General features: G+C 38.1%; 2 protein-coding genes and 1 pseudogene across 4 annotated transcripts; all 3 read right to left on the bottom strand.

Annotated features, from left to right (window-relative positions):
• Nucleotides 1–4,881: 4,881 nt before the first annotated feature.
• LOC132635599 (uncharacterized protein C24H6.02c) lies at nucleotides 4,882–14,572 on the bottom strand. 3 transcript variants are annotated; one of them, XM_060352047.1, is made up of 4 exons: nucleotides 14,039–14,572; nucleotides 11,062–11,196; nucleotides 10,802–10,964; nucleotides 4,882–5,527 (listed from the first exon to the last, which is right to left on the bottom strand). In XM_060352047.1, exons 3-4 carry the CDS (start codon nucleotides 10,875–10,877, stop codon nucleotides 5,004–5,006), a joined length of 600 nt encoding a protein of 199 aa, XP_060208030.1. In that variant the 5' UTR covers nucleotides 10,878–10,964; nucleotides 11,062–11,196; nucleotides 14,039–14,572; the 3' UTR covers nucleotides 4,882–5,003. The 3 variants fall into 3 exon arrangements, with proteins under 3 accessions (XP_060208030.1, XP_060208029.1, XP_060208028.1); XM_060352046.1 differs by having other exon boundaries at nucleotides 11,062–11,171; XM_060352045.1 differs by lacking the exon at nucleotides 11,062–11,196 and having other exon boundaries at nucleotides 14,039–14,571.
• A 16,705-nt stretch (nucleotides 14,573–31,277) lies between these two features.
• On the bottom strand, nucleotides 31,278–56,050 carry LOC132637301 (uncharacterized; annotated as a pseudogene).
• A 12,415-nt stretch (nucleotides 56,051–68,465) lies between these two features.
• LOC132637300 (uncharacterized) lies at nucleotides 68,466–69,304 on the bottom strand. The gene is made up of 3 exons (XM_060354411.1): nucleotides 69,125–69,304; nucleotides 68,760–69,026; nucleotides 68,466–68,648 (listed from the first exon to the last, which is right to left on the bottom strand). The coding sequence occupies exons 1-3, from the start codon at nucleotides 69,302–69,304 to the stop codon at nucleotides 68,466–68,468; spliced, it is 630 nt and encodes a 209-aa protein (XP_060210394.1).
• Nucleotides 69,305–72,089: the final 2,785 nt, after the last annotated feature.

Here is a 72,089-nt window from a genome sequence, read left to right as displayed (position 1 = left end):
TAATTGAATCTATACATTTGTCGAAAGTCGAAACATTGTACAGTACAAAATATTCTCATTTTGTATATGTATATATCAATGAATTTCTTTAACATAAGAGAAAGCTTTTATAATAGCGATAAATATAGCTCAAAATTGTTGTGGATTGTAAATTTGGATCTCAATGTGTGGTGTCATTACATTTATTTTGAATGCCCTTATTAGAATTCCTCATTTCACCAAGTCCTATTTTTTGAGTGCCTAAGTCAGTTGAGCAATAAAAGTTGGGGGCGAAGCTATCACTTAACTTTGCCTGTGGGTTCGATCGGTAGAATTCAACAACTTTGGCTCGAACCTTTCATTTGCGTTTAAAAATTTGCTTAATATGTATAAAAAAATTCAAGAATCTAGTAATTTGTGTTTTCTAGAATTTAGAACCTATAAACTCAAAATAAAATCCTAGCTCCGCCTATGATAAACGTAAAAATAGTTCGATAGGAATCCAAAGTCTCAACTATGTAAGAACTTTATTCTTGTCGGGTTAATTAGGTTACAAAAATCTACTATAGTTTCTCGGTTTTCACTGTGTATCAAGTCTCACGGCGGGTGATTTTAATACTTACACTCAGGATACTTTCTATACGTAAATTTAACTGTTGTTTTTGAGGTAAAATTACCTTTCTTTACTAGCAAACTCTACTTTATCAATATGTTGTATAGATGTATTGATCTCTTAGTTTTGAATTAAAATATGACACTTTATTTTTGGTAAACAGAGGAGTAGTTTAACTTTGTCTATTAAATTTGCCATGTTATTCTCGAGTAAGGTGGATGAGGGAGTAGTGTCGGAAATGAGTATTTGATGCTTGACGGGAATTATTATAATAAAAGTTTTAAGTTTTCAACATTGATAATATATAGTTTTATTTTTATACTATCAAGTTAGTCGATATAAAACTCTTCATCACAAATCTGACATAGTAACATGAAGGAAAAGGTACAGTAATTAACTTGCTATAAAAAAAAAGAAAAAAAAAAGAGGTAAACTACACTTAACAATGTAAACAATTTTACACTAACTTTTCCTTATAATAGTTATACACATTACACGAATTGTTGCCTCTCTAGAGGAGGATGACACACAACTTGAAATTTCTAAGAAAATAAATTGCTTTACGAGCATTTGAAACATACGCTGGATTTGAAGGGCTAGAAAGAAACACCAACATTTATGCAGCTATTGTGGTAATGGAGGAAAAGTGAAACAATCAAAATTAAAAAGAGAGTAGTTTGTCTTATAAAGTACTATTACTAATGGATACAGCTTCAATTGGTTGTTTCCGTATTTCCCGTTTCTTTACTGCTCTTGTCTAAATTTGCAGACTAATTGTTCTATAATACGGTTAACCTCGTTATTGATGCTACTGATAAAAATCATGACTTAGAATTAATTTCTTAATATTTAGTAAAAGTCCCAAACTCCAAAACCTTCTACCACTATAGCCCATATAGGGTTAAATTGACTTGCCCCAATTATATCCTGTAATATCCTTCTCTTTAGACATTTTAGGTAAATATTTACGAAACAATACTCAAAATATCATATAACTTGGAATCTTGAGTGACTCATATTTAAGTGAAGTATTTGTAGATATCTTTTTGGTGATATGTAAGTGTGAAAGATTTCTTACACTAACATGTATATATAATTTAAGTTATTTCTTACTCGTGTCTCAACTTCAGAAATTTTCGTTGTTATGTCTCAATTTCGTCCCACACGTTGTGAACAATTGAGTGAGCGTAATTTCTTCACGCTTCACCAAATTATTTTTACAAAACTTCCATAAATGAGGACAAACTATAAACAATGAACTCAGTGTTAGGTCCAAGGTTTCACCTATTAATTTTGATGATAACAAACCAACATAATTATTAATAAAAGGACATTTACTTGTGGTAAATTTATTTTTGGTATAGGTTTATTTGATGAAGAGGGATTTGGTGAAGATCTAATAAAATATGGAAAAGAAGATATTACGAGATGAAATTACGGAAGAAGATGTGGAAGAAAAATACATACTCAAATCAAGGTGCAAGAATTATGGAAAGAATATTTACTACGATTCTATAGAAGAAAAATATTCTACAAAAGGAAATATCAAGATCAATTTGTTGCTTAAGGAAGATCCAAAATCTATGGAGTATCAAGATGTCTCAAGTTTACAAAAGTGTCCACATTCAGAGTTATCAAAGTCCAAATTCAAAAAGATGAATGTGATTACATTCAAAATAATATAAAGATTCAAGGTGAAATGAAGAGGATCTTGGAATTCTCTTGGGTTGTTTAAATAAGAGCTCAAATTTGTATAGCTAGAAGAACACTTCGACAAGCAATGACGATATATTCAGCAAGAATAAATCATGAAGATTGGTACTGCACCAAAGAAGGAAAGGCTCCAATCAAAAGAGAGACTGGTACTGGATTAAAAAAGGAAGGTCTATAAAAGTTGAAAATTATGAGTCAACGGTGAACATTATTTTATTATTCCATAAAGGGACCAGATTTGTATATGGCAAAGGAAGGATCCGTTCTTAAAATATTTAATTGAGGAGAGAAAGGAAATTATATTCTTTTATGTATTTTCCTATTATGATCAACAAAGTGGAGATCTCCTCTATACTAGCACTGTTGTCAAAAATTATGAAACAACATATAAGGAAAGCCTTGTTTTACGTGAGACAAATAAGAGAAAATATTCTCTATGTTACAAAGATCATATTGTACAGGCACAAAGCTTTCCTTTCCAAATAATAAAGCTATATACAAGCATGCTATATGTAAATCAAGGATTTGGATGAATCAAGTCACAAACCAAGGAAGGCATTCAAGAATTTAAAGAAGATTGGAGCGATATCAGGACTATTCCAAGATTGGAAGATCACTGCATTTTTGAAGATCAACGACTAGAATATTCAAGGACCAAATATAAAAGAGAAGACACCGCAACAGTCAAAGGCACGCAGCCACTTATACTTTCGTCTCAACCTTCTCAAGTTCTTTGCTCTACTTTTCATAAGCATTGTAATCCTGAGTGACTTACTGTGTAAACAAAAAAAGAGAGGAGAGATATAGTATAGTTGGTGAGGCTTTGTATTGAGAGGTTGTGTCATTGTTCGTTTCTTTGGTGAGCGAATGAAAACCAAAGAGTCGTTGTTGGTGAGCGAGTGAAAACCAACCTTGTAAACGTTGGTGGTGAACGAGGAAAACCACAAAGGCTGTACTCAACTCAAACTACAAAGAGCTTAAAGAGATAACCTCCTGGCAACCCAAGGGGATTGGATTAGGATACCACATTGGTTCCGAACCAGTATAAAAATTCCTGGTGTTATTTATTTTATTGCTCTCATATTATATTCTGCACCCTTACTATTTATTGTGGTTTATACTTGTGCAAATCGAAGGACTGATAATTTTGTACAGGCTGTCTCGCTATCAGTCGACTGGCACCAGACAGTAGTCGACTAGATTTTTTTAATAGGCTTACAATTCACCCCCCTCTTGTACTTTCACTCAGCCCATCATATTTGTGCAAAGGAAATTTTACACCATATGACGATTTAGAAGCACTAGTTATATTTTTATAGACACTTTTAAATAATTACACAATAAAAGTACTTTTTATTTTGTAGTAATTTAAACCAAATCACTGCATCCCTTAATTTTAGGATAATATCAGTTGATCTTCAGTTACTGAGCTGTTTGAAAGCTAACTGTAGTACTGGTGCAAATTGGGATTCAAATTCCATTATTTGGTTTCAAAGTGTGAATTTGAGAACCCACGTTTGTGGTTGTTCGTGTTTGGAAAAGAATGATTGAGTGTTAGTTTTAAATCAGTTGGATACCATTTTTAAAATATGCAAATGCCAACTGATCACCAAGTATTCCAATACTGATTTGAGAGTTGAATCGTGAACAAGAAACTACATTATAACTCCATAGATGAACATTCGAGTACCGAACTTGAATTTTCGGGTATAATTATTGGAGTTGTTTTCGATTTGATGTTGTTTCAAAAGATTTGGTACATCCTAGGGAGATTATATCTCAAATTTGGGCGATTTGGTGGAGATTAGAGATGGATTTGGCCGAATTTTCTATGGCAACTGGCAATGTATGTTCTGTGTATATCTATGTATCACCAATACATATTTGTGCATGTTATGTGTATATCTTGTATATGTATGTCATGCATCAATATTATATACACAACATATGTGTGACATACTTATGATATACAAATGATATGCATGTGAAACATAGGTCTGTTCTTCAATTCGATCCCAAACCTTACTAAAAGATTCCTTGTGCAAATCGCCCTCCGCTTCTATCAATAACAACAAGCTCACAAAGAGATTACAGAAAATAGCTTAAACATTATGGATTTCTGGAATATCAAAATTGCCTGGACTAAGGGTTCTCTGGCTCATCCTGCTAACCAATTAAATTCCACGACAGAGCTGCTCAAAATTTCAATAACTTCATCTGTTACAAGCAAAGCACTACCTTGCCATAGCCTGTAGCCGCCACAACTTCACGGAGGTGGCTGTCGTGAAGGTGGTGGTGACCGTTACTCAAGAGGAGGTGGTGGTGGCGGAACTGAGGGGAACTGGAGGAGTTAGTTATTAAAGTTGGGTTTTAGATTGTTTTTGTTTTGAATTATTGTTCCAAGTTTGGTTGAAGCTCTGTTATGGTTTACTCTGTGGTTCTCTGTTGCTGTTCTCGTTTTTGACCGCGTGATGTCACCCTACCCTGTGAATCTGTGTTGACAGAGTTCTTTTAAGGTTTTAATTTGCAGTAATCACTTAAGTACCTCAGCACTGAAGCATTTCAACATAATCAGATGCTAAAAAGTAAAACCTATAAGCATTGCCAAAGCAACAAAACTCTGGCAGAATCAACATATAGGCGTGCATATTCAATGTTCATTACAGAATGACTGACTTCTAAATCTCAAATTTGGATTCTACTTTTCTCCTATAGCTTCTAGGTTTTTCTTTCCTGCCAGATCTTCGAGTGTAAAACCTAAAGTATCAGTACAACCCTTTTTCACTTCCTCTCCACGAGCAGCCAGGAAGTCTTCCACGCTACCAGGCTCACCAAACCACCCCAGTCGATCAGCAATAAGGTGTATGTTTTTACAACCGTCACATCTAGCCACCACTACACCTTTCTCGTATGACTCACGACAGACTGTTTTCATTGTTCTGGTTTCACATACTTTGCAAGTGAAGACCATCATCAGATCATGTCTTGGGGAGATTTTCAAATTAGATTGCACAGTGTACTCGTATGTGGTTTCTTTCTTGATACTAGAGACAACTGCAGCAGCAGAATCAGTATTAGCATCTGAATCACATTTTTTATTACTTTCCCCCACTTCGACAGCTTTCTCGGTGATTTCTGCAACTGTTTGAAAACACCTTCCTGAACATATCTTGTCCGTGGCAAAAGATGACCTTGCAGGAGAAACAAAACTCCGTGGTAATCCTGGAAAAATTAAGAAACAACAGTAGAACCTCAGTAAACAAGTTCTTCACAAAAGACCGCGGAGATGCACAACGCAGAGTAATTATAATATTTTAACAAAAACATCAAGGATAAATTACACACAACTGAGGATAAGAAACATGTTATTGAGTTGTCAATTGCTTCTAATATGAGAGAAATTTGTCTGAAAGCCATGGCAGTCAAAAGTATACCCAACAACATGCTGAATGCAGGTTTAGGAGGCCCTTTCCGCAAAAGAGTAATAATCTCATGTTCTTAATAATATCAGAGAGAAAGAGAGGGGGGGGGGGGGGGGGGGGGGGGGCTATATAAGAAAATATCAGTATTTGGCTGATTCCTTGTAACTTGAAAAGAAAAAGGCTAAGTTACCCTAGTTATTGTATCAAATCAGTAGAACAAACAGCAGTAATTACAACTACCCTAAAAAAGGGAGAAGAAAAGCATACTATTTTAGAGAAAAAACTAGCTTTCCTCACTCCTCTTCAATGGTCATAGCCAGAACATTTACCCTACTCCCTAAATAGCCCTAGCCGAATGAAACATGTTCTTTCACCAGAGAGTTGTGGTGTTTCGTTTCACTGATTCACAATCATATACAACTTGGTGGTGCCTTGGAAACTTCATGATTGTTATTACTGCTTTCTATCAGATCCCTAAACACAGAAACTGACTGAGAGCAACTACAGTATCTACGATTTCAAGAAGAAAAAGAATAACGAAACTGCTCTCCCTCCACATATGACTGCTATTAGGTAACCAAAACGACCAAATAGAATCCAGATTATACAAGGCTATTTTCCTCAGAAATACTCCAAAAATTCATGAATTGAGTATGCACCTGACATTTCAACAACAGTTAATCCCAAAATCATCGCTCAATCATAGGTCACCCTCAACGTTTCTTGACAGATTAACAAATCATTATGGATGGAGAACCTCCCAAGCTTAACATTGGGTTGGCTAATGTCTTCTCATGTGTTATAATCTCTTAAAGCAATACATGTGCCTTATTTTGACCAGAAAATCTGAACCAACACAAGATCCTGACTCTTCATTTTGAGTATTCGAATCCCACTCCATGAATTGAGACTTCCCTTAAGTCCATATAGAATTTTGAGACTTGTCGGGATGATTGCGGTTGGGATTCTAGGTGCTCAGGTGAGTTTCAGCCTTTCAGGCAAGATCTCACATTTAAGCATGTTGCAGATTTTATCTTTTTCTGGTGCAGCCGCATTTGCGAGAGAGACCTCCAAAATTGTGACGCTAGCCACGCAATTGCGATATCACAACTGCAGACTTAGCCACTTGAGGGTCAGTGGCGGGGTATAAAGTGGTTGTTTTAAGAGATTCTCAACATACCAACACAATTTTGGGGGACCTAAGTTACAGATTGGAAGGAGAATCGACTAGGGAATGTCATATAACATTGAGGAATTTTGGGAGACCTAAGTTACAGATTGGAAGAAGAATCGACTAGGGAATGTCATATAACATTGACGAAACAATTCTATACCGATTTCTAGTGATTATACATGACTCTAAGCTAGATTTAACATCTAAATCATGGATTTGGAGGTAGAAATTGGGAGATTTTGCCCTAGGTTTAAGGGAGTGTAAAATGGGATTTGAATATCGATTACAAGTTGGAATTGAAATTTAATCATAGGTTTGAATATGTGGAGTAATGGGAAACCTGAACACGTAGTTTATTTTTCGGGTTCGACTATGGGGCTTGGATTTGACTTTTTGGGATTGACTTTGACTCCGACCTAGTCTAAAACTGTGATATTGGTATGGATTTGTCTAACCTCATAGAGTAGTCTTTAATAGAACGAGCTTATTTGAAGGATTTGGGGCGAGGAAAGGCGGTTCAGTAAGGTTAGAGTTGCTACGAACGCGAGGTAAGTTAAGACTTCGACCTCAATGAGAGATTTTTTTCCTAAATTGATATTGTTTGGCGTATACTATGTATATCAGGGTACCATACATGTTAGTGTACTCATACTACACTAGCTGCGCTTTTTGTGCAGCTTCTGACCCTTGTTCTAGTGGGCTTGACAGCAGGTGTAGGGGGTGTAGAAGTCTTTGTGGTGAATTGCTTGGGCTAATTTGCTGCACTGTAGAATCCCTCCGCTCTTTTTTTATTACTTTTCCATAGTTCATCCAATATTTATTTTCTGAGACAATAGTATCTATGTTGTATTAGTCATTCATGATTTGTAGCACCAGTTCTTGGGGGTTCTTCTTTTTTTTTAGTTCTTGGGGGTATTTTAGTCTTTCCGCATTACTATTATTCTAAACTTATGTCTTTGTGCTTATTACTTGCTTCCAAACTTGCATGTCTTTTTATAACTAAGATGAGAATTTGTACGCTATTGGGTTCGCCTAACTGGTCGGGTCAGGTGTCATTGTGGATTAAGCAAATTGGATCGTGGAAGACCTCAATAGGCATTCCCAATTCTTTAAAAAAGCCCAGAGACAAGGAGAAGAAAAGCGACAAGAAAACTTAAATCTAGGTGATGGATTTAGAACAAGACAGTTAAAACTCATACATATCCCAGAATATCTTCTGACAAAGATCAACTTTGATTTACAGTGTGTATGCCATATGAATTAAGAAAAGCGACAAGAAAACTTAAATCTACGTGATGGATTTAGAACAAGACAGTTAAAACTCATCCATATCCCAGAATATCTTCTGACAAAGCTCAACTTTGATTTACAGTGTGTATGTCATATGAATTCATTTTCATATGAACAGAGCTGAAGAAAGGATACACATAATCTGGACGAAGGAGCAAAAGAAGTAGGAAAGAAATTTCAGCGCCAATGAAACAACCACTTCTCAAGTAAACCACTCAAATGGTTGTGGAGGTATAACATGGAAGGTAAGGAAGTTTTGGAAAAGCTTATTAATGCCATATATGGGAAGAAGATGGAGAACTGTTAATGAGGGAGTATGGAAGAGCATAAGTAGACTTTGGGAAGACTTCAGTCAATTTACTAGACTGGAGGTGGGAAATGGAGAAAACATTAGATTCTGGACACATTTGTGGGTTGTTGTTGATGAATGTTTAATAAGTTTCCTAATCGGTTAAACTGCTCTACTAAAAAGGATGGTAATATTGCTGAATTTCATTATAACTCTGGTTGGCAGCCAAGGTTCCGGGGAAAATTTGAATGATTGGGCGATATAAGAATTTTGTCAATTGCTTAAACAATTGGAATCAGTTTATATTGATCAGAATAAGGTGGATCCCCTGATTTGGCTTGCAAGTAAAGACAAAAATTTCAGTAAAGAATAGCTATAGTATGTTGATAAAGCACCCAGGTCAGTGGGATAATTCTTGGCCTTGGAAGATGATATGGAAGACAAAATCTCCTGTTAAAGTAGCATGTTTTGGATGGGCTGCAACTTGGGGTTTTGACCTATGTAGTAGATGCTTCCTGTGTCAAGAAGATCAGGAAACAGTTGAGCACAATTTTCTCCATTTCAGATTTTCTAGAGAATGTTGGGAGTAATTCCTAAATATTCATCGTATTAATTGGGTGATGCCTCAGAAAGTGAAAGGTTTGCTCAAAGGTTGGCAGCAACAGGTGATACCAAAAGAGATAAAGCAGATATGGTGAACTATTCCATTGTGCATCTTATGAACAATATGGCTGGAGAGGAACAAAGCTTGCTTTTGAAGGGCAGAGAACTAGCATTTCTAGAATTAAGGAGAGATGTTTACGAAATTTGTATTTCTGGTATAAACAAAGTTCAATAGATAGTCTGAACCAGTATATGGATTTCTTGGATATGCTAGGAAGAAGAGTGTAGTAGGTTGCTTTTTGGTTTATGCCGTTTTTGTTTTTTTCCTGCACCATCGTGGTACCATTTAATAAAATCTCTATCTTATTAAAAAGAAAAACCATTGCTCAAACTTCAGAGTCAACCTCTAAAAGTCAGCACATAAATTTGGTTTAGTAAGAGTTAACAGATGGACAATCTAAGCCAAAATGAGTTAGGACTTCAAGTCAGATGGTCAATGACCAAAATAGTGCTTCAATATGTGTTAACTCACTATAGTTACCATTTTAAAAAAAAAAAATATATGTGTTAACTCACACATATGGATCACATAATGTACTAGTGATAATCATGCTAGGTGAGCAGCAACCACAGAGGGCCGCAATGGGGAGCTTTTAGATTCTTCCCTAAAACGGCCATTACCTTAGAGCTCCAAAGTGACCCTAAGTCTTACTGCAGTCCTGAAAGAAGCCAGGCAAGAATCTCACTCATGGTAGTAAGAGAACCGGGGCGATGCCTTTAAATTTAACCCTAGGCATCTCAAAGCCCCTCAACTCTTCCAGATTGTCAGGTGCTTAATCAACACTCTCAAATAACTTCCATTTCAGAAAGCTGCTCTTTGGATGTGTTTGGTATGAAAGAAAGCATTTTCTAGAAAATAATTGGCAACCAAACACCAAAAATATTTCAAAAACGACTTTCTTTGCTTATGTTTTTCTCCAATAGTTCATTTGAAATAGATTCCAAATTTTATAGAGTGTTGGATAATGAGAAACATTACTGCAGGAAAGTATGTACCTTCATACCAAAACACCCTTGAAATTCAATTGCCAGATGCCTTCACTTTCTTACATCCAAAACCTCAAATACAGAATAATAAGAGCTCAAAGCATGAAGTCAAACATACCTCTATCCCTTTAAAGAAGAAAGATTATAAAATGAGAGCATAGTAGAAGTCCTCCTAACTAAATACAGCAAAATCTTTGACCCTATTTGCCTCTATACCTCCCTGCCTTAGCCTATCATGTAATAATCAAAGACGGGAAGGAAAAAAAAAACATTTTTTCTGGGTTTATACCAATGTTATCAAAAGCGAAAAGCGCAAAAAAGCTCTAAAGTTCGTTGGGGCTTTAAGCGTAGAGTCAAAAAAAGTGTGGGCTTTAATGAAAAAAGGCATAAATGGAGAAAAAAATACAAATAAAAATTATAAGCATGAATAACAAATATATGGAGAAAGAAATTGTTTAGCATTGCCTCTTCGAAAAATGCTCATTGGCAAGGAAAAGTATGCCTTGATGATGTCACTGAAACGCGCGAGGCAAAGCGCTCAACATGTTTTGTGCCCCGCATGACTGCGTGAGGGCTTAAGCGCGCCTTTGACAACACAGGTAGAGTCTTACTGGAGAAAAAAAAAAGAATTTAAGTATGCTATAGTCCAAGAATTGGGGCAAAAGCTATACCTTTAGAGATGTAAGTTTGAGGGTTATTAGAAGAGAGAAGACTCAGAATTCGCCTCTGAATTTGCCTAGCCGCCATGCCCAATTTTGTCGATCGGTCACCAATGTCTTGGTACCCAAACAGTAATTACTTTGGCGGTTTGGGGTTTCTTAATTTACAAAGTTACTGCAAAAAAAAAATGAAGATGGGGAAAAGTGCTCATGAAATATTGGAAATGAAATAAAAATACATTATGTTTGATTTTTAGCGTGCTCGTGAATACCTGAGTGACCCTGTTGAAAATATGAAGGAGCAGTTGTGCGTCTGAATTTTTGATAATGAAAAAGATGACGCTTCTAGAACTGTTTGACGCCAGTGATAAAACTCAGGTTTCTGGGAAGATTTAACTGACGGTGACCTTTTAGTTGTCAAATTAGTATAGTTGATTTTTGCTATCACATTAAATCAAAACTTAATTAACTTTGGAAATAAGAAGATTAAATCTAAAATGTATTTTTTTCAAACTTCTTAATCTTTTATAAAATATAAAAAGAGCTCAACTTAATTCAAAAAAAACCCATCAACTCCCCTTCTCTTCCCCCCACCCCTCCCGGCCCTCCCCAAAAAAAAAAATTTAAGAAAAATTTAGATATTTTTTATTTGTTTTTTCACCCGCACCCCCTGCTCCTCCTCCACCCCCACACACACCCCACCACCCTGGCCCAATTTTTTTTTAAAAAAAATTGTTTTAAAAAAAATTAATTTCTTTATTTGTTTTTTCACCTCCCCCTCCCCCGCGCAATCACCCCTTCCCCCTCCCCCACCCCAAAAAAAAAATTAAAAAAAAGTTTTGATTTTTTTTTTACTACTCCCCACTCTTCTTCCTTCCACCCCTCACCCACCCCCCTCCCCAGATTATTTTTTAAAGTTTTGTTATTTTATTTGCTTTTTCACCAGTATGTAATTAATAAGGCTGAACATATATAATGTATTAGCACAATATGCAAAAAAAAGCTATTCTGAAATGGGTACAAATTAATTCCTATGGTTAACCTTTTTTCTTTCTTTAAGAATGTGATAAATGTTACCGCTGAACAACAAGTCATCATGCTCACTTTGAAAGAGAAACGAAAGTAATTCTCAAAGACATACTAAGGGGTCACAGATCATTCAAAACAGAAAAGAGTGGGACCTTAAATACTTAATATAATTCATCAAGCTAGAAATAAAGGAAACTTAACTATTCCTATTGCGTATAATCAGGTAGAAGAACCACACGAATAAAGTGCCAAAGTAAATGTGGCAACAACAACTAAAAATAAAGAGAAGAAAAAAAAGGAGCAGCAATGACAAGATTTTAGTACATCAATGGTATACAGATCCTTAGATCAGACAAGAAAAAATATATAAGAGGGGAATCTTCCAATAACTAAATTCATTGACTTTGTCAGAGACCATCATGTTATATACATGAACACACAGCAGCTCCGTAAACTTGATTCATGACCAGATTTTATTGCTGAAAAACATTATCATATTGTAAAGAAAACACTTTCCATCAAAGGGATCCCTAGGACACTACCACTAGTGTCAACAACAACGGACAAAGAGGCGACGAAAAAAAATGACAACTGAAAGAGTACACTAAAGGGATCAGGAATCATCATCAAGGAAGACATACTTTGTCTTTAAACACATAGACAGGCACCAGTTTAGATGACATTACAGATTTGAAGCTGAATCTTTAAGAGAAATATGTCATCCGCTCTCTATTCTGATTTTTTATCTTGTTAAAGAATGGCCAAAAAAAAAAAATCAAGTCGTCTTTTACTAACAAAACAATGAGCACATATTATTCTCTGAACTTTCCATCCTTTGATCGGCAACTAATTCATTTAAAATCCAAACTTCATGAAGAAGTTCAGATGGTATAACTGGATTTTAATACACCTTCTTTGACCAGATTTTGAACTAAAAAGAAACAAAGATTTGGCTCAACAAACAAACAGCTATTTAGTACATCATGTCCATCCATTCCAAGAATTCAAACATGCGATCTTGGGGTTATTGAAAGCATGCTATAACTCTAACTATAATGGTGATAGACCCAGCAATTCCAGTTCATGTTTTATAAGCCTTAAAAAACCTTCACTGAGGACAACATCCTTTCAGTATCATACAATGCATTTAGGACCATCATCTAGGTGTTTCAGAGAAAAGAGAGACATGTATAGGCATAGGGACAGGACAATACTGGAGAAAATATGCATTAAGCAGGTTCATGTGATGCTTTTAAAGGGTAACGACTATATGCAAGAATGGAGAATAGACTCAGATTCAGCAAAAGGGCAACATAAGAGCATGTGACTAAGCATATTGTCACTTAGGCAGTTCAAAATAGACCATAGGCAGTTTCAAACATTTAAATTAAGTTTGCAGAGGGCATAGGATCTCTGATAACAACTTAGCGGGACAATGGTGATCAAAACAGGTAAAACAGGGTATGTCGAGGCAGTTCGAGGCAAGTAGAGCAGGAAAACCATTTTTTCTTTCAAAGTTACAGATAGTTGTAAAAGACTCAGGATCACATTACCTAAACAAAGTTAGTTTTCATGACTTAAGATTTCAACAAGAAATTCAACACTAGTCCATGTTCCAGTCAAGGGAGGGTCAATAATCCATTTTTTATGCAAGCCCAGAAATTGTAATCTATCCTCTTTGTACTGATTTAATCCCTTTACATGTTCACAAAGTTAAACACAACAAACATCATTGGCACAGCCTACTTGGTTTCTTCAATCCATCAGTCTCTATATTATTAACCTCTTAGCATATACAAGAAATTATGTAAGCCACAGACGACCATGCAAACCTCTTGAACAAGTTCTTAACTTAAACATAGGACATAAAAAAAAAACATCATATCTCGCTTCCAAACAATCAGTAATCTTCATGCTATTCTCAAATTACTCGACTGCAAACCCAATGCACCCGGTCATATTCGACCTAACAGACTATGACACGTAAGACATACAATGCTAAAACTGACCTATCATACTAAAACAGGTCTAACTACTAAGCAAAATCAGGGCATAGGCCTTTCATCCAGTCACCGCAGCATACAACATGCTTCACAGATTCCAAACTGAACTAACGTAATAATATGCTAAATCATGCGAACCATAAACTAATGCTAACACATAACAATTAAGAAGCTAAAAATGCGAAAGATGAAAATAAATAGAAGGGAATTAACGCACCTTCTTCGGGCGCAGCGAAGTTAGGCAAAGGTTTCGATCTAGTCTCGAACACTTCAAATTTCTTTCGAAACACTAAGAGCTCCAAATTGTATCCACGGAAACTGCAACAACTACTGAGCGTTTAAAACTTTTTGGGAATTTTCAGCGACTGAAAAAAGAAGAAAAGACCCAGTTCTTAGGAAATTTCATCGATTCAAAAAAAAAAAAAAGAACCGAACAGATTCTTGGGGTTTCAAGAACCCGTTTTAGTGAGGCGATTTTGGGGTTCTCCTCCTTCAAAAGGGTCTCAATGCTTGGGGAATTAAAAAATGCAACAGATTTTCGATCCCCAAAAAAACTCTCCTTTACAACTAATCAAAACCCTTTTTTATAGGGTTTTCGTTGAGAAAAAGAAAGAGTGATGAAGGGCACAGAGGATCGGGGAAGACAAGGCTAGGTGGGGAACAGGGCATGGTGGGGGAAGCGGAGAACAGGGGGTAGTGGAGGAAGCGGAGAAGAAGGAGGAAAGGGGGAGGGGTGTGCGCGGCGGAGAAGAAGGAGACGAAGGAAAAAATAAAGGGGTTTCCCTTATCTTGAAATAGATTGGGCCGGACCCGGTCCTTTTTTGGATTGGGTCCATTTTGGACTGGGTATTAAAGAATGGGCTAATAAATTAAAACATGAACTGGTCTAAAAATTTGGGTCGAAAATATAGGCTGATCAAAAATATTTATGGGTTGATTGGACTTCGATTTGGAATCCGATAAATCAAAAATACGGACTGAGTGCAAGAAATGGTTCAGCTTCTAAAATTTGAAATAAAGACCCATATTAATTAGTAATATACTGAGTATGACAAAATATTATCTAATACAAAATGTGTAATTACTAGGACTCGGGTAATAAAATTATATGATGCTATAATAGCCGTGCAATAACATTTTAACAATAAATAAACGCTGTCATTTAATTGCGCGAAATAAATGCAATACGTATGCAGAAATTGGTAAAAAAAAAATGCTGAAACGTAAAAACATTATAATAATACTAAATATAAAAAATGAAAGTAACGAATAGCGGTGATAATAATTCTAATAATAATAATTAGTAGTAATAATAATGGTAATAATAATAGTAATAATGATAATAATAATAATAATGAATTAATAATAATAATAATAATAATAATAATAAAAAATTAATAATAATAATGATAATAATAAATTAATAATAATAATAATTAATAATGATAATAACAGTGGTGGTGACGGCAGTAAAGATAATGACGGGATAATGAAATGTCGGTATAAATAAAGGCTAATAATTATAGTAAAACATAAACATATATTTTAATTTCTTTTTTTTTTTAAATATTAGAAGCGTAAATAGGTATTTCAGCGGAGAGACGGGACAAAATTGGGTGTCAACAACTTGTCCCTCTTTGCCTGGTAATGATGAAAGAATTTTCGGGCAAAAACGTTGACTTAGTAGCCTATTTTGTCCCGGCTAAAGGATTGTGGAGGACTAAGGGTAAAGAAAATTACGGCCGAACTCTGGTCTCTGAATCGCCTACATATCTCGGGTTGCACGAGAATCAGGTTGTGTGTAGTTCTGGGAAGACTACGACACCTATGACCGGCAACTCACGATTTGATGTGAATCTTCGCAAAAAATATTGTCCCAGTGTCGAATTATGATGACACTGGATATTGTGATAGAACCCTGAAAATTGATTGTGCTGGAATGTGAACGGGAAATTTGAATTTGGAGCCGAGTGTTCGAGGTAGATCTTTGACCCTTGTCGAGAAGTCTGCTTGTCCTTCCCGACGTATTGCCCCAGTTCGCTGCCGAAGAAATAGTTCCACATTGCGCTAAAGCTCCTGCGAAACTAAAAACTAGATGAAAATAGTCAGTAAGAATAAATATTGAAATACAGCGATGCAAGTGCGGTGCAATACGGCTGCGAGCATATGCAGGGCATTAACAAAAGAATAACAAAACAAGGCAGGTGCGGTGCGGTGCAATGTCTTTATGCGGAAATTTAAAAGGGCGGTGCATGGCCCATGTAATATACGAAAGGCGGTGCTCAGCCTTATGCGGAAATTTAAAAGGGCGGTGCATGGCCCATGTAATATATGAAAGGCGATGCAAAGGGCGGTGCACAGCCCATGTAATATATGAAAGGCGGTGTCACACCCCATTTTAACCCGGATGGATTTAAATTAGGAGTGCAACATATTGGAGATTCCTATTTTGTTTTGATTTTAAGGAGTCGCCACCTAATTAATTTAACGATGAATTAGGACATCTAAATGTTAACTAAGGTAAAGTTAAAACTAAACCTCAATTAATAGTCTGCTTAACCAGTGTGATTCTAGGTAAGGGCTCTATATTATCCTAAAGGGAAGGGGTTAGGCATCCTTTAGAATCCGTTAACTTACGGTTATCCGACCAAACTTAGGTTAATTAATTAATGCTAAATAAGACGTTAAACCTTAAGAAAAACAAAAAAAGGTTAAGAAATGTTGCTAAGGTTTTTTAAGAAAAATATAAGAATGTTGTTGAAGATAAGATTTAAAGAAAATATAATAATTTGCATGAAAGAAGATTTTTTCAAATGCCATTTCAAACAAAATTGATAGAAATTGATAAAACTTTAAATAAAAAATGCTATTTAGAATGAGACCTGTAGAAAACGTGATGATTTGCATAAAAGGAAATTTCAAATGTCATTTAAAATAAACTTATAAATGTTGATATGATTTGGAATACTAATGCTATTCTTTGCAATAAAACCTGCAAAGATAATTTATATATGAATAGACGAAAATACGAGCTTATGCGACGCTTTCCCGAGATACTTGAAATAATTTAAATGGTGAGATGTTTATTGATTTTTAGGGACAAAATACAAAGTAGCTATTGAAAGTTTTCTTGATCCTTTCCATCACTTTTATTAACTATGCTTAGCCAAATATATATATATGATTGATTCAAAACTTGAAGAGTTGTTTAAAATATATTTGAATTTATGTTTGCATATTAATGATGTTTTGAAATTAAGACAATAAGAATGTGACTCCTTTAATTCGTAAAATATGGATTTTATACTATCAATTATTCTAGAAGTAAATATTACGAATACTATAAATACTTTAATATAAAAAAGAATGGAATTTGTAGAATTGATTATTGGTCTTCTATAAGCTAACTCCCATTACTAGACTAAATCTATTAACTCACTAAGGTTTATGTAAACCAAATAAGAACAAACAAACGGTTAGTATACAAATTAAATGCACAGAATAAGTAAAGAAGAGATAATTTAAAATGGGCTCAACCCATATTTTAAGAAGGGCTGCTATTAAATGGGTCTGGCGAAGCCCAGCAGATTTCTTTTATATGCTGCTGCGGATTGGCTGTTGCTGTGTGGGCTTGGCCCAATGACAATTTTTATATGCCGTTGCGGATGGACTGATGGGGAACGACTCGAGAGGATTTTGTTGGGTTTTAGCCCAACATCGAATGTGGAAAGGGACGAGTCCCTCGGACTCGCACGCAGTAGTCATGCATAAAATGAGAAGGAAAAGGATTAGAATATGAATAAGATTTAAACATATAAAATATAAACTCGAAGAAACAGATCAGTTTCAATATTCAAGACAAACAAATGAAGGCCCAACAGGTAACAATTTAAAGCAGCAACAAGCCCAAATTCAAGAACGAACATAACATCAGTTTAAGTAGTCAAAATTCAGGGTCATGATAGGTTACTGCTTAGTTATAAATCTAATGACAAAGGGAACAAACCTTCCTGATGTTCAAATCTAAAAGAGAAAGAAAGGAAGGGTTGATATGGGATGTCTTAATCTTGGGAACACATAGACAATTTCAAACACAAAATATACGCAACTAGACACTAAATCAGTTCAGACTCATATGCACTAACTGAGCCTTTGACTCCACTACAGCTCCCATAAAGGTCAAAGATTGAAGAGAAGAGAGAGGCGCAGACCGTGACCATTAAAATTTCTCCTCTATCGTCAAGAAGAGGACTAGACAGAGAAGTGGAACAAATGCTTTCTGGTAGTTGAAAAAATTATACACTTACAGATGCTTTCTAGTGCGAAATCTGTATAAGTATGCATTGTGGACATGTATATGATTGGATATACTTGACACTTATTTAAATCGTCCAATCAAAGAGATTTCAAGAAGTATGCATAGACTTGAACATGCATATTTCCTCTTATAGCAAGCACATCATTAGCTTGAATAAGCCTTAATCTCAACGCGTTATAATACTGTAGTCATTAAACCATTTCAGGCATAAGCAACATTTACAAAGATACTGCATACTATTATAAGCGAGTAAAGTTGAACTCAGGTTGTAAAATTGAACTCAAGCCTCTACTGGTCATGTTTAAACTTAAACAACAACAACTGAAATGGTCCTAGCAGTTCAAACTGGTACATAAACTCAACTAAGGGTATAAGCAAAATGCAGTGCCTGTATTCAGGCTCAAATATTCACAATCCCATCCAGACACATTAAAGTAGAGAAGGTGAAACTCATCTGTAAGCAGCTGATGAACTCATATAACAGCTAAACGAAACAGAGGACCAAAAGATTGTTTCCATATTTCATACCCATACCATAGCCAATGCAAAACTTAAACATCCATGAAATTTAATTAACTGACCATATGCTAATTCAAACATTCAACTGTCGTTATTGTTGTTATCGTATTGCCTGATGCTAATTTTGAACAAAACAGAAACAGGGCTGGAAAACTACACACAAACATTAAAATATAATGTAACCATAGCTAGCTTATTTGATCACATGTATCAATTAAACGAGTGAGGAATCAGTACAACCAGCCACAGGGGAACTAGAAAAAGGACTGAAATAAAACTAAACTAAGTCAACACATAAGCATATAGCCACTGTTAACTACTAAGCAAGATTAAGACATAAGCATTTTATCAAATCCCACCAGCATATCACATGCTTCATGACCCATAAACTGAATTAAATATAAGACTGTTAAATCATGAAGACAATATAACACATGAACATTCCTCTTTTAGGACAGTAATCATAGACCCAAGCAAGATAAAATGACGGGGACTTGATACCCTTATTCTAATACAAGAATAGATAAGACCAAACACACAGACCACAATGACTTGAAAACTTAACTTGAGCAGATACGAACATGTCTCAGATATTCCAAAATCAATTGGCACACTACTAAAAAAAAAACAAAGAGTCGAGTATGCTAGTCATGATGTCAAATAGAACAGTTTATGCATAATCTAATGTATCTTTAACCATGCCGATCAAATCCAACACCCATTAATCCATATTTGACATAAAACAGTTAATAGGCTGTCCAATCATAAACAAATTTAAGCCACATAGGCAGGATTAGTAGAATTCTGGGTCATAACTGAATATAAAAACTCATCAGTTGTTATAGCAATGAACCAACAAACCCAGATTTTGAGTACAAGCGAAGATTAACATCACTCTTTTAAACAGTACATGGAGGCAAATCAAATAGGCATGATAATAGTTCCTGTTAGATCCTGATCAGACGAGATTCAGACTAACTAATCATGGAAGAAGGCTAATGCATACAAACACGATTAATAGGTCGCCTAATTTAAACCAACACATGATTAATCCAATGACATACCAGTCGACAAATATAGGCTTAAAGCACCAGGTTAATTCTAAACTTGCATATAAAATTAACGCAATCGCAGAACTGAACTAAACAGGGTCAAATATGTTTAATACGACTAAAATAACTGCTAACGAAATTGAAATACAACTAAGCAAACAAACCCATAAGCAGTTTCAGACATTACAACAAATACCAAAAGTAACTTAAGGGAAGGAAATTTACCTTCTTCGGGTGCAGCGAAGTGGGGCGAAGGTTTCGATATTTACCTCGAACACTTCAAATTCGATGTTGCGAGACTCGGATTCACAACAACCGCAGAACGGACGAAGAAATTGTTTGAGTATTTTTTGATTCGATATTTCGTAATATTGTGACAGCTAAAAGAAATTATTTTGCAAGGGATTCCTTGAACCGAAAATCAGTTATTGAGAAACTTTCTGAATCAAAGATTTCGCTCTTTTGGGGGTTTCCGATCAAGCTCCCAAAAAAATCCTCCCTCCTATTTATGGGGATTTGGGGGGGTTCTTTTGTGTTGAAGAAAAAAACCAGGGGGAGAGGAGCGGGGGAAAAAGGAAGAGGAGCGTGGTGGGGTAGCGGTGTGGGGGTCGTCGGCGAGGTGGGGACGAGGAGCGTGGGAGTGGGGTAGCGGTGTGGGGAAGGGATAAGTGGAGAGGAGCGGCGGTGGCGGGGGTGAGTGCGGCGTGGTGGGACAGAGGAAGGTGGAGCGGGAGAGAGAGGGATCGAAGGAAGAGAAGGGAAAGGGGGAAGGGAGGCGCGGAGGAGATGGGGATGGAAAAATGAAGGGGAACCCTTTTAGGGTTTCCCTTATTTTGTCTGAAAATGGGTCGGACCCAGTCCATAAATGGACTGGGTTGATTTTTTAGACCGGATATTAAAAGAATGGGTTAGTGAATTAAACATGGATTGATCAAAAATTGAGATAAGAAATATGGTTTAGTCTAAAAAAAACATTAGGAATTAATCGGACTTTGATTTGGGGTCCGGTAAGTCAAAATACGGACCGAGTGCAAAAAAATAGTTTGGCTTCTAAATTTAAATAAAAGACCTGCTTTAAATAACTTGTGTTAAATATTGCTCAATACAAAATGTGCAATCATCAATGCTCGGATAAAAAATGGCGTTGGAATAGCCGTGCACCAATATTTCGAAAATCCACACTGAAATAAATATTATTATTTAATTATGCAAAGATAAATGCGATGTGTGTGCGTAAGCTGGTAAAAATGTGAATTATAATAATAATAACTGTAATAGAATAATAAAGTGCCGGTATTGATAAGAGGCTAATAATTATGGTAAACATAATATTTTTTATCTTTTCCAAAAAATATTAGAAGCGTAAATAGGTATTTTGGCAGAGAGATGGGACAAAATTGGGTGTCAACAACTTGTCCCTCTTTGCCCGGTAATGATGAAAGAGTTGTCGGGCAAAGACGTTGACTCAGTAGCCTATTTTGTCCCGGCTAAAGGAAATTTGAGAGGGTCATGACCGAACTCCGGTCTCTGAGTTGCCTACATATCTCGGGCTGTACGAGAATCAGGTCGAGTGTAGTTCTGGGACAATTACGACGTCTGAATGACTAATGAACCCCGATTGGGGCGAAGCTTGCAAAATATTGTCCCAGTGTTGACTTATGATAACACTGGGTATTATGATAGAAACTTGAGAATTCTTGAAAATTGAATTGCTGGAATGCAAGAGAATACTTGTAATTAGAGACGAGTGTTCGAGGTAGATCTTTGACCCGTGTCGGGAAGTCTGATTATCCTTCCCGACAAATTGCCCCAGTTCGCTGCTGAAGAAAAAGTTCCACGAGTTGATGTGTGATGCCAACTTTGATATTGTCAAAAGCCACAAGCTACAAAACAATTGTTAGCAATAAAGAAATAATATGTGTAAATAAGACAGGGTTGGAAAAGTTTACACTTGTAACCCCTGTTTCGAAAGTTGAATCCACAATATACTTTGGAGATGAATTAAAATTACGGCTTCCAATTGAGTCGACATTGAGATCCACTTTAACGAGAGCTAAATCCAAAATTAAATTTGAAATATTTGAAAATACCCGCATTCTGAGGTGGGTGCCTGAACTGAAATATAAGATACCCGCATTCGGAGGTGGGCGCCTGCACTGAAATATAAAATACCCACATTCGGAGGTGGGTGCCTGAAATAAAATATAAGGTTCCCGCATTCGGAGGTGGGTGCCTGCACTGAAATATAAAATACCCGCATTCGGAGGTGGGTGCCTGCACTGAAATATAAAATACCCGCATTCGGAGGTGGTGCCTGAACTTTGAATATAAAATACCCGCATTCGGAGGTGGGTGCCTGAAATAAAATATAAGATTCCCGCATTCGGAGGTGGGTGCCTGAACTGAAATATAAAATACCCGCATTCGGAGGTGGGTACCTGAAATAAAATATAAGATACCCGCATTCGGAGGTGGGTGCCTGAACTGAAATATAAGATACCCGCATTCGGAGGTGGGTGCCTGAACTGAAATATAAGATACCCGCATTCGGAGGTGGGCGCCTGAACTTAAATATAAGATACCCGCATTCGGAGGTGGGTGCCTGAACTGAAATATAAGATACCCGCATTCGGAGGTGGGTACCTGAACTGAAATATAAGATACCCGCATTCGGAGGTGGGCGCCTGAACTTAAATATAAGATACCCGCATTCGGAGGTGGGTGCCTGAACTGAAATATAAGATACCCGCATTCGGAGGTGGGCGCCTGAACTTAAATATAAGATACCCGCATTCGGAGGTGGGCGCCTGAACTGAAATGTAAATCCATGTCCACTTCCACGATACAAAAATGTAAATCCACATCCACTTCCACAGTGCAGAAAAATAAATCCACGTCCACTTCCACAGTGCAAAAATATAAATCCACGTCCGCATTTCACGGTACAAAAATGTAAATCCACATCCACTTCCACAGTGCAGAAAAATAAATCCACGTCCACTTCCACAGTGCAAAAATATAAATCCACGTCCGCATTTCACGGTACAAAAATGTAAATCCACATCCACTTCCACAGTGCAGAAAAATAAATCCACGTCCACTTCCACAGTGCAAAAATATAAATCCACGTCCGCATTTCACGGTACAAAAATGTAAATCCACATCTACTTCCACAGTGTAGAAAAATAAATCCACGTCCGCATTTCACGGTACAAAAATGTAAATCCACATCCACTTCCACAGTGCAGAAAATAAATCCACGTCCGCATTTCACGGTACAAAAATGTAAATCCACATCCACTTCCACAGTGTAGAAAAATAAATCCACGTCCGCATTTCACGGTACAAAAATGTAAATCCACATCCACTTCCACAGTGCAGAAAAATAAATCCACGTCCGCATTTCACGGTACAAAAAATGTAAATCCACCTCCACTTTCACAAACTTTAAAAATAAATCCACTTCCACGTCCACAATGTTCATATGAATCCACATTCTTTCCCACGATATAAATCTACTTCTACTTCCACGTCCACATCCACAATGTAAATCCACGTCCACTAAAAAAAATAGTATTGTAGAAAGGTATCCGCATTTATATCCACATCTTAATCCGTGTTCCGTTTGTGAGGGAAGTTAAATCCATAATTATCCCCACAATTTAATATACGACGCAAGATTTCAATCTTGTTATCTTATTAAAAATACCACATTCTAAAAGAACTTGTTAGCGACTTGAAATAAATAAAAATGTACAAAGTGATGACAAAGTTGAGGAATTCAAACCAATAACAGGTGTCCCATGTCAGTATCCACTTTGAAGAAGGTTAAATCCACGATTATGTGCACTTGATCCATCGAGAAATGCCACGAGCTAAAACAACTGTTAGTGGTAAGAATATGTAAATAGCTGGGTTTGAAAGAATTACGCTCGCAGTCCCTAGTTGGGAAGATAAATTCATGTCCACTGTTGCGATCAAAATTTCATGAAGAGTGGAACAACGTCCATCGTTTAGCGCAGGCTGACTTTACATCCACATTGAAGAATATTTGCCTTTTGAAGAAAGCTAACTCTTTGATCACGTGCATAATTAAAATTTTAAGAAGAGTCAAATATGCACCACATTCATGTTAATGAACCTGTCTCATCAAAGAAAAATTGTGAGTTTAAAAGAAAATTGGCTGACTTGTGCAAGTCGGGGAACTTGGCCTTTGAATTGATCCTTGTTTCGGTCGCGTCCACGTTCTTCGATACCTCATTCCATATTTTGCCTTGACGGGGAGTTTCAGTCATAAAAGTGTACTTTACAATATAAGAGTAACGAGATTTGGATGATTTCGAAGGGAAATACTTAGTGGCTCTAATAGGTAAAATGATTAGGAAAACTAGATTTTTGAATTTATCCGTATTTTAGAAATATATGGATGGACTTTTATTTAAAATTGTTAAACATTTAAGACCACTTTTATGCTACTCCTAAAAAATTTGTCCCAGTTTCCAGTCCTGGAGGAGCTTGGTTCTGAACAATTGAAAAGTGAGAAAGTTGTAATGAAAGTTTTTGGAAGCGATTTGACCGATTTCAAAAATTTGTCCCAGTTTCAAGATACCAAGACATATGAATTTAAACAGTGGAAGACCAAAATCTTATATAAAGAATCCTTATGTATCTTATAGGAATTAAAATGGTTTGGACAAACCGAAGATATTGAAAATTTTAAAATAGAAGGGCCGAACCCGCCTCGGGTTGCCTACGTATCCAAAAGGAAATCAGGCCACACGTAGTTCCACCCATACAACAAAAACACTGAAATATTTTGAAAAAGTGGCCGAACCCGATGTGGGTTGCCTACGTATCCAACAGGAAGTCAGGCCAAACGTAGTTCCAACCATAAACAAAGATACTGAAATATTTTGAAAAAGTGGCCGAACCCGATGTGGGCTGCCTACGTATCCAACAGGAAGTCAGGCCAAACGTAGTTCGTTCATAAACAAAGATACTGAAATATTTTGAAAAAGTGGCCGAACCCGATGTGGGCTGCCTACGTATCCAACAGGAAGTCAGGCCAAACGTAGTTCGTTACCATAAACAAAGATACTGAAATGATTTTAAAAGAGTGGCCGAACCCGATGTGGGCTGCCTACGTATCCAACAGGAAGTCAGGCCAAACGTAGTTCGTTACCAAACAAAAATGACAAACTCTGAATTCAAAAAGGCCGTAACAAAACATAGAGGCAGCATGACAAAAGGGACTAAATGTTCTAGTTGATGCCTCCGGCCTATTACAAAGGAAATTTAAACTTAAATTACTGAAACCCCCGGCGGGCTGGGGCTAAGATAGAAGTCCAATTCTGCAACTCAGGTCCTGGCTCAACAGCCTATAAAGTCAATATTTCAGCAAAGTCTTTGATTATCACAGCATGATCATCTTCATCTTCCACGAACAGGTTCTTGATTCCCTCCACGATATCATCATAGGCAACCTCAATAATTAGATCTGAAGGTTTTGAGAAAGTTTGATCAATTGTAGGAATAGGTTTTGGCAATGGAACCTCTTTCTTTTTATTCTTTCGTGCTTTCTTCACTTCTTCCTCAGTTGGCTCATATCCCAAACCGAATGTAAACTGTTGCGTAGGGAGAACGACTGGCTCAACCCGCCCATTTAATGTCTTCCCTAGCCCAAATCCAGGTTGGTACCCATTTCTCAGCATTTCTTTTGCAACCATAATCGCGGCGCATGACCTTTTAAACTCTTGAGTTTGACAGACTTCACCCACTTTAATGACATTCACAACCTCCCAAGCGTGGTAAGCTGCTCCGTCGAACCCTCCTTCTGCCTCGATGAATGGGATGGATTGCTCTCGATAGAAAGACGTATCCCCTTCTCCATGTATACATATTTGTTGCTGATCCCACTCGAATTTGACAGTTTGGTGCAAAGTAGATGGTACAGCCCCAGCCAGATGTATCCACGGTCTTCCTAACAGCATGTTGTATGTCGTGGAAATATCCAGTACTTGAAAATCCATAATGAATTCAACAGGACCAATCAACACTTTCAACTCTATTTCTCCAATAGGGCGCCTTTGAGCCCCATCAAATGCTCGAATATTCACATCACTTGTCTTGAGCTCACTAACATTATATCCGATCTTCTTCAGACTTGTTAATGGACAGATGTTAAGTCCAGAACCCCCATCAATCAACACTTTAGCCACAAACATGTTACGACACTTGACAGTTATATAGAGCGCTTTGTTATGCATGCATCCTTCTGGCGGCAGTTCTTCATTATCGAAACTGATTCGATGACTGTCAAGCACGCGCTCGATCATCCCAGCTAGCGCCTCACTAGTTGTTTCACTTGGAACATATGCTTCATTCAAAATCCTCAACAGTGCATTTCTGTGCATATCTGAACTCAAAAGCAAAGAGAGAATAGGAATTTGAGCATTGGTCTTTTTCAACTGATCCACAACTGAGTACTCACTAGCTTTAATTTTCCTCAGAAATTCTTCTGCTTCGAATTCAGTCACGACCCTTTTGGGAGGTACGTTGGTTTCCTTAAGTTGCCCCAATCTAACTAGTTCTTCTGGAGAATAGCACCTCCCAGACCTTGTCATTCCTGACGTCTTAACCTTGTCAGTGATCGTGTCCTTTCCTCGACACTCCATCACAGTTTGTTGATAATTCCATGGTACGGCTTTTGTATCGAGCACTGGCAACTGATTTGGTGCTCGAACTACTTCCACAGGTATTGATGAAGCTCCTAATATCTCGACAGGCACACAACCCCTTATCACTACAGCCGGAGAAGCAACGGCTACAAAATCATGATCCTCCACACGATCCACAGGCACTATAAATTCGGCTGGGTCGTCAACATTTTCATCTATTCCAATCATATTTATCGTGGCCCCATCATGGGTCGGGAGTGGATTGTTAACCACATTTGGTGTTGGTGGTTTGACCGTGATCTGTTTTGCTTCAATAAGATCCTCAACCTTATGCTTCAATGCGTAACAACGATCAGTGGAATGGCCTTTTACCCCCGAATGATATGCACATGTTTTAGTGGGATCAAAGCTTCTGGGTAATGGATCTGGAATTCTACCTTCCACAGGATATACTAAGCCTGAAGCTTGCAGTCTTTCAAAAACAACGCTCAGTGGCTCTCCTAATGGTGTGAAATGGCGAAACGGTTTATTTGGGCGAGGTGCGGATGCATTGTTTGGATGATGAGTTTGTGATGGTGGAGTTGGATATGTTGGTGGTCGTGGAGCTCGATATGCTGGTTGTGTGTTGTAAACAGGGTAGGATATTTGTGGTGATTGAGGTTGGTAAGATGACAAAGCTTGGTCGTAGGGATGTGGAGAATATTGGAAATATTGTGAGTGGTGAGCGTTAGGCTGGTATCGCGGGGGTTGTTGATGGTGGTATGATGTGTTTCCCAAAGCCATTACCGATGCTGCTTCTTTCTCTTTTTTCTTTCCGTTCCCGAGAGTACCTGTTTGTATGGCCCTACTAGTAGACTGTAAAGCCGCAAGACTTGTTATTCTCCCTGTCTTAATGCCATCTTCAATCATGTCCCCGGCTTTGATCACCTCTGCAAAAGTTTTTCCACCCATTGTCACCAAACGTTCATAGTATTCCGGCTCTAGCGCTTGAATGAAGAAAGTAACCATTTCTGTCTCCTCCATGGGTGGGTGTACTCTAGATGCTTCTTCCCTCCACCGTATAGCATATTCTCGAAATGATTCGGTGAACTTCTTCTTCAACTTTGTAATTGAGATTCTGTCAGGAGCGATCTCAACATGAAACTTGTAGTGATCCACAAAAGCATTTGCCAAATCATCCCAAGTACGCCATTTGGTTGTATCTTGCTTAGAATACCACTCCAAGGCCTTTCCACTCAAACTCTGATTGAATAGTTTGACTCTTATCCCTTCATTCTTCCCCACACCAATCAACTTTTCACAATAGACCTTCAAATGGAAGAAAGGGTTCCCCGACCCATCAAACTTCTCAAATTTTGGAATCTTGTAACCTGGTGGCAATTCTACCTCAGGAAATGCACATAATTCTTCATATCTCACGCTTTGGTTACTACCAAGTCCACGCAAACTTCTCATGGCATCCTCCAAACTTTTGAGCTTTCTATTTATCATTTCATCATTAATTGACCGTGCCTCATTTTCAACTTCGACATAATGATCAACATCTGTGCGACATTGTCCCTGGATTTGTGTCATGGGTGGAGCTGTGGTATAAGTATATACTGGCGGAACTTGATGTGTATTGGTAACATCATGTGCCGGCGGTATGAACTGAGTTTTTGAAGAGATGGTTGTAAATAAAAAGGGAGCATTTTGAGTGAGGGGTTCGGAACGAACCGGCTGAGAGGTGGTAAAATAATTTGCTTGGTTAAATTCGTCCAAATTTGGGAATGGAGGTGGCATAGGCAAAGTCTGACGAACCCCATGAGATGGAGTCATATGTGGTGGCGTTTGAGAAAATGACCGGTTGTGAAGTACCATGTGACTTAATTCAGCAACTCGTCGCTCCAAACGAGCAATGATCTCCAAATGTGTTTCTGGTTGATTAGAAGATGTGGGATCACTCGTGATCGGTAAACTAAGAGATGGCTCAGATGAAGTGGTTGCATTGATCAAACTTTGCTCCATTTTAGAACGAGTCTTTTTAGTTAACCAGATGATTAGTGATGAGTCAGAGTCTGATTTCTTGGCTCTAGACCGTGTGAAATATGGATGCTCCGCCAGTTCCCCTTTAGCACAAGTCAACCTTTTTATTTTGAAAAAATAAATTTTAAAAAGAAAAAAGATAAAACAAGAAAAAAGAAAAAAGAAAATGAGTCAGTATACGGTAAGGACATATTATTGCATATAAACACATTATTGCACATAATACATCGCGTTCTATAATGCAAGGGACCTTTTTATGCCAGAGGTAGGCCTAACGAACATTTGAAGGACAAACATGTTTTTTGATGTGTCATTCCATAACTCTTTCTAAAACTAGTTTACAAGAGTAATAAAAATTTATTACATGCCAGTCAATAATACAATTCAAAGTTAATCTAAGATATCTAATACTTCAACTCCACTAATTTCCTTTGGCTGTCTTCAAACCTCCGGCATTAATTTTGGATGCTCCACAACAACCTGCAACAAAAGGTTAGTTTCCTTGAAATATTTATCTATAGAGTATTAGGTCCACATAATCCACATATTTGTCCTCCAAATAATGCGCATAGATAGTGAGTAGTGTCACTTAGAGTCATAGACTCATTTGGACATTTGGTAAGGTTGACTAATGGACTTAATACACCAAGGGTATTAAGCCTCCTAGGTTTAAAATGATGCATGTCCTTACAAGGTTTTGGTTTTCGCTCTACCTAGGTAGACTAAGAATGGTTTTCCTATGACACAAGGCTCCCCCAAGCGGACAACTTGGAAGTGGAAAGTCCGTGGCCGTCGACTGCACCGCCGATCGACTAAATCCACAAGACCAATCCAACGAAAAGGGGTAATTTAGTAGTGCACGGGCGCAAACTGCGAAGCCGTTTTAAGTGTGTGAATATGTGTGAGTTTTCCAGGAGTGGAAGAAATATGAGCGGAATGCCAATTTAAGGAAAGCAATAACATACATATTACATAGAAATGCATATAAAGAATAAAACAATAATAAACATTTAAAAGCATATAAAGCAAAAATACAGGAAAAATAAAGCAAAACAAACAAAACATCCAACAAATTATTTATTAACCTAAGTTGTTATGGTTAAGAACCTAAAGTCCCCAGCAGAGTCGCCAAGCTGTCACACCCCATTTTAACCCGGATGGATTTAAATTAGGAGTGCAACATATTGGAGATTCCTATTTTGTTTTGATTTTAAGGAGTCGCCACCTAATTAATTTAACGATGAATTAGGACATCTAAATGTTAACTAAGGTAAAGTTAAAACTAAACCTCAATTAATAGTCTGCTTAACCAGTGTGATTCTAGGTAAGGGCTCTATATTATCCTAAAGGGAAGGGGTTAGGCATCCTTTAGAATCCGTTAACTTACGGTTATCCGACCAAACTTAGGTTAATTAATTAATGCTAAATAAGACGTTAAACCTTAAGAAAAACAAAAAAAGGTTAAGAAATGTTGCTAAGGTTTTTTAAGAAAAATATAAGAATGTTGTTGAAGATAAGATTTAAAGAAAATATAATAATTTGCATGAAAGAAGATTTTTTCAAATGCCATTTCAAACAAAATTGATAGAAATTGATAAAACTTTAAATAAAAAATGCTATTTAGAATGAGACCTGTAGAAAACGTGATGATTTGCATAAAAGGAAATTTCAAATGCCATTTAAAATAAACTTATAAATGTTGATATGATTTGGAATACTAATGCTATTCTTTGCAATAAAACCTGCAAAGATAATTTATATATGAATAGACGAAAATACGAGCTTATGCGACGCTTTCCCGAGATACTTGAAATAATTTAAATGGTGAGATGTTTATTGATTTTTAGGGACAAAATACAAAGTAGCTATTGAAAGTTTTCTTGATCCTTTCCATCACTTTTATTAACTATGCTTAGCCAAATATATATATATGATTGATTCAAAACTTGAAGAGTTGTTTAAAATATATTTGAATTTATGTTTGCATATTAATGATGTTTTGAAATTAAGACAATAAGAATGTGACTCCTTTAATTCGTAAAATATGGATTTTATACTATCAATTATTCTAGAAGTAAATATTACGAATACTATAAATACTTTAATATAAAAAAGAATGGAATTTGTAGAATTGATTATTGGTCTTCTATAAGCTAACTCCCATTACTAGACTAAATCTATTAACTCACTAAGGTTTATGTAAACCAAATAAGAACAAACAAACGGTTAGTATACAAATTAAATGCACAGAATAAGTAAAGAAGAGATAATTTAAAATGGGCTCAACCCATATTTTAAGAAGGGCTGCTATTAAATGGGTCTGGCGAAGCCCAGCAGATTTCTTTTATATGCTGCTGCGGATTGGCTGTTGCTGTGTGGGCTTGGCCCAATGACAATTTTTATATGCCGTTGCGGATGGACTGATGGGGAACGACTCGAGAGGATTTTGTTGGGTTTTAGCCCAACATCGAATGTGGAAAGGGACGAGTCCCTCGGACTCGCACGCAGTAGTCATGCATAAAATGAGAAGGAAAAGGATTAGAATATGAATAAGATTTAAACATATAAAATATAAACTCGAAGAAACAGATCAGTTTCAATATTCAAGACAAACAAATGAAGGCCCAACAGGTAACAATTTAAAGCAGCAACAAGCCCAAATTCAAGAACGAACATAACATCAGTTTAAGTAGTCAAAATTCAGGGTCATGATAGGTTACTGCTTAGTTATAAATCTAATGACAAAGGGAACAAACCTTCCTGATGTTCAAATCTAAAAGAGAAAGAAAGGAAGGGTTGATATGGGATGTCTTAATCTTGGGAACACATAGACAATTTCAAACACAAAATATACGCAACTAGACACTAAATCAGTTCAGACTCATATGCACTAACTGAGCCTTTGACTCCACTACAGCTCCCATAAAGGTCAAAGATTGAAGAGAAGAGAGAGGCGCAGACCGTGACCATTAAAATTTCTCCTCTATCGTCAAGAAGAGGACTAGACAGAGAAGTGGAACAAATGCTTTCTGGTAGTTGAAAAAATTATACACTTACAGATGCTTTCTAGTGCGAAATCTGTATAAGTATGCATTGTGGACATGTATATGATTGGATATACTTGACACTTATTTAAATCGTCCAATCAAAGAGATTTCAAGAAGTATGCATAGACTTGAACATGCATATTTCCTCTTATAGCAAGCACATCATTAGCTTGAATAAGCCTTAATCTCAACGCGTTATAATACTGTAGTCATTAAACCATTTCAGGCATAAGCAACATTTACAAAGATACTGCATACTATTATAAGCGAGTAAAGTTGAACTCAGGTTGTAAAATTGAACTCAAGCCTCTACTGGTCATGTTTAAACTTAAACAACAACAACTGAAATGGTCCTAGCAGTTCAAACTGGTACATAAACTCAACTAAGGGTATAAGCAAAATGCAGTGCCTGTATTCAGGCTCAAATATTCACAATCCCATCCAGACACATTAAAGTAGAGAAGGTGAAACTCATCTGTAAGCAGCTGATGAACTCATATAACAGCTAAACGAAACAGAGGACCAAAAGATTGTTTCCATATTTCATACCCATACCATAGCCAATGCAAAACTTAAACATCCATGAAATTTAATTAACTGACCATATGCTAATTCAAACATTCAACTGTCGTTATTGTTGTTATCGTATTGCCTGATGCTAATTTTGAACAAAACAGAAACAGGGCTGGAAAACTACACACAAACATTAAAATATAATGTAACCATAGCTAGCTTATTTGATCACATGTATCAATTAAACGAGTGAGGAATCAGTACAACCAGCCACAGGGGAACTAGAAAAAGGACTGAAATAAAACTAAACTAAGTCAACACATAAGCATATAGCCACTGTTAACTACTAAGCAAGATTAAGACATAAGCATTTTATCAAATCCCACCAGCATATCACATGCTTCATGACCCATAAACTGAATTAAATATAAGACTGTTAAATCATGAAGACAATATAACACATGAACATTCCTCTTTTAGGACAGTAATCATAGACCCAAGCAAGATAAAATGACGGGGACTTGATACCCTTATTCTAATACAAGAATAGATAAGACCAAACACACAGACCACAATGACTTGAAAACTTAACTTGAGCAGATACGAACATGTCTCAGATATTCCAAAATCAATTGGCACACTACTAAAAAAAAAACAAAGAGTCGAGTATGCTAGTCATGATGTCAAATAGAACAGTTTATGCATAATCTAATGTATCTTTAACCATGCCGATCAAATCCAACACCCATTAATCCATATTTGACATAAAACAGTTAATAGGCTGTCCAATCATAAACAAATTTAAGCCACATAGGCAGGATTAGTAGAATTCTGGGTCATAACTGAATATAAAAACTCATCAGTTGTTATAGCAATGAACCAACAAACCCAGATTTTGAGTACAAGCGAAGATTAACATCACTCTTTTAAACAGTACATGGAGGCAAATCAAATAGGCATGATAATAGTTCCTGTTAGATCCTGATCAGACGAGATTCAGACTAACTAATCATGGAAGAAGGCTAATGCATACAAACACGATTAATAGGTCGCCTAATTTAAACCAACACATGATTAATCCAATGACATACCAGTCGACAAATATAGGCTTAAAGCACCAGGTTAATTCTAAACTTGCATATAAAATTAACGCAATCGCAGAACTGAACTAAACAGGGTCAAATATGTTTAATACGACTAAAATAACTGCTAACGAAATTGAAATACAACTAAGCAAACAAACCCATAAGCAGTTTCAGACATTACAACAAATACCAAAAGTAACTTAAGGGAAGGAAATTTACCTTCTTCGGGTGCAGCGAAGTGGGGCGAAGGTTTCGATATTTACCTCGAACACTTCAAATTCGATGTTGCGAGACTCGGATTCACAACAACCGCAGAACGGACGAAGAAATTGTTTGAGTATTTTTTGATTCGATATTTCGTAATATTGTGACAGCTAAAAGAAATTATTTTGCAAGGGATTCCTTGAACCGAAAATCAGTTATTGAGAAACTTTCTGAATCAAAGATTTCGCTCTTTTGGGGGTTTCCGATCAAGCTCCCAAAAAAATCCTCCCTCCTATTTATGGGGATTTGGGGGGGTTCTTTTGTGTTGAAGAAAAAAACCAGGGGGAGAGGAGCGGGGGAAAAAGGAAGAGGAGCGTGGTGGGGTAGCGGTGTGGGGGTCGTCGGCGAGGTGGGGACGAGGAGCGTGGGAGTGGGGTAGCGGTGTGGGGAAGGGATAAGTGGAGAGGAGCGGCGGTGGCGGGGGTGAGTGCGGCGTGGTGGGACAGAGGAAGGTGGAGCGGGAGAGAGAGGGATCGAAGGAAGAGAAGGGAAAGGGGGAAGGGAGGCGCGGAGGAGATGGGGATGGAAAAATGAAGGGGAACCCTTTTAGGGTTTCCCTTATTTTGTCTGAAAATGGGTCGGACCCAGTCCATAAATGGACTGGGTTGATTTTTTAGACCGGATATTAAAAGAATGGGTTAGTGAATTAAACATGGATTGATCAAAAATTGAGATAAGAAATATGGTTTAGTCTAAAAAAAACATTAGGAATTAATCGGACTTTGATTTGGGGTCCGGTAAGTCAAAATACGGACCGAGTGCAAAAAAATAGTTTGGCTTCTAAATTTAAATAAAAGACCTGCTTTAAATAACTTGTGTTAAATATTGCTCAATACAAAATGTGCAATCATCAATGCTCGGATAAAAAATGGCGTTGGAATAGCCGTGCACCAATATTTCGAAAATCCACACTGAAATAAATATTATTATTTAATTATGCAAAGATAAATGCGATGTGTGTGCGTAAGCTGGTAAAAATGTGAATTATAATAATAATAACTGTAATAGAATAATAAAGTGCCGGTATTGATAAGAGGCTAATAATTATGGTAAACATAATATTTTTTATCTTTTCCAAAAAATATTAGAAGCGTAAATAGGTATTTTGGCAGAGAGATGGGACAAAATTGGGTGTCAACAACTTGTCCCTCTTTGCCCGGTAATGATGAAAGAGTTGTCGGGCAAAGACGTTGACTCAGTAGCCTATTTTGTCCCGGCTAAAGGAAATTTGAGAGGGTCATGACCGAACTCCGGTCTCTGAGTTGCCTACATATCTCGGGCTGTACGAGAATCAGGTCGAGTGTAGTTCTGGGACAATTACGACGTCTGAATGACTAATGAACCCCGATTGGGGCGAAGCTTGCAAAATATTGTCCCAGTGTTGACTTATGATAACACTGGGTATTATGATAGAAACTTGAGAATTCTTGAAAATTGAATTGCTGGAATGCAAGAGAATACTTGTAATTAGAGACGAGTGTTCGAGGTAGATCTTTGACCCGTGTCGGGAAGTCTGATTATCCTTCCCGACAAATTGCCCCAGTTCGCTGCTGAAGAAAAAGTTCCACGAGTTGATGTGTGATGCCAACTTTGATATTGTCAAAAGCCACAAGCTACAAAACAATTGTTAGCAATAAAGAAATAATATGTGTAAATAAGACAGGGTTGGAAAAGTTTACACTTGTAACCCCTGTTTCGAAAGTTGAATCCACAATATACTTTGGAGATGAATTAAAATTACGGCTTCCAATTGAGTCGACATTGAGATCCACTTTAACGAGAGCTAAATCCAAAATTAAATTTGAAATATTTGAAAATACCCGCATTCTGAGGTGGGTGCCTGAACTGAAATATAAGATACCCGCATTCGGAGGTGGGCGCCTGCACTGAAATATAAAATACCCACATTCGGAGGTGGGTGCCTGAAATAAAATATAAGGTTCCCGCATTCGGAGGTGGGTGCCTGCACTGAAATATAAAATACCCGCATTCGGAGGTGGGTGCCTGCACTGAAATATAAAATACCCGCATTCGGAGGTGGTGCCTGAACTTTGAATATAAAATACCCGCATTCGGAGGTGGGTGCCTGAAATAAAATATAAGATTCCCGCATTCGGAGGTGGGTGCCTGAACTGAAATATAAAATACCCGCATTCGGAGGTGGGTACCTGAAATAAAATATAAGATACCCGCATTCGGAGGTGGGTGCCTGAACTGAAATATAAGATACCCGCATTCGGAGGTGGGTGCCTGAACTGAAATATAAGATACCCGCATTCGGAGGTGGGCGCCTGAACTTAAATATAAGATACCCGCATTCGGAGGTGGGTGCCTGAACTGAAATATAAGATACCCGCATTCGGAGGTGGGTACCTGAACTGAAATATAAGATACCCGCATTCGGAGGTGGGCGCCTGAACTTAAATATAAGATACCCGCATTCGGAGGTGGGTGCCTGAACTGAAATATAAGATACCCGCATTCGGAGGTGGGCGCCTGAACTTAAATATAAGATACCCGCATTCGGAGGTGGGCGCCTGAACTGAAATGTAAATCCATGTCCACTTCCACGATACAAAAATGTAAATCCACATCCACTTCCACAGTGCAGAAAAATAAATCCACGTCCACTTCCACAGTGCAAAAATATAAATCCACGTCCGCATTTCACGGTACAAAAATGTAAATCCACATCCACTTCCACAGTGCAGAAAAATAAATCCACGTCCACTTCCACAGTGCAAAAATATAAATCCACGTCCGCATTTCACGGTACAAAAATGTAAATCCACATCCACTTCCACAGTGCAGAAAAATAAATCCACGTCCACTTCCACAGTGCAAAAATATAAATCCACGTCCGCATTTCACGGTACAAAAATGTAAATCCACATCTACTTCCACAGTGTAGAAAAATAAATCCACGTCCGCATTTCACGGTACAAAAATGTAAATCCACATCCACTTCCACAGTGCAGAAAATAAATCCACGTCCGCATTTCACGGTACAAAAATGTAAATCCACATCCACTTCCACAGTGTAGAAAAATAAATCCACGTCCGCATTTCACGGTACAAAAATGTAAATCCACATCCACTTCCACAGTGCAGAAAAATAAATCCACGTCCGCATTTCACGGTACAAAAAATGTAAATCCACCTCCACTTTCACAAACTTTAAAAATAAATCCACTTCCACGTCCACAATGTTCATATGAATCCACATTCTTTCCCACGATATAAATCTACTTCTACTTCCACGTCCACATCCACAATGTAAATCCACGTCCACTAAAAAAAATAGTATTGTAGAAAGGTATCCGCATTTATATCCACATCTTAATCCGTGTTCCGTTTGTGAGGGAAGTTAAATCCATAATTATCCCCACAATTTAATATACGACGCAAGATTTCAATCTTGTTATCTTATTAAAAATACCACATTCTAAAAGAACTTGTTAGCGACTTGAAATAAATAAAAATGTACAAAGTGATGACAAAGTTGAGGAATTCAAACCAATAACAGGTGTCCCATGTCAGTATCCACTTTGAAGAAGGTTAAATCCACGATTATGTGCACTTGATCCATCGAGAAATGCCACGAGCTAAAACAACTGTTAGTGGTAAGAATATGTAAATAGCTGGGTTTGAAAGAATTACGCTCGCAGTCCCTAGTTGGGAAGATAAATTCATGTCCACTGTTGCGATCAAAATTTCATGAAGAGTGGAACAACGTCCATCGTTTAGCGCAGGCTGACTTTACATCCACATTGAAGAATATTTGCCTTTTGAAGAAAGCTAACTCTTTGATCACGTGCATAATTAAAATTTTAAGAAGAGTCAAATATGCACCACATTCATGTTAATGAACCTGTCTCATCAAAGAAAAATTGTGAGTTTAAAAGAAAATTGGCTGACTTGTGCAAGTCGGGGAACTTGGCCTTTGAATTGATCCTTGTTTCGGTCGCGTCCACGTTCTTCGATACCTCATTCCATATTTTGCCTTGACGGGGAGTTTCAGTCATAAAAGTGTACTTTACAATATAAGAGTAACGAGATTTGGATGATTTCGAAGGGAAATACTTAGTGGCTCTAATAGGTAAAATGATTAGGAAAACTAGATTTTTGAATTTATCCGTATTTTAGAAATATATGGATGGACTTTTATTTAAAATTGTTAAACATTTAAGACCACTTTTATGCTACTCCTAAAAAATTTGTCCCAGTTTCCAGTCCTGGAGGAGCTTGGTTCTGAACAATTGAAAAGTGAGAAAGTTGTAATGAAAGTTTTTGGAAGCGATTTGACCGATTTCAAAAATTTGTCCCAGTTTCAAGATACCAAGACATATGAATTTAAACAGTGGAAGACCAAAATCTTATATAAAGAATCCTTATGTATCTTATAGGAATTAAAATGGTTTGGACAAACCGAAGATATTGAAAATTTTAAAATAGAAGGGCCGAACCCGCCTCGGGTTGCCTACGTATCCAAAAGGAAATCAGGCCACACGTAGTTCCACCCATACAACAAAAACACTGAAATATTTTGAAAAAGTGGCCGAACCCGATGTGGGTTGCCTACGTATCCAACAGGAAGTCAGGCCAAACGTAGTTCCAACCATAAACAAAGATACTGAAATATTTTGAAAAAGTGGCCGAACCCGATGTGGGCTGCCTACGTATCCAACAGGAAGTCAGGCCAAACGTAGTTCGTTCATAAACAAAGATACTGAAATATTTTGAAAAAGTGGCCGAACCCGATGTGGGCTGCCTACGTATCCAACAGGAAGTCAGGCCAAACGTAGTTCGTTACCATAAACAAAGATACTGAAATGATTTTAAAAGAGTGGCCGAACCCGATGTGGGCTGCCTACGTATCCAACAGGAAGTCAGGCCAAACGTAGTTCGTTACCAAACAAAAATGACAAACTCTGAATTCAAAAAGGCCGTAACAAAACATAGAGGCAGCATGACAAAAGGGACTAAATGTTCTAGTTGATGCCTCCGGCCTATTACAAAGGAAATTTAAACTTAAATTACTGAAACCCCCGGCGGGCTGGGGCTAAGATAGAAGTCCAATTCTGCAACTCAGGTCCTGGCTCAACAGCCTATAAAGTCAATATTTCAGCAAAGTCTTTGATTATCACAGCATGATCATCTTCATCTTCCACGAACAGGTTCTTGATTCCCTCCACGATATCATCATAGGCAACCTCAATAATTAGATCTGAAGGTTTTGAGAAAGTTTGATCAATTGTAGGAATAGGTTTTGGCAATGGAACCTCTTTCTTTTTATTCTTTCGTGCTTTCTTCACTTCTTCCTCAGTTGGCTCATATCCCAAACCGAATGTAAACTGTTGCGTAGGGAGAACGACTGGCTCAACCCGCCCATTTAATGTCTTCCCTAGCCCAAATCCAGGTTGGTACCCATTTCTCAGCATTTCTTTTGCAACCATAATCGCGGCGCATGACCTTTTAAACTCTTGAGTTTGACAGACTTCACCCACTTTAATGACATTCACAACCTCCCAAGCGTGGTAAGCTGCTCCGTCGAACCCTCCTTCTGCCTCGATGAATGGGATGGATTGCTCTCGATAGAAAGACGTATCCCCTTCTCCATGTATACATATTTGTTGCTGATCCCACTCGAATTTGACAGTTTGGTGCAAAGTAGATGGTACAGCCCCAGCCAGATGTATCCACGGTCTTCCTAACAGCATGTTGTATGTCGTGGAAATATCCAGTACTTGAAAATCCATAATGAATTCAACAGGACCAATCAACACTTTCAACTCTATTTCTCCAATAGGGCGCCTTTGAGCCCCATCAAATGCTCGAATATTCACATCACTTGTCTTGAGCTCACTAACATTATATCCGATCTTCTTCAGACTTGTTAATGGACAGATGTTAAGTCCAGAACCCCCATCAATCAACACTTTAGCCACAAACATGTTACGACACTTGACAGTTATATAGAGCGCTTTGTTATGCATGCATCCTTCTGGCGGCAGTTCTTCATTATCGAAACTGATTCGATGACTGTCAAGCACGCGCTCGATCATCCCAGCTAGCGCCTCACTAGTTGTTTCACTTGGAACATATGCTTCATTCAAAATCCTCAACAGTGCATTTCTGTGCATATCTGAACTCAAAAGCAAAGAGAGAATAGGAATTTGAGCATTGGTCTTTTTCAACTGATCCACAACTGAGTACTCACTAGCTTTAATTTTCCTCAGAAATTCTTCTGCTTCGAATTCAGTCACGACCCTTTTGGGAGGTACGTTGGTTTCCTTAAGTTGCCCCAATCTAACTAGTTCTTCTGGAGAATAGCACCTCCCAGACCTTGTCATTCCTGACGTCTTAACCTTGTCAGTGATCGTGTCCTTTCCTCGACACTCCATCACAGTTTGTTGATAATTCCATGGTACGGCTTTTGTATCGAGCACTGGCAACTGATTTGGTGCTCGAACTACTTCCACAGGTATTGATGAAGCTCCTAATATCTCGACAGGCACACAACCCCTTATCACTACAGCCGGAGAAGCAACGGCTACAAAATCATGATCCTCCACACGATCCACAGGCACTATAAATTCGGCTGGGTCGTCAACATTTTCATCTATTCCAATCATATTTATCGTGGCCCCATCATGGGTCGGGAGTGGATTGTTAACCACATTTGGTGTTGGTGGTTTGACCGTGATCTGTTTTGCTTCAATAAGATCCTCAACCTTATGCTTCAATGCGTAACAACGATCAGTGGAATGGCCTTTTACCCCCGAATGATATGCACATGTTTTAGTGGGATCAAAGCTTCTGGGTAATGGATCTGGAATTCTACCTTCCACAGGATATACTAAGCCTGAAGCTTGCAGTCTTTCAAAAACAACGCTCAGTGGCTCTCCTAATGGTGTGAAATGGCGAAACGGTTTATTTGGGCGAGGTGCGGATGCATTGTTTGGATGATGAGTTTGTGATGGTGGAGTTGGATATGTTGGTGGTCGTGGAGCTCGATATGCTGGTTGTGTGTTGTAAACAGGGTAGGATATTTGTGGTGATTGAGGTTGGTAAGATGACAAAGCTTGGTCGTAGGGATGTGGAGAATATTGGAAATATTGTGAGTGGTGAGCGTTAGGCTGGTATCGCGGGGGTTGTTGATGGTGGTATGATGTGTTTCCCAAAGCCATTACCGATGCTGCTTCTTTCTCTTTTTTCTTTCCGTTCCCGAGAGTACCTGTTTGTATGGCCCTACTAGTAGACTGTAAAGCCGCAAGACTTGTTATTCTCCCTGTCTTAATGCCATCTTCAATCATGTCCCCGGCTTTGATCACCTCTGCAAAAGTTTTTCCACCCATTGTCACCAAACGTTCATAGTATTCCGGCTCTAGCGCTTGAATGAAGAAAGTAACCATTTCTGTCTCCTCCATGGGTGGGTGTACTCTAGATGCTTCTTCCCTCCACCGTATAGCATATTCTCGAAATGATTCGGTGAACTTCTTCTTCAACTTTGTAATTGAGATTCTGTCAGGAGCGATCTCAACATGAAACTTGTAGTGATCCACAAAAGCATTTGCCAAATCATCCCAAGTACGCCATTTGGTTGTATCTTGCTTAGAATACCACTCCAAGGCCTTTCCACTCAAACTCTGATTGAATAGTTTGACTCTTATCCCTTCATTCTTCCCCACACCAATCAACTTTTCACAATAGACCTTCAAATGGAAGAAAGGGTTCCCCGACCCATCAAACTTCTCAAATTTTGGAATCTTGTAACCTGGTGGCAATTCTACCTCAGGAAATGCACATAATTCTTCATATCTCACGCTTTGGTTACTACCAAGTCCACGCAAACTTCTCATGGCATCCTCCAAACTTTTGAGCTTTCTATTTATCATTTCATCATTAATTGACCGTGCCTCATTTTCAACTTCGACATAATGATCAACATCTGTGCGACATTGTCCCTGGATTTGTGTCATGGGTGGAGCTGTGGTATAAGTATATACTGGCGGAACTTGATGTGTATTGGTAACATCATGTGCCGGCGGTATGAACTGAGTTTTTGAAGAGATGGTTGTAAATAAAAAGGGAGCATTTTGAGTGAGGGGTTCGGAACGAACCGGCTGAGAGGTGGTAAAATAATTTGCTTGGTTAAATTCGTCCAAATTTGGGAATGGAGGTGGCATAGGCAAAGTCTGACGAACCCCATGAGATGGAGTCATATGTGGTGGCGTTTGAGAAAATGACCGGTTGTGAAGTACCATGTGACTTAATTCAGCAACTCGTCGCTCCAAACGAGCAATGATCTCCAAATGTGTTTCTGGTTGATTAGAAGATGTGGGATCACTCGTGATCGGTAAACTAAGAGATGGCTCAGATGAAGTGGTTGCATTGATCAAACTTTGCTCCATTTTAGAACGAGTCTTTTTAGTTAACCAGATGATTAGTGATGAGTCAGAGTCTGATTTCTTGGCTCTAGACCGTGTGAAATATGGATGCTCCGCCAGTTCCCCTTTAGCACAAGTCAACCTTTTTATTTTGAAAAAATAAATTTTAAAAAGAAAAAAGATAAAACAAGAAAAAAGAAAAAAGAAAATGAGTCAGTATACGGTAAGGACATATTATTGCATATAAACACATTATTGCACATAATACATCGCGTTCTATAATGCAAGGGACCTTTTTATGCCAGAGGTAGGCCTAACGAACATTTGAAGGACAAACATGTTTTTTGATGTGTCATTCCATAACTCTTTCTAAAACTAGTTTACAAGAGTAATAAAAATTTATTACATGCCAGTCAATAATACAATTCAAAGTTAATCTAAGATATCTAATACTTCAACTCCACTAATTTCCTTTGGCTGTCTTCAAACCTCCGGCATTAATTTTGGATGCTCCACAACAACCTGCAACAAAAGGTTAGTTTCCTTGAAATATTTATCTATAGAGTATTAGGTCCACATAATCCACATATTTGTCCTCCAAATAATGCGCATAGATAGTGAGTAGTGTCACTTAGAGTCATAGACTCATTTGGACATTTGGTAAGGTTGACTAATGGACTTAATACACCAAGGGTATTAAGCCTCCTAGGTTTAAAATGATGCATGTCCTTACAAGGTTTTGGTTTTCGCTCTACCTAGGTAGACTAAGAATGGTTTTCCTATGACACAAGGCTCCCCCAAGCGGACAACTTGGAAGTGGAAAGTCCGTGGCCGTCGACTGCACCGCCGATCGACTAAATCCACAAGACCAATCCAACGAAAAGGGGTAATTTAGTAGTGCACGGGCGCAAACTGCGAAGCCGTTTTAAGTGTGTGAATATGTGTGAGTTTTCCAGGAGTGGAAGAAATATGAGCGGAATGCCAATTTAAGGAAAGCAATAACATACATATTACATAGAAATGCATATAAAGAATAAAACAATAATAAACATTTAAAAGCATATAAAGCAAAAATACAGGAAAAATAAAGCAAAACAAACAAAACATCCAACAAATTATTTATTAACCTAAGTTGTTATGGTTAAGAACCTAAAGTCCCCAGCAGAGTCGCCAAGCTGTCACACCCCATTTTAACCCGGATGGATTTAAATTAGGAGTGCAACATATTGGAGATTCCTATTTTGTTTTGATTTTAAGGAGTCGCCACCTAATTAATTTAACGATGAATTAGGACATCTAAATGTTAACTAAGGTAAAGTTAAAACTAAACCTCAATTAATAGTCTGCTTAACCAGTGTGATTCTAGGTAAGGGCTCTATATTATCCTAAAGGGAAGGGGTTAGGCATCCTTTAGAATCCGTTAACTTACGGTTATCCGACCAAACTTAGGTTAATTAATTAATGCTAAATAAGACGTTAAACCTTAAGAAAAACAAAAAAAGGTTAAGAAATGTTGCTAAGGTTTTTTAAGAAAAATATAAGAATGTTGTTGAAGATAAGATTTAAAGAAAATATAATAATTTGCATGAAAGAAGATTTTTTCAAATGCCATTTCAAACAAAATTGATAGAAATTGATAAAACTTTAAATAAAAAATGCTATTTAGAATGAGACCTGTAGAAAACGTGATGATTTGCATAAAAGGAAATTTCAAATGCCATTTAAAATAAACTTATAAATGTTGATATGATTTGGAATACTAATGCTATTCTTTGCAATAAAACCTGCAAAGATAATTTATATATGAATAGACGAAAATACGAGCTTATGCGACGCTTTCCCGAGATACTTGAAATAATTTAAATGGTGAGATGTTTATTGATTTTTAGGGACAAAATACAAAGTAGCTATTGAAAGTTTTCTTGATCCTTTCCATCACTTTTATTAACTATGCTTAGCCAAATATATATATATGATTGATTCAAAACTTGAAGAGTTGTTTAAAATATATTTGAATTTATGTTTGCATATTAATGATGTTTTGAAATTAAGACAATAAGAATGTGACTCCTTTAATTCGTAAAATATGGATTTTATACTATCAATTATTCTAGAAGTAAATATTACGAATACTATAAATACTTTAATATAAAAAAGAATGGAATTTGTAGAATTGATTATTGGTCTTCTATAAGCTAACTCCCATTACTAGACTAAATCTATTAACTCACTAAGGTTTATGTAAACCAAATAAGAACAAACAAACGGTTAGTATACAAATTAAATGCACAGAATAAGTAAAGAAGAGATAATTTAAAATGGGCTCAACCCATATTTTAAGAAGGGCTGCTATTAAATGGGTCTGGCGAAGCCCAGCAGATTTCTTTTATATGCTGCTGCGGATTGGCTGTTGCTGTGTGGGCTTGGCCCAATGACAATTTTTATATGCCGTTGCGGATGGACTGATGGGGAACGACTCGAGAGGATTTTGTTGGGTTTTAGCCCAACATCGAATGTGGAAAGGGACGAGTCCCTCGGACTCGCACGCAGTAGTCATGCATAAAATGAGAAGGAAAAGGATTAGAATATGAATAAGATTTAAACATATAAAATATAAACTCGAAGAAACAGATCAGTTTCAATATTCAAGACAAACAAATGAAGGCCCAACAGGTAACAATTTAAAGCAGCAACAAGCCCAAATTCAAGAACGAACATAACATCAGTTTAAGTAGTCAAAATTCAGGGTCATGATAGGTTACTGCTTAGTTATAAATCTAATGACAAAGGGAACAAACCTTCCTGATGTTCAAATCTAAAAGAGAAAGAAAGGAAGGGTTGATATGGGATGTCTTAATCTTGGGAACACATAGACAATTTCAAACACAAAATATACGCAACTAGACACTAAATCAGTTCAGACTCATATGCACTAACTGAGCCTTTGACTCCACTACAGCTCCCATAAAGGTCAAAGATTGAAGAGAAGAGAGAGGCGCAGACCGTGACCATTAAAATTTCTCCTCTATCGTCAAGAAGAGGACTAGACAGAGAAGTGGAACAAATGCTTTCTGGTAGTTGAAAAAATTATACACTTACAGATGCTTTCTAGTGCGAAATCTGTATAAGTATGCATTGTGGACATGTATATGATTGGATATACTTGACACTTATTTAAATCGTCCAATCAAAGAGATTTCAAGAAGTATGCATAGACTTGAACATGCATATTTCCTCTTATAGCAAGCACATCATTAGCTTGAATAAGCCTTAATCTCAACGCGTTATAATACTGTAGTCATTAAACCATTTCAGGCATAAGCAACATTTACAAAGATACTGCATACTATTATAAGCGAGTAAAGTTGAACTCAGGTTGTAAAATTGAACTCAAGCCTCTACTGGTCATGTTTAAACTTAAACAACAACAACTGAAATGGTCCTAGCAGTTCAAACTGGTACATAAACTCAACTAAGGGTATAAGCAAAATGCAGTGCCTGTATTCAGGCTCAAATATTCACAATCCCATCCAGACACATTAAAGTAGAGAAGGTGAAACTCATCTGTAAGCAGCTGATGAACTCATATAACAGCTAAACGAAACAGAGGACCAAAAGATTGTTTCCATATTTCATACCCATACCATAGCCAATGCAAAACTTAAACATCCATGAAATTTAATTAACTGACCATATGCTAATTCAAACATTCAACTGTCGTTATTGTTGTTATCGTATTGCCTGATGCTAATTTTGAACAAAACAGAAACAGGGCTGGAAAACTACACACAAACATTAAAATATAATGTAACCATAGCTAGCTTATTTGATCACATGTATCAATTAAACGAGTGAGGAATCAGTACAACCAGCCACAGGGGAACTAGAAAAAGGACTGAAATAAAACTAAACTAAGTCAACACATAAGCATATAGCCACTGTTAACTACTAAGCAAGATTAAGACATAAGCATTTTATCAAATCCCACCAGCATATCACATGCTTCATGACCCATAAACTGAATTAAATATAAGACTGTTAAATCATGAAGACAATATAACACATGAACATTCCTCTTTTAGGACAGTAATCATAGACCCAAGCAAGATAAAATGACGGGGACTTGATACCCTTATTCTAATACAAGAATAGATAAGACCAAACACACAGACCACAATGACTTGAAAACTTAACTTGAGCAGATACGGACATGTCTCAGATATTCCAAAATCAATTGGCACACTACTAAAAAAAAAACAAAGAGTCGAGTATGCTAGTCATGATGTCAAATAGAACAGTTTATGCATAATCTAATGTATCTTTAACCATGCCGATCAAATCCAACACCCATTAATCCATATTTGACATAAAACAGTTAATAGGCTGTCCAATCATAAACAAATTTAAGCCACATAGGCAGGATTAGTAGAATTCTGGGTCATAACTGAATATAAAAACTCATCAGTTGTTATAGCAATGAACCAACAAACCCAGATTTTGAGTACAAGCGAAGATTAACATCACTCTTTTAAACAGTACATGGAGGCAAATCAAATAGGCATGATAATAGTTCCTGTTAGATCCTGATCAGACGAGATTCAGACTAACTAATCATGGAAGAAGGCTAATGCATACAAACACGATTAATAGGTCGCCTAATTTAAACCAACACATGATTAATCCAATGACATACCAGTCGACAAATATAGGCTTAAAGCACCAGGTTAATTCTAAACTTGCATATAAAATTAACGCAATCGCAGAACTGAACTAAACAGGGTCAAATATGTTTAATACGACTAAAATAACTGCTAACGAAATTGAAATACAACTAAGCAAACAAACCCATAAGCAGTTTCAGACATTACAACAAATACCAAAAGTAACTTAAGGGAAGGAAATTTACCTTCTTCGGGTGCAGCGAAGTGGGGCGAAGGTTTCGATATTTACCTCGAACACTTCAAATTCGATGTTGCGAGACTCGGATTCACAACAACCGCAGAACGGACGAAGAAATTGTTTGAGTATTTTTTGATTCGATATTTCGTAATATTGTGACAGCTAAAAGAAATTATTTTGCAAGGGATTCCTTGAACCGAAAATCAGTTATTGAGAAACTTTCTGAATCAAAGATTTCGCTCTTTTGGGGGTTTCCGATCAAGCTCCCAAAAAAATCCTCCCTCCTATTTATGGGGATTTGGGGGGGTTCTTTTGTGTTGAAGAAAAAAACCAGGGGGAGAGGAGCGGGGGAAAAAGGAAGAGGAGCGTGGTGGGGTAGCGGTGTGGGGGTCGTCGGCGAGGTGGGGACGAGGAGCGTGGGAGTGGGGTAGCGGTGTGGGGAAGGGATAAGTGGAGAGGAGCGGCGGTGGCGGGGGTGAGTGCGGCGTGGTGGGACAGAGGAAGGTGGAGCGGGAGAGAGAGGGATCGAAGGAAGAGAAGGGAAAGGGGGAAGGGAGGCGCGGAGGAGATGGGGATGGAAAAATGAAGGGGAACCCTTTTAGGGTTTCCCTTATTTTGTCTGAAAATGGGTCGGACCCAGTCCATAAATGGACTGGGTTGATTTTTTAGACCGGATATTAAAAGAATGGGTTAGTGAATTAAACATGGATTGATCAAAAATTGAGATAAGAAATATGGTTTAGTCTAAAAAAAACATTAGGAATTAATCGGACTTTGATTTGGGGTCCGGTAAGTCAAAATACGGACCGAGTGCAAAAAAATAGTTTGGCTTCTAAATTTAAATAAAAGACCTGCTTTAAATAACTTGTGTTAAATATTGCTCAATACAAAATGTGCAATCATCAATGCTCGGATAAAAAATGGCGTTGGAATAGCCGTGCACCAATATTTCGAAAATCCACACTGAAATAAATATTATTATTTAATTATGCAAAGATAAATGCGATGTGTGTGCGTAAGCTGGTAAAAATGTGAATTATAATAATAATAACTGTAATAGAATAATAAAGTGCCGGTATTGATAAGAGGCTAATAATTATGGTAAACATAATATTTTTTATCTTTTCCAAAAAATATTAGAAGCGTAAATAGATATTTTGGCAGAGAGATGGGACAAAATTGGGTGTCAACAGGCGGTGCTCAGCCTTATGCAGAAATTCAAAAGGGCGGTGCATGGCCCATGTAATATATGAAAGGCGGTGCTCAGCCTTATGCAGAAATTTACAAAGGGCGGTGCATGGCCCATGTAATATACGAAAAGCGATGCAAAGGGCGGTGCGCGGCCCATGCAGAAATTTAAAAGGGCGGTGCATGGCCCATGTAATGTATGGAAGGCGGTGCTCAGCCTTATGCAAAAAAAATTTAAAAGGGCGATGCATGGCCCAGGTAATATATGAAAGCGATGCAAAGGGCGGTGCGCAGCCCATGCATCATATGAAAGGCGGTGCACAGCCTTATACAGAAATTTAAAAGGGCGGTGCATGGCCCAGGCGGTATACGAAAGCGATGCAAAGGGCGGTGCGCAGCCCATGCATCATATGAAAACGGTGAGTAATGCAGGTGCAGTGCAATGCGGCCGCGAGCATATGCAATGGTATTTAAAAATAAATAAAGCAATGTATTCGAAGGCAATAGAAAATATTAGTGCGTTGATATATATTTAAAAATAATAATTTGCGAGATTAGCTTATTTTGATTGCCGAAAGTTATTGATATTTGAAGGCACAATTGATAGAAGAAATGCTCAAACCGTTCGACGCGCCATCCTTACAAGGTTGTACATATTTTAGCTTCTGCAACTTGGAAACCTGCATCCAAAGAAAATTTTGTAAGTTTGGGGAGGGGGTTGATTCGCGTTGACTTTGAGAATCTGGCTCTTTGTGCTTCATGCCTCCAGCTTCGTATGAACTTGTAACCTCCGCTCATTTTAAGTCTTGGCCGACTAGTAAACAGTCTGATTAGAATCACATTATTTCGAAAAATAGGCATAGTAAAATATATGTATGGTGATAAATAATTTCTGCTGAACTCGGAACTGTGACACATTGTGAAACAATGCGAATGCCCCTTTTTCGAAGTTTTCTTCTGCCCGACGGCTCCGTTGAAACAATATCCTTCTAAGTCTCTTGTTGTCACCTTGCGGCGATGCCCTTTTTTTTTTTTTTTTTTTTTTTTAAATTGTCCCAGTTTCTGGCGCAAAGGATGTTGAGCTTTTAAAATGGCGAGACCGAGCCTACATAGGCTGCCTACGTATCCCCACGGGAATCAAGTCGAGCGTAGTTCAGATACAGGCGGAAATAACGTTGGAATTTTGAAGTGATGTGATCGAGGCCTATGCGGGCCGCCTACGTATCCCCCATGGGAATCAAGTCGAGCGTAGTTCATGTTACAAAGCACAAATGACATCGAAGGATCAAAATGGTGTGACCGAGGCCTATGCGGGCCGCCTACGTATCCCCCATGGGAATCAGGTCGAGCGTAGTTCATATTACAAGCAGAAACGACATCAAAGGATCAAAATGATGTGACCGAGGCCTATGCGGGCTGCCTACGTATCCCCCATGGGAATCAGGTCGAGCGTAGTTCATATTACAAGCAGAAACGACATCGAAAGATCAAAATGATGTGACCGAGGCCTATGCGGGCCGCCTACGTATCCCCCATGGGAATCAGGTCGAGCGTAGTTCATATTACAAGCGGAAATAAAAATTGGAATTCTATCTTAAAGACCTAACCCGATATAGGTTTGTTATGCATCCCGCCACGGGAGAGTAGTGCCATTACATGGAAAAGTATTGCAGAATATTACATACAAATAAAAGAAGGCTCCTAAATATAATATCTCTTGACGGCATCTGCGTTGATAGCTTTCGGCCAAATTTCGCCATCCATTTCTGCTAGGACTAACGCTCCTCTAGTCAATACTCGATGAACCATATAAGGTCCTTGCCAGTTAGGCGCAAATTTTCCTTTAGCTTCATCTTGACATGGGAATATGCGTTTCAGTACCAATTGCCCTGTTTTGAATTGCCTTGGTCTCACCTTCTTGTTGAAAGCTTTGGCCATTCTGTTCTGATAAAGCTGTCCATGACAAACGACATTCAATCTCTTTCCGTCAATGAGCATCAATTGTTCGTATCGATTCTGCATCCACTTAGCGTCACTTAACTCAGCTTCTTGGATGATTCTCAAAGATGGTATTTCTACCTCAGCAGGTAACACCGCCTCTGTCCCATAGACCAAAAGATAAGGTGTTGCCCCCGTTGAAGTTCTCACAGTAGTGCGATAACCGAGGAGAGCTAACGGCCGTTTTTCGTGCCAATGCCTGTAATTATCGATCATCTTCCTCAGTATTCTCTTGATGTTTTTGTTGGCTGCTTCAACCGCTCCATTCATCTGAGGACGATAAGGAGTGAAATTGCGATGAGTGATCTTGAATGTCTCGCAAATCTCCCGCATTAGATCACTGTTAATATTAGCTCCATTATCTGTTATAATTGATTCCGGGATTCCGAATCGGCAAATAATGTTGCTCCAAACAAAATCTGCCCACTTTCTTTGTTACCGACTTGTGCGAAGATGCTTCCACCCATTTTGTGAAATAATCAATGGCTACCAAAATGAACTTGTGTCCATTCGATGCGGCTGGCTCGATAGGACCAATGACATCCATACCCCAAGCTGCGAAAGGCCACGGAGAACTCGTCACATTTAATTCATTTGGCAGAACTCGAATCAAATCGCCATGAATCTGACATCGGTGACATTTCTGCACAAAACGGATACAATCTGATTCCATAGTCATCCAGAAATAGCCTGCGCGAAGGATCTTCTTGGCCAGAGTAAAGCCATTCATATGAGGCCCACACGTACCGCCATGCACTTCTTCAATCAACCGGGCCGCTTCTTTAGCATCAACACATCTTAATAATCCTAAATCCGGAGTCCTCCTATACAGGATTTCTCCACTTAGGAAGAAATGGTTTGCTAATCTCCGAAGTGTTTTCTTCCGAACACTGGTTATGCCTTCCGGATAGTCTCCTGTCTTAAGATATTTGTTAATATCGTAGTACCAAGGTTCTCCATCAGGCTCTTCGTCCACATAGAAGCAATATGCATGTTGATCATGCACATTTATCTTGATGGGATCTATGCGATTCTTGTCCGGGTGCTGAATCATAAAAGACAGAGTGGCCAAAGCATCAGCGAACTCGTTCTGTGTCCTTGGAATGTGTTTGAATTCCACCCTGATGAATCTCTTACATAGATCTTTCACGCAATGCAAGTATGGCAGTATCTTCTCGTTCTTAGTGGTCCATTCGCCTCGCACTTGATGAACCAATAAGTCTGAATTGCCTATAACCAAAAGTTCCTGTATATGCATATCAGCGGCCATTCTGAGGCCAAGAATACAAGCCTCATATTCTGCCATATTATTGGTACACGGGAACTTGATTTTGGCTGAAATGGGATAGTGCTGGCCTGACTCTGAAATCAAAACTGCTCCAATGCCGACTCCTTTAGAGTTTGGCGCCCCGTCGAAGAACAGTCTCCACCCTGGGTATTCTTCTGCGATATCTTCCCCGATAAACAACACTTCTTCATCCGGGAAATAGGTTTTAAGAGGTATGTATTCCTCGCCCACAGGATTTTCTGCAAGATGATCAGCTATCGCCTGCCCTTTGACAGCCTTTTGAGTAACATACACAATGTCAAACTCGCTCAGCAACATTTGCCACTTAGCTAGCTTCCCAGTAGGCATAGGCTTCTGGAAAATATATTTGAGTGGGTCCATCCTTGAGATGAGGTAAGTAGTATATGCAGACAAATAATGTCTCAACTTCTGTGCAACCCAAGTCAAAGCACAACAGGTGCGTTCCAATAACGTATATCGCGCCTCGTAAGGCGTGAACTTTTTGCTCAAGTAATATATTGCTCGCTCTTTCCTTCCTGTTTCGTTATGTTGTCCTAATACACATCCAAACGCGTTCTCCAATACGGACAAGTACAATAGCAAAGGTCTTCCAGCTTCTGGAGGCACCAAAACAGGCGGGCTAGACAAATACTCTTTGATCTTGTCAAAAGCTCTTTGGCAATCTTCAGTCCATTTAGTAGGAGCATCCTTCCTCAATAACTTGATTATTGGTTCGCATATCACCGTCGATTGTGCTATGAACCGACTGATGTAGTTGAGACGCCCGAGGAAACTCATCACGTCTTTCCGACTCTTTGGGGCAGGCAATTCCTGAATGGCCTTTATTTTCGAGGGGTCCAACTCTATGCCTCTCCTGCTCACAATAAAACCCAACAACTTCCCTGCAGGAACACCGAATGCACACTTTGCGGGGTTCAACTTCAGATTGTATCGTCTCAACCTGTCGAAGAACTTTCTCAAATCCATCAGATGATCTGAGCTCTTTCGTGATTTGATGATGATATCATCCACATAGACTTCAATCTCTTTATGGATCATATCATGGAAAATGGTGGTCATGACTCTCATGTAGGTAGCCCCTGCATTTTTGAGCCCGAAAGGCATCACCCGATAGTAGTACACCCCCCAAGGTGTGATGAATGTTGTTTTCTCTGCATCTTCCTCGTCCATTAGGATTTGGTGATATCCCGCGTAGCAGTCAACGAAAGACTGCAACTCATGCTTTGCACAATTATCAATGAGCATATGGATATTCGGGAGGGGAAAATCATCTTTTGGACTGGCTTTGTTGAGATCCCGATAATCCACGCATACCCTAACTTTGCCATCCTTCTTAGGCACGGGAACGATATTGGCTAGCCAAGTGGGGTACATCGTAGTTCGGATGACCTTTGCATCAAACTGTTTGGAGATCTCTTCCTTGATTTTCAAGCTCAAGTCCGATTTAATGTTTCTTTTCTTTTGCTTTATCGGAGGACAGGATGGATCAAGAGACAACTTATGCGAAACAATGTCAGTTCTTAATCCGGGCATATCATCATAAGACCAAGCGAACACATCTATGTATTCTTTCAAAAGTTTGATCAATTCTTCTCTCTGCGACGGGGTTAAGTGGACACTGATTCTCACTTCTATCATGATTTTTGAATTACCCAAATTTATAATTTCTGTTTCATCCAAATTTGGTTTTGGCTTATTTTCAAAATATTCAAAATCTTTAGTTAATCCTTCAGGTTGCATATCTTCTTCATATTCTTCAGAGTCTCGCTTGGCATTTCCTACGGGCTCGCTTGTTTCATTATGTGTCACATTCGAGGTATCAGCAGAGCTATTAATTTGATTGCTGAAAAATAAAAGAAAAATTAATTAAACAAAGACGGAAAACATAAATAAAAGCATGGCTTGAAAATTGCATTTGAGCTTCAAAAGTTGGGAGGCAAAACAACAAAAGCATAGGCACGATTCAGGCCTCAATTTCGAATCGTGTCTGTTTCATTAAATACTGAATACAATTTTGTCTACCAAGACTCCTGAAGAAACGGGGGCGGGGTACAAGTCCAATTGTTCAAACGGCATCCCGGCTCTGCATCCCAGATAGTCGGGTCTTCAGAACACCCATTCGAAACCATGCTGCATTCAGCTTCTTCTTCGGTGATGAATAAGTTCTTAAAACTCTCCAGGAGGTTGTCTTCAAGTATTTCCTCTGATGCTTGGGCAGCGGAAGCCTTGAGAAATGACTGATTCAGGAAAGGAACAGGCTTTGGCAAGGGAACGTCACTTCTTCTTTTGAGACTAGCTAAAGCAATCTCTTCAAGGGTGGGCTCATATCCGAGACCAAAAGTATATTTGTGTCCGGGCAGTTGAATTGGTTCCACAATCCCATTCGAGTTCAAACCGAGGCCTTGACCGGGTCGGAAACCATTCTTCAGCATCTCCCACGCCACCATCATAAGTGCCTGTGGCAATTTCATTTTCCCCGCTTGAACAACACACACAATCTCCTTGATGTGGAAAACAGATCCGTCTAGTCTTTCTACACTTTCAATAGGAGGAATTAAAATTTCCGGATATAGGGAATTGTTGCCTTCTCCATGGATTACTACTTCTTGATGATTCCACACAAACTTTAAACTCTGATGCAAAGTGGAAGGGACCGCGCCAGCCATGTGGATCCATGGTCTCCCGATCAGCAAGTTGTAACTAGTAGATATGTCCATTACTTGGAACTTCACCATGAACTCCACAGGCCCAATCTCCAGAAACAAATCGATCTCTCCAACAACATCTCTTTGGGCTCCGTCAAAACCTTTGCACTAACCTGACTGCCGCGGAGTTTCCCGACATCGATCCCTAAGGCTCGTAGAGTAGTGACAGGACATATATTCACAGCTGAGCCTCCGTCAATCAGTACCTTGGAGATGAACTTATCCCTGCATTTGAGGGTGATGTTCAATGCTTTGTTATGCCCCAAACCTTCAGGTGGCAACTCGTCGTTATGAAAAGAGACCCGGTGAGCCTCAAGGATTTCCCCTACCATAGCTGACAGTTTCTCACTGGAAGTCTCGGCCGGAACATAGGCTTCGTTCAGTATCTTCACTAGAGCACTCCTATGAGCTTCAGAACTCATCAATAATGCAAATAAGGAAATCTGAGCTGGCGTTTTCTTCAATTGTTCTACAACAGAATATTCCTTCGTCGGCATTTTTCTCCAGAATTCTTCGACTTCGGTTTCTGTAACAGTTTTCTTTGGGCCATTCTCCTTGCTTGGTGCCCCTCGTGCTGTTTCTTCGGGGGCATAGCACCGTCCAGACCTAGTCATTCCGGTGGCAACGGTTTCCACGACTACTCTTCCTTTCCCTTTGTCCCTTTCACCGGATTGATAATCCCAGGGGACCACTTTGGTGTCGCGAGAAGGTGCTGGGGCAACGAAAGTTGTGATCCTGGGCCTTGGAGTGAGCACTTCGAATGGGGCCCTCATTTGAACTGTGATTATGGGAGCAACACAAGCTGACGATTCGACCTTCTCCCTTTTCTTAACCGGGATGATAGTCCCCTCCAGATTGTAATCTTCGTCAATAGTGATCATGTGCACATTTGCATCGCCTTGATTCGGCAGCGGATTGTTGTTTATGTTCGGGGGAGCTTCCTTAAGCTGTATGACTCCTTCCTTGATTAATGCCTCAACTCTATCCTTGAGAGCAAAACAGTTTCCGGTATCATGCCCTGCAACTCCCGAATGATATGCACAATGTTTAGTCCCGTCATACCATCCCGGGATGGGATCAGGAGTTCTTCCTTGAATCGGTTGGAGTATCCCTGCCAATTTCAGCCTCTCGTACAGTTGGGCTAATGGTTCGGCTAATGGTGTGTAAGTCCTGGTTGGTTTTCTTTCGACATTTGGGCGTGGTCTAGGGGTGTTTTGTGGGTGGTTTGGTGAATGGTATTGGGGTTGTGGTGAATAGTTTGGCCGGTTTTGTGATGGGTTTTGATAGGAAGGGGTTCAAGGTGAATAGTATGCTGGCTGAGTGTGATAGACGGGAAGAGGGGTAGGTGGGGGTTGGTAATAAGGCTGAGGTGTTTGAGTGTACTGGCTGTAGTGTGAGGGCTGGGGTGAAGAATGTTGGTGGGTTGATTTTTGGGTTGGTTTTTGATCTTGGATGGCCATGACCGGGGACACTCCGTCTCTCTTTTTCTTAGAAGGATCCAACTGAATAGCCTTACTTGTGGCCTGCAAGGCTGCAAGATTTGTAACTCTCCCTGTTTTAATCCCTTCTTCAATGACGTCCCCCATCCTGATGACTTCAGAAAATTTCTGCCCAATGACGCTTAACATTCTCTCATAGTACGTCGGATCTTTCAGAGATTGTACAAAAAGCATCGTCATTTCACTCTCTGCCATTGGGGGCTGGACTTTTGCGGCTTCCGCTCTCCAGCGCATAGCATATTCCCGGAAAGTTTCTGTTGATTTTCTCTCCAGCTTCATCAAATAAAACCGATCCGGGATAGCTTCGGTGTTGAACCTGAACCTGTCCATGAATTCCTGGGCCATATCTCCCCAACTGTGCCATCTCTGCGGGTCTTGGTATGTATACCAATCGAGTGTTTCTCCTGTTAAACTTCTTATAAATAGTTTCATTCTGATAGCTTGATCTTTACCCACTCCGACAAGCTTATCGCAATATGATCTCAAATGAGCCCGAGGGTTTTCCTTCCCGTCGAACATATCAAACTTCGGCACTTTATATCCAGCGGGTAATTCAATGTCAGGGTGAATGCACAGATCTTCATATTCAGGCCCTTAACATCCCCCCCTGTTGGTCTGGATACTTCTGACAGCTTCCCTCAGACTGCGAAGCTCTTTTGCCACATCCTCGTCTGCTCTTGCCCTGGCTTCCCTTTCTAACTCTTCATAAGGGTCAACCTCTGGGTGCTGCAAGGCCTGCATCTGGGTAGTGAAAGGCTGAGCTTCCGCCACATATTGCGTGTTATGGCTAGCAATACGCGCCAATGGTGTATGTTGAATTGCTTGGTAATTTTGGGTATGTGGGTTAATTTGGGTAACAACAGGTTGAGGAATGTAAGGAGTAGTGAAAGGTTGCGAATTGGTTTGTTGGAAGTTAATTTGCTGGAAGTTGGCTTGTTGCTGGTCATTTGGTTGCGAGGTAGTTTGCTGTATGTTGGCTTGTTGCGGGATGGTTTGCTGTTGGACAGTTCGTTGCGGGATGGTTGGTTGTGGGTGGATCTGGTGTGAAATGATTTGTTGCGGATTTGATTGTTGTGAGGCGGATTGTTGGTTAGTTTGTTGGGGGTTGGAGGTATTTGGATGGACTGTGTAAAGCGGAGGGTTTGAGGAAGAAGGTTGTGGAGCGGGTGAATCGACAGGCGAAAAGGATGGTGGAATTGTCGTGTTTGTTCTTTGTTCAGGGTGGGGGGCGTTCAGGGTGATGGACAGGTTGGTGAGATTCCGCAGTCGCTCAATTTCGGTTTGCATATTGGCCATTTGCTGCAACAATTGGGCAATGAGTTCATCATTTCCCCCTCCTGAAGCCTCCGGTTCCTCTCTTGGAAGAGTGACGAGTCCCAAGCCAGTTTGTTCGGATGCCCCTGAATCATTCATATCGCCGGATGTTCGTGCTTTTGATCTCGTGAAGTATGGATGATCTGCCAGTTCGCAGTCAACACGAATCAACCTCTGGGGATAAACAGAAAAAAATAAACCTTTAAAAATGAAGAAAACTGTGTTAGTATAGGGCAAATGCTTGCTGTGAAATTAATGTGAAAATTTAGCAAACAACGTTGAAAGAAACACATATTGCATGTCAAACCAAACATATATTGCGTAGCAAATAAGTCACGGAATAAAGGAAGATGCAGGGCGTCCTATTATGCAAAAGACCTCTTTTTGCGCCAGAGGTAAGCCTAACGGCACATATTCGGGATTACGATAGAGTGATCTAAGCCATTTAATTGTAACCATTCGAGTTTAGAGATAAAAGGCCGAATACCATTAGATAAAATAAAAGCGAGTACATCCAAAATAAACAAGGATACATCAAAAAATAACAAAAATACAAAGACAATCTGCAAACTAGGCCTAAATTTAATCATGTTGGCGGCTGAGCTGAAGATGATGCTCCATCAACGTTAGACCGTGCTCCCGTATTTCCGAAATATTGCATGATGTTCGTCATTTGATCCCACATCTCGGGAGTGACAACCATGGTCCCCAAGCGAGCATGTCTTATCCAGATCGTTTTTAGTCTATCTTCAAAACCCGATTCACCTGCTGGGCTAGGCTCTATGCTACCATAATCTTCTTGCAGCCATGCACGATATTCTAGACTACTTTCTGTCAGTCTAACCCCAATGTCTGTGGGATTAATGTTAACCCATTCATCGAGGATTAAGCCAACTTTAGGAATTCTAAAATCTTGCCCAAAGAATATTTCGGAGCCGCTCATGTCAGCTTGGAGAGGGATTACTTGATCTATACCAAACTGTCGAAGTACGCGCACCGGGGCGTATGGCTGGAGGCCCTTCAGTCCAATAAGCTTAATGTAATAATTTTTCTTTCCTCTTATGTAAACCGTGGTACGGGGTAACAAGGGATACTTCCATTGAATTTGATCGCCAATGCGGGAAGCTAAGAACCCATACCAATCGCGAGTGCCGACTGGAGATACGAACGCCTTCATCCTTTCGTAAAAACTGGTAATCATGTTTGACTCACCTAAGCATATATCTGCCATATTCGGACGCTGATAAAAGTGCTCCATTGCGCACATCTGAAGGAGAATATTGCAACTCTCAAAGAAACTCGATTTCCCTCGTCTACATTTCCCTAAAGCCCGAAATATTTCTGCCAAAATCATTGGAACTAAAGCGAGTTGCGCACCATCAACCCCTTCAAAAAGTGCTCGAGCCACAGAGCAAATGCAGGTGCTGATCTGGCCGTATTCACGCGGGAATACCAAAATCCCAAGTAAGGCTACAACGAATACGACGGGTCGTCTAACTTGCCAATGAGCAGGAGTGCATGAAAACTCTTTTTTGAACAATTTATACCCATCTTGGCGCCCATACCTCTCATACAAATAATCCAGAGATACCCAATTACTTTCGAAACACCGAAGTTCCTTTGTGTGGTTCAAACCCAAATAGCGGAGAAATTTCTTTCCCGATTGACTGTGCGGGATAATCTGACCCCTCCCTTGGTATTTCAAGTTTGTAAAGTAGCTTATCTCTTCTAGTGTGGGCGTTAGCTCGAATCTTTAAATTTGAACACCACTCGGTCAGGATCCCAAAATTGGAGTAAGGCCCTAATTATATGCTTGTCTGGAGTGATCTGAAACAACAAAGGGAGGAACTTTGTCATCCTTGTGACTGCCAGCCTACTGCCCAAATCTAAATCTTCCCACCATACTCTCAACTTGTTTGGGACGCCACTAACCATCTTGATTTTAGGGATCTGCGGGGTGAAATCCATCCTACAAAGAAAAGAGAAAGAATAAAGATTTTCTCCAAACTCGAAAAGACATGTTTAGGCTTGGATCCTTCTATCATTATCACGTTCCACACAATATGCTTATGGTTGTTGGGTTATGAAACCCGTCAACACTTTGGTAGGTTTCCTAACCGTGGAGTCGATACCAAGGACCGACCCACCTAAGGCTTATGCATGCATGACTTAAATAAATTGGTGGCAAAGCTCTGTCTTAAGGTTTTCTGAGATTTGGCTTACTAGACACAAGGTTCCCGAGCGGACTACTCGAGTGAGAAGGCTACGCGGTCCCCGTTACTCGGGCACCCCGCGCATACGCCAACTCTCCTAAAATTTGGATTCTACGAAGAAAAATTTGCGGGTGCGCAAAACACACCTCGCGTGTACGTGTGATAGTGTGAGTTTTCCAAAAAGTGGAGGAAATATGAACGGAATGCCAATTTAAGGAAAGCAGTAACATATTATTACATAGAAAATTTCTCATAATAAAGCAAATACTTAAAAAAAAACATAAAAGAAACAACCAAGGCAACAATAAAAGCAAGCATAAAGAAAACAACCAAACATCCAACAATTTAATTATTAACCTAAGTTTGTTATGGTTAGAACCTAGCCATTCCCCAGCGGAGTCGCCAAGCTGTTAGTATGTAATTACAAATAAAAACTATAAGCATGAATAACAAATATATGGAGAAAGAAATTGTTTAGCATTGCCTCTTCGGAAAATGCTCATTGGCAAGGAAAAGTATGCCTTGATGATGTCACTGAAACGCGCGAGGCAAAGCGCTCAACATGTTTTGTGCCCCGCATGACTGCGTGAGGGCTTAAGCGCGCCTTTGACAACACAGGTAGAGTCTTACTGGAGAAAAAAAAAAAGAATTAAGTATGCTATAGTCCAAGAATTGGGGCAAAAGCTATACCTTTAGAGATGTAAGTTTGAGGGTTATTAGAAGAGAGAAGACTCAGAATTCGCCTCTGAATTTGCCTAGCCGCCATGCCCAATTTCGTCGATCGGTCACCAATGTTTTGGTACCCAAACAGTAATTACTTTGGCGGTTTGGGGTTTCTTAATTTACAAAGTTACTGCAAAAAAAAAATGAAGATGGGGAAAAGTGCTCATGAAATATTGGAAATGAAATAAAAATACATTATGTTTGATTTTTAGCGTGCTCGTGAATACCTGAGTGACCCTGTTGAAAATATGAAGGAGCAGTTGTGCGTCTGAATTTTTTATAATGAAAAAGATGACGCTTCTAGAACTGTTTGACGCTAGTGATAAAACTCAGGTTTCTGGGAAGATTTAACTGACGGTGACCTTTTAGTTGTCAAATTAGTATAGTTGATTTTTGCTATCACATTAAATCAAAACTTAATTAACTTTGGAAATAAGAAGATTAAATCTAAAATGTATTTTTTTCAAACTTCTTAATCTTTTATAAAATATAAAAAGAGCTCAACTTAATTCAAAAAAACCCATCAACTCCCCTTCTCTTCCCCCCACCCCTCCCGGCCCTCCCAAAAAAAAAAATTTAAAGAAAAATTTAGATATTTTTTATTTGTTTTTTCACCCGCACCCCCTGCTCCTCCTCCACCCCCCCACACACCCCACCACCCTGGCCCAATTTTTTTTAAAAAAAATTGTTTTAAAAAAAATTAATTTCTTTATTTGTTTTTTCACCTCCCCCTCCCCCGCGCAATCACCCCTTCCCCCTCCCCCACCCCCAAAAAAAAAAATTAAAAAAAGTTTTTTTTTTACTACTCCCCACTCTTCTTCCTTCCACCCCTCACCCACCCCCTCCCCAGATTATTTTTTAAAGTTTTGTTATTTTATTTGCTTTTTCACCAGTCATCCCTCCCCTCCCCCCCAAAATTTTTTTTAAGTATTGATTTTTTTTATTTGTTTTTTTAGCTCCCCCCCCCACCCCACCCCTAAAAAATTTTTGATTTTTTTTACCGGTCCCCACTCCTGCTCCCACCCCTCCCTACCCCCACCCCCTCCCCCCACAAAAAAAATTTGAAAAGATTTTTTTTTTGCACCCCTCACCCTTCCAAAAAAAAAATTATTTTTAAAAAAAGAAGTATTGAAATTTTTTTGTTTTTTCGCACCACCAACCCACCCCCCCACCCCCCCAAAAAAAGGTTTTTTCTTGAATGAATTTTTTTTTGTTTGTTTCTTACTTCCCCCACCCACAACAAAATGAATTTTTGAATTTTTTTTTCTTACTTCCCCCACCCACCCCAAAAAAATTAATTTTGTTTTAAAAAAAAGTATTAAAAAGTTTTTATTTTTTGTTCCCCCCCCCCCCCCCCAACCCCATCCCCCTCCAAAAAAAATATTGAAAGGAAGTTTTGATTTTTTTTTTTTTTTGGGTTTAGAAAAAGTTTGTAGTGAATAGATGGTTTTCTGTTGCTGTCTGGTATGGTTCAGGGTTTAGGAAAATATATCCAACAGATAGTTTTTTTGTTCTTGTCCTGGTATTTATCTGATTCTATTTGTAGAAGATAACTAACAGATTTGTAGTTATTGCAACAAGTTCTACACTTTTTGTAACAAGTAGACAATCTGTTGCAACGACTCACTAATCTGTTGGATATAGCTTCTGTTATTTGCTTCTGTTTGTAGAAGATATCTAACAGCTTAGTAGTTGTTGCAACAAGTTCTACACTTATTGTAACAAGCAGACAATTTGTTGCAACAACTACAAATCTGTTGGACATAGCTTCAGTTATTTAGTTTTTTTTTGTAGAAGATATCCTACAGATTTGTAGTTGTTGCAACAAGTTCTACATTTGTTGCAACAAATAGACAATCTGTTGCAACAACTACAAATCTGTTGGACATAGCTTCAGTTATTTAGTTTTTTTTGTATAAGATATCCTACAGATTTGTAGTTGTTGCACCAAGTTCTACATTTGTTGCAACAAATAGACAATCTGTTGCAACAACTACAAATCTGTTGGACATAACTTCAGTTATTTGGTTCTGTTGGTAGAATATATCCAACAGATTTGTAGTTGTTGCAACAAGTTCTACATTTGTTACAACAAGTAGATAATCTGTTGCAACAACGACAAATCTGTTGGACATAGCTTCAGTTATTTGGTTCTGTTTGTAGAAGATATCCAACAGATTTGTAGTTGTTGCAACTTTCTACACGTTTTGCAACAAGTAGACAATTTATTTATGAATCAGCAAATATTGAGGAAAGATATAGTCAAACTGAACAGCTAAACTGACAATCAATCCTTAGAAAGAGATGAAGAACATAGTAAAGAAGCAGTAGATACAAATGAAGAAAGTGAAGAAGAACTAGAAGATGAAGAAATTGATGATGGAAATGAAGGAGATGGAGTAGATCAAGGAAATCTGCTACACCATAGAAGGCAGTTGCTGAACTAAGTTGTGGTATTTGGAGCCAAGGTTGTTGTTGAACAATTTCTGTTTATTTTTTATTTTTTATTTTTTATTTTTTATTTGTCCTTTATGTTATTTGTGAATGATGTTTATGAACTTATTTATTTTGATTAGTTGTGGTATTTGCAACCAAGGTGGCTGTTGAACAATTTCTGTTTATGAACTTATTTATTTTGCTTACTAATTATTGCAACAGATGCATGCAGTTGTTGAAGAAGTTACAACAAGTTACTAATTTGTTTCAACAAGTTACTAATCTGTTTCAACAAGTTACTAATCTTTTTAAACAAGTTGCTTAGTTATTGCAACAAATTATTCACCTTGTTGGAAAAAATCAAACAATGGCTTAAATTATTGCAAAAACTAAAAAATATGTCGCAACATATGAGTTAATTGTTGCAACAGATTATACACTTGTTGAAGAAGTTGTAACAAGTTATTAATCTGTTTCAACAGATGGATCAGATGTTTAAGCAAGTTGCTTAGTTGTTGCAACATATTTGAATTATTGCAACAACTTACTTATATGTTGCAGCAGATATCTCATATGTTGCAACAACTTACTCATATGTTGCAACAAGTATCTCATATGTTGCAACAACTTACTCATATGTTGCAGCATATATCTCATATGTTGCAACAACTTACTCATATGTTGCAGCATGTATCTCATATGCTGCAACAACTCCTCCATTGTTGCAACATATTCACGATATTGATAACATTGAACTCCTTTGTTTATACTGAATAACATTGAATTCATTTGTTTATCACTAAATATGGTTGAATTAAGTACTTCACATCAAAACACTCTAATGATCACTCGATTTGGGAAGAATACACTTAGAATTGCCCATTTAATCCATGAAATTACTATCTAATCCATTAAAGATATTAGTAGATATATATATTCATCACTAAATACCATTTATTTCCTTTGTTTAACACTAAAGGGTGAATCAAGTCGCATCAAATTACTCTAATGATCACTCGATTTAGTGCATACTGACTTAGTAGATCATCTTTCCTGACTCAAAATACATCAAATTGATTAAGTATTATACATTGATCACTAAATATCGTTGATTTCCTTTGTTTATCACTAAATATGTGAATTAAGTAGTTCACATCAATTCACTCTAATGATAACTCAATTTAGTGTATACTGACTTAGTATATCATATTTCTTGACTCAAAATATATCAAATTGATTAAGTATATACATTGATCACTAAATATCGTTGATTTCCTTTGTTTATCATTAACTATGGGTGAATCAAGCAGTTCACAATGCATACTGACTTAGTAGATCATCTTTCCTAACTCAAAATACCATCAAATTGATTAAGTATTATATATTCATCACTAAATATCATTGATTTTATTTGTTTATCACTAAATATGGGTGAATCAAGTAGTTGATATCAATTCACTCTAATGATCATTGGATTTAGTGCATACTGACTTAGTAGATCATCTTTCTTAACTCAAAATACCATCACATTGATTAAGTACTATAAATTGATCACTATATATCGTTGATTTCCTTTGTTTATCACTAAATATCATTGATTTCCCTTTGTTGATAACTAAATATAAGTGAATCAAGTAGTATTTGTTGCAACTACTGTAATATCTGTTGCAGCAAGTGTAGTATCTGTTGCAACAACTGTAGTATCTGTTGCAGCAAGTGACATAGTTGTTGAACAAGTCCTTACTCTTGTTGGATAAACACAACAAGTTACCCAGTTTTTGCAACAAGTCACTCCACTTATTGGACAAACCCCAAAATGTAACTTAGTTGCTGCAACAAGGCATGTCAGTTGTTGCAACAGATTGCTTACTTGTTGAAAATCTTGTAGCAGTTGGATAAAACCCAACAAGATGCTAGTTGCTGCAATAAGTCCTGTTACTTGTTAGATAAAACACAACAAGTTACAGAGCTGTTGCAATAGATTCATTAGTTGTTGGAAATTGTTTAGCAATTTATTAACCTCATAATACACACATTTGTGATTGAACACGATCAACATATCATATAAACCAAGTTCACAAACACCAAGAACAGAAATTATCATTCTAAAAAAGAACAACATCAAAATGTCATAAAGTTCCAACAAATAACTATTATTACAACACAGTGCAATTAACAACTATAAAGCATTTCGGTTTGGACATGTTGTTTTTTGTGCCAACTGTTTTGCCTAAGGAGCATTTATTTTTTCTCGTTCGCAATGATTCCACGCCTCCTCTTTGTCCGCCTTCTTCCGGGTTTGCTAGGATCAACATATGGAGGAGGTATCTCTCTCTCTAATTCAAAACTTCTTTTTAAGATTCTTTTTTTTTGTAGGGTAGGGTGGGGTGGTCCAAAAAACAGAAAACAAAAAAAATTCAAAACTTTTTTTAAAATAATTTTTTTTTGGGGTGGGTGGGTGGAGTAAGAAACCAAAGAAAAAAAATTCTTTTCAATTTTTTTTGCTGGGGGGTGGGGTGGGGGTGGGGGGGTGGATGCTGCAAAAAACCAAAAACAAAAACTTTTCAATTTAAAAAAAAAAAATTTTTTTTTGGAGGTAGGGGGTGGGGGCGGGAGTGCCAAAAACCAAAAACCAAAAATAAAAACTTTTCAAAACTTTTTGTTTTAAAATAAAATTATTTTTTTTGGGGAGGGTGGGGGGTGGGGGTGCAAAAAAACAAAAAAAAACTTTTAAAAATCTTTTTTAAATTTTTTTTTGGTGGGGCTGGGGGGTAGGGGGATAGGGAGGGGGGCGTGGTGGGGGCTGGAGGTGGTGCAAAAAAAAAACTTTTAAAAATATTTTTTTTTGGGTGGGGTAGGGGTGGGGGGCTGGGGGCAAGGCGTAGGGGTGGGGTTGTGCAAAAAAAAAAAACTTTTAAAAATCTTTTTTTAAAAAACTATTTTTTTTGGTAGGGCTTGGGGTTGGGGGTGGGGGCAAGGGAGGGGCCGTGGTTAGGGGCTGGGGGCAGGGGGTGGGGTGGTGCAAAACAACAAAAAAAAACTTTTAAAAAACTTTTTTAAAAAACTTTTTTTTTGGTGAGGGGTGGGAGTGGGGGGCAAGGGAGGGGGCATGGTCAGGGATGGGGGTGGTGCAAATAAACAAAAAAATTCAAAATCTTTTTCAATTTTTTTTTTGTTGGGGGTGGGGGATGGGGGCAGCGAGGGGGGTAGGGGCGAGGGATAAAGTGTTAAAAATAAAACTTGAGGGTAAAGTGTTAAAAATAAAGTTGAGGGTCAAAGTGTCAAAAACAAAACTGTTGGGCAAGCTCAAAACCCCTTGATCACTACTTGAATCACTTCCCCTCAATTTTAAAACTTAAAGGTCACTTATATTTAAATTTACTCTTTTACCGACCACTTTTGAGTCTTTCGGCCAAGCTTTTCTAAATTTGTTTTTTTTTCTTTAAAGTATTTTGATGAGAAGCAATATGTGTTTGATTAATTAATTTAAAAAATATATTTGAATAATAATTAGCGTTTGGTCAATTTTTAAAAAGTTTTTCTTATTTTCTCTAAAAAAAAGTTAAAAAATACTTTTAAAAAAGGTCTATTTTTTAAACTTATGACGAGAGGGGTTGCTCAGGTCGGCACCCTCTACCTCCAATCCGAAGGTTGCGGGTTCAAATCAGGAGTAAAAAAGGGAGGGGTAGAAAGAAACTTTTTTTGATTTAAAAAAAAAAATTGGCCTCCCAAAAGCTTGGTCAAACAAGCTAAAGCTCTTCTGTATAATAAAAATAATAAATATAAATAATCAATAAATTAAAAGTACAAACCCATAATTGTCCCTATACTTGTGCAACTATTTATCTCAACAAAAGAATACAGGGTTAAATTGACGTCCTCTTACGATATCCAAATCTCCTTCTCTTTAGACACTTTAATGTTTGTCGAAAAATATTCAAAATATTATTTTACTTGGAATAGCGACTCATATTTGAGTGAAGTACTAGTCGATTAGTGTAAACATTTCTTACACTGTTGATATGTATAATTTAAGTTATTTCTTAAATGCGACTATACTTTAAAAAAAATTATTATGCTTCCCAATTTTAAGTCACTATTTAAATTTTGACCTTTAAAAAATAAAATTTTACAAATTTAAATTAATCGGCAGATTACCGTTTTCTTCTTCATTGCCTTTATCCCATTGATACTCTTTCCTTCTTCTTCTTGATCTAATTTTTCAATTTCTTATATGATGAATGCATCAAGCTTGATATATTAGATCCTCAAGGTTAAATTGAAGCAACAAAAGCCAATGAAGTCATCGAAATAGAGATATATAGTCAATTAATGACTTGAGTTACTTTTCTAATTGATCCTCATTTATGTATAAGTATTTAGCGACAGAACTCATATTCAGTGTGAATTTGAGAACCCATGTCTGCGACTATTCGTGTTTTTTTTAATTAACAGACTTTTCATTAATAAAAAAAAAGTGTTCATTACATAACCAAGCCAAGCCAGACTCCCGACTTCCAAATCAACAAAAACGCTAAGCTTCAAGCAGTATCTACTAACTACATTCAGACACTACTACTAGCTAGAAGCAATAAAGAAAACAACAGTACAACCAAAAGTAGAGACAACAAGATATCCGATTGCTAAGGGAAGCAGTTGAGGTTGTTCAAAATTGGTTGCCACTGAGCTAGATTCCTGCCTCTGATATTGATATGCCGTGAAATTACGGCGCATTCGATGCCAACTGCTCAGTCTTTTGTGAATCCTCAAGTACTTTTGATGTCGTTTCTCGTGTTTTTGTATTGATTTGTAGAATAACATGTATTGGAAGCAACTTGAGGCAAAATGAAGCAAAAACCAGCTAAAGTGAACCAAAACATCACATGCGAGTCGCATGTACTGCATACGAGTCGCAGGTGCTGCAGCATCTGATGATAGAGATGGCTAAAACTGAAGATAGTGGTGCAGCACATGCCAGTCGCACCTGATGCAGCAGATACTGCACAACAGCTGCTTGAAGATGCAATACGTGCGAAGCTTTGGTACAACCTGCAACTCGCAGGTTACACATGCGACACCAAGTGCGATTCGCACCAGATGCGCAGGGGTATTTTTGTCTGGAAATTGTTCCCGTTTTAGAGATTCTATAAATAGATTTTTTTGGGTTTTGGACTCATTATTCTACAGATTTTAAGTTGTCTTTTGTGGAGCTCATTTATTATTGTTTGATGGAGTTTTTAAGAGATTCCTTTTTACTATTGCTTTACTTTTAATGAATATTAGTGGCTAAACTCTTTGGCTAAGGTTGTGGGACCAAATGTGTTAGTTATGTGATTCGGTTTCATATTTATACTTTATTTATATGCTAATGATGTTTTCTATTAACTCTTCATGCTTTAATGTCTTGTGATGGTGTACAACATTACTTGTGCCTTCTTACCATTACTTTGCTTGGAAAAGAAAGTCGAGGTTAGAAAAAGAGTTAATAGCAACAATTTGGGTCATTAATTCCATCTTATAGATTAAGCTAGCAATAGGAAAGCTAGTTGAGGCTAAATGGGTGTTCTCATACAAAACATTCTAGGGCTTGGAAAAGCCTAGGATGAAATTTGCTAATTTGGTTGGAAAACTTTTAGCAAGATTCACGTGACCCTTGGTTTAATACATCTAGGCATATGAATAAGTTGAATTGATACCCAAGCGCATTACTTTCCATTGTAACCACAACCTTGGTCCCATTTACCAATAGTTTACATCTTATAACCACTCTTAGTCTTTAATGAACAAACAACAACGCAACTACTATTATATTCCCCTTTCCCTTGAAATATAGACTAATAGTCGAGCGTTGCACTTGATAAGTATATTTTTTTCATTGTATTCTCTGTGGGATTCGACTCCAACCTCGTTGGGTTCTATATTTGACAACGACCGCTTATTCCTGATATTAAAGGTGTAATTTGGGCGTATCAAATATGCACATGTAACACAATCTCTCGACAGACCTTAGTAGCATTGTAATGACCCCTTTGGAACCTCATGGACTTCCTTTCATGCCATCTACTATAAATCACGATCCTAAAGACACAACTAGTGATGGAAGAAATCCCAGACTTGCTTCTAACTATTTTACTCATCCACTGCACCTCCTCTTTCTAAGTTCCCACAGTTCTGTAGTAGCCTAGCCATTGTAGCATTCTAGTCCAAATGTTTCTAGTGAGTGGACAATAAAAAACCAGGTGCTGAAACGTCTCCACCCCATTGTCACAAAAGATGCACTCCAAGGGCACATGAATTCCAAATTTCTGCGATCTATCAATAGTGGATAGTCTTTGTTGGACTGCTAACCATAAGTTGAACTTGAATCTAGGGTGTGTCTATTTGTGTAGTACTATTCTCTTCCAAGAGACTTTTGGCAGTTGAGGGAGCATCATACAATAAGATCTTCTGATCTGGAATTTGTCATCCTTCTACATTGCTTCTAAATTCTGTATGAGAGTCCCCTGTAAAGAGTGCATCTTTAGGATTGTATTCCTACTATCAATGATCTTCTTGACTACCCAAACTGCAGTCTTGGGAGTTTGCATTGTTTCCAGGTCCCTGATCTTTATATTAAAGTAGTGAATCCACCTTATCCACAGAGAATCCTTCTTCTGAGATATAGCCCATAATTATTTCATCACAGCATCTCTATTCCATAATTTCAAGTTGATAATATTCAAGCCACCTGCAATAGTTGTTTGACATATTTTCTCCCAAGAGACCAGTGCTTTTTTGCATATTTGTCCCACACCTGTCCTTAGGAATGATCTGTAGATTGCCTTTATTAGCTTTATGATCTTCTTAGGGAGTATGAAAATCTGTGACCAGTAAGTCTGTATGCTGAATAAAACAGATTTTATTAGTTGATGCCTTCCAGCATAAGATAGCATTCTTGCAGACCAACAGCTGATCTTAGAAGTGATCTTTTCCACAAGAGGTAGACATTGACTAATAGTCAATTTCTTAGTGGAAAGTGGTACTCCAAGTATCTGAAAGCGAAAGTACCCTCAATATACCCCAAGGTTTACAAGATCTCTGCTTTTAGCATTTCTGTTACTTTAGTTACATAGAGTGAACTTTTATCTACATTTGCTTGTAATCCAGATGCATCAGAGAATAACTTGAAAGTTTTATTCAGTAGTTTAACAGATTGCATATCATCCCTGTAAAACTTAAGCAAATCATCAGCAAAACAAATGTGTATCACACCCAGTCTCTTGCATCTTGGGTGAAAATGGAATTCTGGATTCAGTGATAGTTGGTTCATTTCTCTTTGGAGGTATTCGTGTTTGGAAAAGAGTGATTCTAAATATTTATTTGTTGCAAACCAATTGGATACTAATGTTAAAAGTTGAAATTGTAAATCAATCATTGAGTATCTTAATACTAATTTGAGAGTCCTATTAAGAAACACGTAACTCTATGAACGAACATTTTTAGTTCTGAAGAGTTTTTGCATATGAGTGTTTGGGGTTATCTTCGAGTGGGCGTTGTTTCCAATGCTTGGGTACATATTATTTGGGGCGATCTAGTGAAGATTAGAGTTGATTTTGGATGGATTCTTAGTGCCAGATGACGCGGCATGTCCTTAGTATATCTATATATCACCAATTTTTATTTGCATGTCATGTGTATATCTTTCTATATCATGTGTTTATCATCTGAATTATTAATATTAAATACATGACATCAATGTGACATGCATATAATATATAAGTGATATACATACTGCATACAAGTGATATACACGTGACATACATAGTTATGTTCTTTCACCACGAAATTCAATCAAAAGTCGATCCAAAACATCACTAAATCAGCACCAAATTGTCCCAAACTTGAGGCATAAGCTCCTGAAAATGTCCCCAAACTTTTAGAACAACACCGGATCAAAAATGATTTTGATTTTGCAAACTCGAAGTTTGAGAAGTTGTGTTACATCCTATGTTTTGATGAACATCAAAAAGGGTGAAATTGATAAGTTGTGTTACATCCTATGTTTTGATGATTTGTTAAATGACTAAAAAATGGAGAGGGACCTGGTCTGTTATATGTTCTCTCTGTATATCATACAGTGCACAACAATAGTTGTAAAGCTACACACAAGTACAACAGATTTGCTGCAGTTTGGCTTTAAGTCAAACGTGAGGAGTGATCTCTATTATACCCATATGTTCCCTAATATATATACAACTTGCTCCAACATATTGGATGTCACTTGGAAAACCTAGAATCACTTAAAAGTGCAGCCGTCACGAGATTCTCCAAGTGTTCAAAACAAAGCTGACCACAGACCAAAGGACCAGATTCCAACAACTGAAGATACAAATGTCCCTTAGTTTGTTTTGAGCTTTTTTTATGTTCTCTATCTTGTAAACGTACTCTTCTCCAAAGAAGCTGTTGTAGGTATTCTGAATTCTCAGTAGTTGTACACTTGTTTGTAAGCTGTCGAGTGGTACCCTTGGCTAGAGTTAGTTAAGGTGTATTAGTTTGGTTTGGCCAGAGTTAGTCAAATGTTGTTGAGTGCGTGACTAGAGTTAGTCAGAGCGTGTAGCTTACAATAGGGTTCTTATAAGGGTTAGGGATTAAGGGTTTAATTTCTAGATTACAAGAGGGTGTAATATGAAGTAGCTTGGTGTAGTGGAGTTGAAATCCAACGTGGTAGGTTGTGGTTTTTAATCCCTTGAGCAAAGAGTTTTTCACTATAAAATCTTGTCTAAATTACTTACTGCATTGCATAAGGGAACTGGTAGACAACCAGGTCCCTTCATATTTCGTTTAGTGAACACATAGCCTACATCAATTGGTATCAGAGCGGGTTCTTTCTAAAAGGTTAACACCTAGAAAGAGGCGTTCAAATGGTTGCTCCACTAAACTTAGAGGGAGGACAATCAAATAAAAAACCATCAGGGCTAGTGCAAAACACTACATATGGTGTGCTTCAAGCGATGATGAACCCGACATGGAATGCTTCACTCGTAGACTTTGAAGGATGATTGAAAAACTCGAAAATAGTAGAAAATCAAGTTGCCCCAGCAAAGAAAGTCCTCGCCACAAGAAAGCTCACGGTGAATATGAGTCAATTGCTGCACCCTCATGGCCAAGTTAGATGCAGATGGTAACAATGAACAAGATAAAAATGGGGTGAAAGGAGGCGGTCATAGATGGTACATGGATAGTGGCTGCTCAAAGCATATGACCGGCGAAAAGGATGATTTTCTTTCACTCAAAGTCTTTCAAGGTGGAAGTGTTTCTTTTGGAAATGGCAAAAAGGGGTAAATCTTAGAGTGGCTAAAGTTGGAAGGACATTCTCTCATGCTATTGAGAATGTGTACTATGTAAATGGTCTGAAATATAGCCTGCTAAGTGTGTCCCAAATCTGTGACAAAAGGAATGAAGTAAAGTTCCTGTCATGCTCGTGCACTGTCACAAATCTCACAACTGGTGAAGTGGTGTTGATGGCTAAGAGATTCAAGAATGTATATGTTGCAGATTTTGGTCCTCATAGTGAAAATGATCTCACCTGTCTAAGTGCAATTGAGGATGATCCTGAGCTCTGGCGACTAGGGCATGCAAGCTATTCGTTACTAAACAAACTTTCTGTGAAGGACCTGGTTCGTGGACTACCAAAAGCAAAATTTAAGGATCACAAGACTTGTGATTCTTGCATAAAAGGGAAACAAGTAAGATCCTCCTTCAAACCAAAAATGGAAGTAAGCACCTCAAGACCACTTGAACTTCTTCACATGGATCTATGTGGACCGATGAGAATTCCAAGCAGAGGAGGAAAGCAATACATCTTTGTGATTGTGGATGACTATTCCAAATTTACCTGGACTTTGTTTTTTAAAAGCAATGATGAAACATTCCCTGTGTTTTATGCCTTTGTAAATCAGATCTAAGTAAAACTTGGTGTGCATACTGTGAGCATTAGATCTGATCACTGTACAAAATTTGAAAATACAAAATTTGACGAGTTCTGTGCTGAAAATAGTATTAGTCACAACTTTTCTGCCCCCAAAACACCTCAACAAAGTGGAGTTATGGACAAA

Source organism: Lycium barbarum, chromosome 4 (assembly GCF_019175385.1).
Source record: "Lycium barbarum isolate Lr01 chromosome 4, ASM1917538v2, whole genome shotgun sequence".
Taxonomy (NCBI): domain Eukaryota; kingdom Viridiplantae; phylum Streptophyta; class Magnoliopsida; order Solanales; family Solanaceae; genus Lycium; species Lycium barbarum.
Note: the sequence above shows the minus strand (reverse complement) of the source record. Positions and strands in the feature narration are given on the sequence as shown.

What these genes read in the sequence shown, in the direction of transcription:
- LOC132635599 (XM_060352047.1), bottom strand. Translation starts at nt 10,877, where the DNA reads ATGGCGGCTAGGCAAATTCAGAGGCGAATTCTGAGTCTTCTCTCTTCT. An exon ending in TCAAACTTACATCTCTAAAG is followed by an intron (nt 5,528 to 10,801) that starts GTATAGCTTTTG and finishes TAATTTTTCCAG; the next exon opens with GATTACCACGGAGTTTTGTT.
- LOC132637300 (XM_060354411.1), bottom strand. Translation starts at nt 69,304, where the DNA reads ATGAACCAACTATCACTGAATCCAGAATTCCATTTTCACCCAAGATGC. An exon ending in CATCTGGATTACAAGCAAAT is followed by an intron (nt 69,027 to 69,124) that starts GTAGATAAAAGT and finishes TTTCGCTTTCAG; the next exon opens with ATACTTGGAGTACCACTTTC. An exon ending in AAATATGCAAAAAAGCACTG is followed by an intron (nt 68,649 to 68,759) that starts GTCTCTTGGGAG and finishes GCTATATCTCAG; the next exon opens with AAGAAGGATTCTCTGTGGAT.